The sequence below is a fragment of the Centrocercus urophasianus genome, unplaced genomic scaffold (assembly GCF_019232065.1).
Source record: "Centrocercus urophasianus isolate 14NV4802_14NV808 unplaced genomic scaffold, USGS_Curo_1.0 seq_11, whole genome shotgun sequence".
NCBI classification, from domain to species: domain Eukaryota; kingdom Metazoa; phylum Chordata; class Aves; order Galliformes; family Phasianidae; genus Centrocercus; species Centrocercus urophasianus.
Genome location: NW_024884253.1, coordinates 85,131,955 through 85,204,043, shown reverse-complemented (window position 1 = coordinate 85,204,043; position 72,089 = coordinate 85,131,955). Strand labels below are relative to the sequence as shown.

The following is a 72,089-nucleotide window of genomic DNA, read 5'->3' as shown; positions in this document are numbered from 1 at the left end:
CAGTTTACATCCTATCAAGGATTTAAGCTCTGCTGGGATTATGGCAAGGTTTTTATGACGGCTAAAAGCAGGGGTCACTCCAAGTAATTACGGCAGCCGCCCCCAAGGACACGAGCAGCTAACATGATTTATCACCACTGGCATCACAGTTCCCTGAGGTGCCAGGGAGCAAGGAAGGCTGAAGTAATGCTAATGGGATACCTGCAGTATTTCTAGGCCTCCTGCTCTCAGCAGCAATAGCCCTTTTCGCAGTGTTCCCTGGGAAGCTTCAGGCTGGAGGAAGGTTCAGAGAGAGGGGGAGCAAGAGTCATTATTTTGTGATACCCCACTTCCATCACTGCTCTCACAGGCAGTTCAGAGGCAGAGGGAAGAAGCTTGATGGAGCTAGCAGGATGCAAAGGTGTTTGTTCCTGCTGAGGATATTTACAGAGATAGAAAAACATCTGCATACCTACAACATGCTCAGGGAAGAACGGGTCATGGCTGCAGCACAAGTGAAGAAGCTCCAGGAAACTTTCCCAAACTTGTTTTTAAGGTAAAAACATTCTCTGTGTTGTTATTTCAGAGGTCGTAAACAGACTAGCCAGTATTACAGTGAACTCTTGGCCTAATCACAATCCATATGTTTTTCTGCAGAAAATCCTCACCAACTTCTACCTGAAAGTGTCAAAAGAGTACAGGTTGAGAACCTAAGAGTAACTACGACCCTGTAAGATTCCTAGAGTCAGAAGGGCCATGAAGTCTCTGATGACAATAACAGACACACACACAGTTGATCATGCCCCATTTAATTTCACTGTTAGGTCTTCTCTACATACGCACACAGAGAAGAAAAATAATCCTATGGGTCATACTCCATTGTTATTAGCTCAGCTTCAAGGACCTGAAAGTTTCAGAATAAAAAGACCTTTTTTATCCCTTTCCAGGGATAACAGCCTTACTGTTTTTATCATATGCTTCTCACCATGTTTGTATGGACACTGCAAGGACACCTGTAGAGGAAAGCAGCAGAGGTGAAGCAAGCCCACTCTGACCTGGAGCAGCACTGCTACAGAGGGAAAAACAGCTCTCATTTTGTCTCTAATTTGGGAACAACCTCATTCAAATGACAAATATGCTTCACGACTAATTACCCATTGAAATTTTCCTTAGAGTGCCAAAGCTTCCCACGGATGTTTTGCAGGAGACAAAGAACACAAAGGCGACGATATTTCAGGATTATTTTCCCACTGCTGCGAATTTAGCAGCTCTGTTGACACTCCGTCATTTTGACATTTTTAGTTACCTCCTCGACTCACTAGATGGCAGCAAGAACCCACACTTCAAAGCCTGACGGCCACTTCCAACCTGAGAGCCTTGAAGTTCACTGTCCTTTCTTGTGTTCCTAGAAGGGGAAGGCACAAACCCAGGTGCTGGGAAGGATCCTGCTGGAAGAGCTTCCAGCCCACCTCAAATCAGTTTCTCCTGCAGGAAATACCTTCTTGGATCATCTTTGCACCATCAGCCTGTGGTTTCTTTAGCAGTTGGTTTTCTCAGCTGCAAGTAGAACAGCAGGGCCACGCACTTTCAGTGTAAGATGGCAGAGTGCTCTGGCCTGTGCACTCTGCAAACTTGCCACAGTTACCAACCAGAGCTTTGCTGCCTACTCAGCCCAGACCCTTCCCAAGGCCTTCAGCCTCCCCTCATCCCCAGCCACAAACCACTGCCTCAGTCTCTTCCACTCCACTTAGACTGCTCTCTCCCAGCACTAATCACAGGCAGCCTTTCAGGGGGGCTTCCCTCATGCACTCGTATCTCCATCAGTTCAGAGGCTTCTATTTCTTCTACCAGCCTTTGTTTGTTTACTTACTTATTTTTATAACCAGCTGTCAAGCTCCATCTTCACCTGAACATGGAGAGGAGTGCCTACCTGAACGACTGCTGGATGGTGGAATGCCAAAGTAGAACACGCAGGCAGACAGACAGTTCCTTTCATTTCATTCTGTTTTCAGTATTTGCTTACAGGCCACGGATGCCTTTTGTCACCCAACAGGCCATGCATTATGCAGCATTTCCCCATGCAATATCCCATGACAGATCGCTTCCCAGGAGGATGACTGCAGCACAGCAAGCCCTCCCACGTATCCCACTGTTGCTGATGTATTTGATGCAGAAATAGCAACAAGGACTAGGGTGTTTAAAATGTATGGCAACAGGCTGAACAATACTTTGTAGCACAAGTGTGAGGTGCAATTAGGCTGCTCAAAGGTTTGCTTTCCCCAGCCCTGTTCTCTGCACAAGCTGTGCTGCCCACACCAAATCTTGCACCCTTCACAAGCCACTCAAACTAATGACAACATATTGGCTACCTGGAGAGATAATCTGGGGCTCTCAAGCTCTCCCTGAGTGAAGCCAAGGCAGTTATACTGGGATACATCATCATCTGTCTTAGTATCATAGAATGGCTTGGGTTGGAACCGACCTTAAAGATCACCCAGTTCCAACCCCCTGCAGTGGGCAGGGCTGCCACCCACATGCTGCCCAGGGCCCCATCCAACCTGACCTTGAATGCCTCCAAGGATGGGGCATCCACAGCTTCTCCAAACAATTTATTCCAGTGCCTTACAGTCCCGAATAAAAAAATCCTTCTAACATCTGATCTAAATCTCTTCTCGTTACTGTTTAAACCACTCCCCCCCCTCCTAACATTAGCAGATTTTTTTTTTAAACAAAATTGATCTCTCTCTTGTTTGTAAAAAGTCTTAAAGTTCTCAGAGCCTTCCCTTCTACAGGCTGAACAAGCCCAGCTTGCTCAGCCTTTCTTTATAACAGAGGTGTTTCAGCCCTTTGATCAATCTCTGTGGCCCTTCTCTGGACTCGCTCCAACAGCTTTCTGTATTTCTTGTGCTGGGGGCCCCAGGCCTGGATGCAGTACTCCAGATGGGGCCTCACAAGAGCTGAGTAGAGGGGGACGATCACCTCTCTCTCCTTGCTGCCCCCACCTCTTTTGATGCAGCCTTCTGAGCTGCAAGAGCACGCTGCTGGCTCGTGTCCAGCTTTTTGGCCATCAGGAACCTCAAGTCCTTCCCTGCAGAGCTGCTGTCAGTGAGTACTTCTCCCAGGCTATACTCCTATCCGGGTTTGCCTTGACCCAAGTGCAATGCTTGTCTTCGTTCCTCGTTGAGCTTCATTAGATTCCCATGGTCCCACTTTTCAAGCTTGTCCAGGTCCTTTGAATGGCACCAATTCCTTCTTTCCTGTCACTCTCTACTTATGCTTTGCCTTTAAGCAATCATGGCAGGACAAGATGGAGGTGAACCCTTGCCTTACAGCAACACGGTCCTTCTATTCATGCCATAAAATATAAAACACCAATTCTCTTTATTCATTTCTTCAAGCTGCCTACCTCCTCCCTATCATTTCTGTGTGCCTACAAGAGCTAGGGCAGAGAGGCCACGCAAGAAGAGAGCAGGAACACGCACAGGTGTGGCACAGGGTTACACCTTGCATGCACAGAGCAGTCGTGGGGAAGGAGAAAGGCAGGAGGCTGTGTAAATGAGTAGGGATTTGGATGACACACGGCCTGGTAATGAAAATAATGAAAGTGATAGGGAAGGAGAGGCAAAGAATTTTGTCAGTGCTTAGAAGAGGGAGGACAAAATACGTGCATGCAGAAGGAAGAACACGTGAGGTGCCGTGCACAGAGCAGTGGTGCTTACTCTATACATGCAGGTGGCTCAGAGTCAGGCCTCCCTGGGCAACGAGACTGGCTTTGCACTCCTGAGATTTTTAGAAGTATTTCCTCACCTTTATGGTTCTTGATCTTCTTGAGTCAAATTGCACTGCTGCACGTCAAGGGCCGAAGATACCTTCTTTTTTCCCCCTAAATGAAGATATCATATGTGACTGCATACTCCAGAGCCAGGACATTAGAAAAAATAATCATCATGTACTCTACCACTTATTGATAGACTTAACCATAACAAAATACAAACCTCTCTTCTGGCAGCCTGCACCCAACTTATGGCCAAGCACAGCTCCAGTACAAGCTCTGCACCCTCCTGCAGTCTGTGAAGGTATCTAATATAGTTTCATTGACAGCTTGAGGAAGCCCTGAATGCTTCTGCTTTAAACCACTGCAGAACAACCTCATTTGTCTGGAGTCGGGAGGCTGAAATCGCTTGCCCCCGTTTTACTGCGTTTACATGTGCCATCAGCAGACCCAGATCCTGCCTTTCTAACATCAGTCTGTTTTGGTGCTACATGACAGTAGGATATTTCTTACAGTGTAAACCACTGCCATCCAAGCTTACCACTATACACCATCCTATCCATTTCCAAATCTCAGGATGCTCTGCGTCCTCGATCCCTTTTATCTCCAAGCCATCTCTATGAGAGCTCTCCCACATCTCCAAAGCTCTGCCAGCACTGCTTAACAACACCTGAAAAGCTGTGTTCTCCACAACAAGCTCCAGGTGCTCTATCAGGCCCATCCCACCACATTGCTGTCACCTCCCAACAGGCAGAGAGCTGGTCTCAGCTCCAGAAAAGCTGATCATCCTTTTTCCTCACCAGCCTTGGCTCATATAACTGCACAGGGCCTGAAACCTGCTAGCACTGATCTCATATCCTTACTGCACTCGGCCACAGAAAGTGAACAGAAATACACAAATGCTATTTTCTACAGTCTCATAACTGTAAAGCCCACTTCCCAAATCCCTGACCAACAGCAGGAGAGGCTAAAACATTCAGACATCATCCAGCCATACTTCGTGCTGTAAAGCTGCACAGCCATGTCAGGCTGCCCCCAGCTCCCTTCTCCCTCCTTTGTTCAAACTTCCAGCTCCTTTTAATCATTGCATTTATGGGAGCAGATGAGGGGAAAAAAATTACTTATTTAAATGGAAGTGGGCAGTCCTCTCATCATGCAGTCTACATGTGTTTCTTCTTCCTCGTTACGGTTGCTTTCTCTCTGGTAAAGACTCTCCTTCAAAACATGCCCTGGTGATGTTTCTTGTTCCTTCAGCCCCAGCTGGCCTGCTGTTTATACTCCTTATCTGATATTATCAGATTTATTTGTTCAGGGCACTTCATTTCTTTCAGGTCCATGATTTCACCCATCTGAACTCTTTATAACATTTAATCCACCTGCTCCAGCACCGCCATACTGATGTTCTGGTAACGAGCAGCTTTCCCCCACACCAAGCTGTCCAGCTCCATCCAATGGCAGCCATGCGGCTGTAGGAGAAAGTCATCAGCATTTCCAGACCCTTCATAGCTCACATTAACAGGAAAGTTATCCACACTTTCAGAAAGAAAGGTATAACTTCAATTTTTGATGTCTTGTCGGAGATAAATTGGTAATACTTTCCTGAAAGTGCTGTTTGCCTCCATCAGTTCTGCTCAGCATCTGCAGGAATGTCAGCCCCCAGCCCTCATCACAATGGCTGCTCCTCCATCTACAGGACACAGGTGAGGCTTTGGTTTAGCATGGTTCTTGGCTGAAATCCTCTGCCCTGCATGGAAGGCATATGGCAGTTCTCCCAGCCTGCCCCTCACCCTGGGCTGTGCCTGAAGAGAAGGGGAAAGGAGCCAAGGAAAGTCCCCACAAAGCCCCTGGGTGCACAAAGGACAGCGAGGTTATTTCCAAACTTGTAAAGGTTCTGTTTCTGCAAGTAATAGTGAAAGCGCCCATGCAGCGATGCCTGAAATATTTCAGAGACTTCCTTAAACTTCAGTGAAAAAGAACGACCCCTGCTTTGCTCCCACAGAACTTCACACACCAGCAATCTATGGCGAAAGCCTTTTTATTTCAGCTCATGCGACATTGCATCACCCCAGCAACCTCAGCCATTTTTGAACACGTCAGGAGGTAAGGCATCTGGAGAATGTAAGCAGCTGCTTTGCTGCCACGGCTGCACTGCCCTGCCCTGCGTGCCTCAGTCCTCTGGCAGGTCCTGCACACTCACTGCTGATGGTTTCCGGAGGTGAATGACTGCGAGATACAGGGCATCCCGTCACCGAGGACAAGAGTCCTACTTTCTGGGGAGGGAATTAGCTCCAGCTGGTGGCTCAGCATCACCCTCCTCCCAAACCATGTATGAGAGGTTTTTGGGAGAGGAGGATGCAAACTGGGAGGGCTTCCCACAATCCATCTAGAAATCACAAGTGATGCCCAAGCCGGGAGTCTACAAACCTGACTTATCAGAAGGTGTTCAGCAACCAGAACCCCTCTCTAGAAGGTCAGCTTAGGGAAGATGCACCTACCTTGACATAGGCTCTAAAATCCCCTTGAAGATGCTGAAGAAGGGAGAAAAGATTGGATACTGACATCCAAGGTATCGGAGCAGAGCTCTTCACCCAACCCTTGTGCTGGATCCACAGGGCAGGAGGGAGAGGCTCACCTGGCACAGTCCTTGGAGGCTGCCTGTGGCAGTGGGGAACAAGAGGCACACCTGTAGGGGTGTTGTGCCTGTCTCACGCCTGTCCCATGTGGTGACAACCAGGGGGCAATGCTGTGGTGAACATGGTCTGCCAGACCCTAATGTGAGGCACAAACATCCTCCTCCAAAATCCAGAAATTCCTCCAGGCCCATGAGCAGAGGCAGTGAGCCCACACAACTCTGTCCCAGTAGAGACTGGGCAACATTCAAGCAAAAACAGCCACAGCACTTTGTGAAATCAGCTGGATACTATTCCACACTTTATTTTCTTTTTTTTTTTTTCTTTTATGAATCAGACAATTACCATAATCTGCTCTTTAATTCCTGGTTCCTGCTCTGTCTTTCCACCCATGGAATCCTTCCTGTAGAAGCAGAGCAGTGAGCCAAGCCAGCAGCCAAATATCTCTCATTACACAGCAAGTCAGATGATTTCATCGCTTCTGGGAAGCAAAAGTGATGGAGAACCACTTGCACTGACACTGATGGGGCTTGAGACAGGCTAGCAGATTCATTAGAAGTACAAGTCAAATCTCTGACGTTGGTTTTTTTTATGCACTCCACATGCTATAAGAGTATCTTTGCACCAGCACTGAGATCCCTGCACAAGAAGACCCCTGACTGAGCACCACTGAGCCCTGGCCCCAGAGCTTCTTAACAAAATGGCAGCCCTCGTCTTCCCCAGGCAAAGCCATGCCCCCTGCAGCCCAGCACCTCACCATCACTTCACTCCTCTACGCCATGGATGGCTGCTCTGCATTTTAGTTTGGCACATGCTGAAAAGTAATCATTTCTGGGAAGAAACCGGTCATCCTGTCTGGGCACTTTCCTGTACGACCTTCTGCAGGGAACCTGCTTAAGCAGAGGGGCTGGACTTGATGGTCTCCAGAGGTTCTTTCCAACCCCTAAGATTCTATGATCTCAGGTGCTTTTAGGTCATAATGAGCACATAAATAAACAGATAGATAATACAGTATCATTTATATAACAGTCATTATCTGTGATTGCATAATGATAGTTTGTGAATAATGGGTTTTATAATAATACCTCAGTGCCAAAGCTAAGTAGCTCTGACCGCCCCTGGCACCAACACTTCCCATGTGATATCAGCTTAATGAAAAACACAGATACAAACCCATACAAATCCCTGAGCCTCAGACAGTTGCCTTCCCAAAGGAGGTGAGGTGGGATCTCAGGACACAGAGATGGCAAAGCCACCATCAGCATTCTCTTTAGACCATAAGGCTGGGCCTGGCCATACATCAGACGTGTCCAAAAGACACCAGCGTGCGACCAAGAGAAGACATACAGTGCATGGGAAGGGACGGGCATCACCTGCCCACTGCCTTGGGTGGCATCAGCTGCTGAAGGGAGGAGGTGGTGCCCAGTCTCAGAGCCCACCACCATGCAGAGCTCGTCTCCTGCAGTTACCAGCCCACAGGTCTGTCCCACTGCACGCTGGTCACCCTTGGAAGCATGTGAACATGAAGCATGGCCATAGACCAGGCCTGAGGCTGCCCAAACCTAGGCCTCATTTAGAAAGAGTGACGAAAAGGACTGTGAGGATCGTGGGCCACCAGACATTTAGAATTAGGATCTTGCTTTTAATCAGCAGACACAAGCTTATTTCTTGATGAATTACCCCATTCTTTACACACACAGAGTCATAGAATAGCTTATGTTGAAGGAGAACTTAAAGATCATCTCGTTCCAACCCCCCTTGCCATGGGCAGAACTGCCAGCCACCAGATCAGGTGCTCAGGGCCCCATCCAACCTGACCCTGAGCACCTCCAGGGATGGGGCATCCACAGCTTCTCTGGGTAATGTGTTCCAGTGCCTCACAAGTACTCAGCTGCTTGCCATATCAACTTATATTTACATGATCCAAATGGGTTTTAAATGCTGCTATTTAGTTGCATAGAGAAGGTTTGATTAGGTAGGAATTTAGATGAAACAAATAAGGCAAGGCAGATTTCCAAAGCACCTATTTTACCCCTGCAAAACATGATATGATTGGCTGTCAGATTGTTTTCATCTTGTATGCAGTAACTAAAGTAGAATCCAAGGAGAATGGTGTATTTAAACAAAACAACTTAGAACAGTCTAAAATATGAAAATTGCAGTGAGTTTAACAGTTCCCATACTTTGCAAACAAGAGGCAAAGGTTAAATGATGATCCATTGGAAAGGCTAACTAAGCAATGCAAAATTGTAATGCCTATTATTGGGGACTGCTTTGCAGGTGGGCTGGACTTGATGATTTCTGGAGGTCCTTTCCAGCCCCTTCAGATCTGTGATTCTATGATTCTGTAATTTAAATTTGTCATAAATGATGTTGGTGATCACCCTCTGAGAAAAGAATTTCACCTAATCTAATTCTCTCCTCTTAATGATTTAAAATCATTCGCCCTTGTCTTGTCACTACCAAACCATGTAAAAAGTCAGTCCTCCTCCTCTTTGTGAGTTCTCTTCAAGTACTGGAAGGCCACAATAAGGTCTCCCCAGTGCCTTCTCCAAGCTAAACAAGCTCAACCTTTCTGCAGAGGAGAGGTGCTTTAGCCCTTTGATGATCTCTGTGGCCCCTCCAACCTTCTGTGGTAAGGGTCCCGGGCTTGAACACAGTGCTCCTAATGGTGCCTCACAAGGGCAGAGTAGAGGGGTACAATCACACTCTCCCTCTCGCTCCCCCTTTTTTGATGCAGCCCAGGACACAGTTGGCCTTCGAGGCTGCAGGAGCACACTGCTGGCTCACGTCCAGCTTATCGTCCATCAGGAACCCCAAGTCCTTCTCCTCAGAGCTGCTGTCAGTGAGTTCTTCTCCCAGTCTGTACTCATATCTGGGTTTGCCTTAATCCAAGTGCAGCACTATGCACTCAGCCCTGTTAAACCTCATTAGGTTCTTCTGTGCCCACTTTTTGAATGTGTCCAGGTCCCTCTGGATGGCATCTGTCCATTCTGTTGTCAACTGCACCACTCAGCCTGGTGTCATCAGCCAACTTGCCGAGGGTACACTTGATCCCACTGTCTATGTCACTGATAAAGGTGTTGAAGAGCACTGGTCCCAAGATGGACCCCTGGGGGACAACACTCATGACTGGCCTCCACCTGGACATAAAAACATTGACAATAACACTGGTGTTATTGTCTATTGTCATATTGTACTACCTTCCAACCAATCCAACCAATTCTTTATCCACCTAATAGCCAAGACTTCAAATCCATCTCTCTCCAATTTAGAGATAAGGATGTGGTGTGGTATTACGTCAAAGGCCTTGCACAAGTCCAGGTAGATTACATCAATTGCCCTTCATTTGTCCACTGATGCTGTCACTCTATCATAGAAGGCTACCAGATTGGTCAGGCACAGTCTGTCCTTGCTGAAGCTATGATGGCTGTCTTAGATCACCACCTCATTCCACATGTGCCTTAAGATCACTTCCAGGAGGATCCACTCCATGATCTTCCCAGGCACAGACTTGAGGCTCACCGGTCTGTAGTTCCCCAGGCCTTCCTTTCTCCCCTTCTTGAATATGGAAGTTGAGGTTTCCCCTGTTCTGGTTATCAGGAACTTTGCCAGACAGCCACGATTTTTAAAATAGATACTTGGCAATCACATCAGCCAATTCCTTCAGAGCCCTGGGATGCGTCACTGGGTCCCAGTGTACACAGTCAGCCTCATGAGGTGGTCTTGGACTTGCTCTGCTCTTACACTGGGAGTGATTTTGCTCCCCTGACCCCTGCTTAAAATTTCCAGGACACAAGAAATGTGTGAAGTCTAACTATCCATGAACACTGAGGCAAGTAACTCATTAAGTACCTCAGCCATCTCTGCTGAGGAGGCCAGCTCCCTCTTTTCAGAGGTATGCCCTCATTTGCCAGACTCTTTTGCCAAGTGCATCTACAAAAATCCTTTTTGTTGTTTTTCACATCCCTTGCCAAGTTCAATTCCATCTGCACCTTGGCTTTCCTGACCCCATTCCTGCACATCTGGACAGCATCCCTATGTTCTTCCGAGGCCACCCACCCCCCCTTCCACTGCTTATGCCTTTCCTTTTTTCCCCTCAGCCTGAACAGCAGGTTCTTGCTCAGTCATGCCGGTTTCCTGCTTTCTCTGCCTGCTTTCTTATTCTGAGGGATGGAAATCTCCTCTCCCCTCTGTCCCTAGGGACGGTTTCCCAGGGGATCTCATCCAACAATACTTCAGACAGCCTGAAGTTTGCTCTCCTGAATTTTAGGGTCCTGATTCCAGTCTTTGCTAGGCCCACATTCCTTTAGATCATGAACATGACCAGAGTGTGGCTGCTCCAGCCCAGGCTGCCTCTGATCTTAACCTCTTCTATGGTCTCTTCCATGTTGGTGAGCACCAGGTCCAGCAACACTTCATTTCTTGTGGGTCTATCCTGTAACTGAACTAGAAAGTTATTGTCAATGGACTCCAGGAGTCCCCTGGATTGCTTGCACATCACCATGCTGTTTTCCCAGCAAATGTCCACGTGGTTGAAATTGCCCCCCACCAGGATGACAGCCTGTAAACATGATGCCTCTTGTAGCTATAGCAAGAAAGCCTTAACAGGCTTCCCTTTATCAGATGACCTGTGGTAGACGCTGACCACCACGTGTGCTGTATTGGTCTGGCCCCTAATTTTAAACCACAAGCTCTCAACCTGTTCATGACTTTCTCAGAGAGCTCTTCACAGTCTATCCACTTCTTCACATAAGAGGGCAACACCTCAACCCCTCCTACCTTGCTTATCCCTTCTAAAGAGCTCATAGCCCTCAGTAATGGTATTCCAGTTATGTGAGTCATCCCAGTGCATTTCTGTGATAGCAATAAGGTCATACTTTTCCAATTGCACCACAGTTTCCATCCCCTCCTACTTACTTCCCTTGCTGTGTGTATCAGTATAGAGGCACATCAGCTGGGCTGCACTGCCTCCTTGGAGGAGCCCTCCCAAAAATGTCTGGGACAAATTTGAGGTTTTCCCTCACTGCTTCCTGAAGCAAGAGAGTTCCCTGGCTCTTCTCTATTCCTCAGCAGCACATCCCCTTTACCCACCAAATCTAGTTTAAAGCCCTGGAGATGAGTCCTGACAGCTTGCTACCTAGTATATTCCCCATAAGATGCAGCAGGCTGAGGGCCTCCACTAGCATCCTGTCCCTCTGACTTGGCTATACTACCCCACACCTTGTAGTCAGCAGGCTCGCTATCATCCTTTTCCCCCTTCAAACCTAGCTTAAAGCCCTGTCAATGAGCCCAGACAGCTCAGGGACTGGAGAATTCTTTCTTTTCTCCCTATGACCCAGGGGGATTTCATCAGCAGCCATCAGGGCAGGTGCCCAGTAAACCACCCCACAGTCAAAAAAAGCCAGAATTCCTGCAGTGGCACACACAACACTCTCCCTTTTACTTACTTTTTATTGATCCCATAGGCTTCCACATTTTTCCACAGCTATCCCATGCCCTTACCAGAAGTTCCTGGCAGCTGAGCACCTCAGAACACACACTGGGGAGACACGAGATGATGGTGGGCTACCACAGCAACATCGCATCTGCTGTCCTTCCCTCCTCGGGTCCTGCTGTGCCTTGAAGCATTTCTACCTTTACAATTAAGGCAACGCTCCCAGGAAGACTAGGCAAACACTCTCAAAATGGGAAAAGGTATCATTAAAAACAAACTGTTCCCAAAAGACATTCAGCTGAGCAAGCCCCAAATCCTGATGTACCTCCCCCCGTATTTAGCACTTCCCCTGGGCACCATCACAGGTTGCCCCACACAGCCTTGTTCCAGGAGCCCACCTGCAGGCTCAGCCAAGCAGCGAGACGCTCAGACACACTGCCACAGTGAAAGCCAGTGCTCCCAGAACAGCTTCCCACCAGCTGCTGCCACTTCCAGGGCAGCATGCAGCAGGATCTCCAGCGACAGGCAGCAGCACAGGCCACTGTAGGCACAGCCACTCAGCTGGCCTTGAATTCAGTTCATTAGCCAAGAGAGAAAATTTAATCATTCGCTAACTGACCAATCCTTCAGGCTTTCTCCAAGTTTGATATTTCGACACTGACAAAGCTCTTGGTAAGGCAGGATTCTACCTACTCATGCTAACAGGAGCTCAGAATCAGGAACAAATTATTGTTTCTGTAATACATGATAGTCCTAAGGAAAAAGAAACCAGCCAATTTCAACCGTAAGAAAAACTAGGGATTCTCCTGCCTGGAGGCCTCACTACTACTCTCCTGGGTAAACTTCCCACAGCCTCAGTTTGAGAAGCCGTGGTTCTGGCAGTTTTCCCTTTTTGATAAAAGCCAGGCACATTTTTGGGCAGGTGTAAACACCACGCTGTATCCTCTGATAGCCAGCAACAGTTCCATCATTCCCACTTAACTTTAAAGCACAGCTGCTCTAATTGCAAAGCTGCAAAAGCTCAGTTTAGGAAAAAGAATGACAAGAAAGAATATTATTGCTGAAAATCACAGTACAGACTTGCTGCCTTGAGCTTGCATGCAAGGCACCTGCGAGGCTCAGTGTGTCTCCACACGGTGGCCACAATTGACTGCAGCACTGCTGGAACACGGGGAATGGGAGCAGACACTTGGGGTGTCCTCTGTGTAAGGGAGGAGGAGGCACCTCTAAAGGACCTGTCACCTCTGGTCACCTCTCAGGGGTGGACAACTCAAGGCAGAGCTGAGCTTGGCCAACTCATGGTGCAACCATTGAAGGTATCTCTTAAACACAGCCCTGCAGGCCTTCTTGGAGGCCTTCCTAGAGGCTTTCTTGGAGGCCTTCCTGGAGGCTTTCTTGGATGTCATTGACAGCTGCTGAGGGGGAAACATCCGCATGAAGGTCGTGAGCCATGCAAAGGAGCATGACAGAACTACTGTAGGGTGTGCAGGTGTTGTCTGTAGGCTCACACCAGAGCAAAACTTCAACTTGCTCACTGGGAGATCAGAGGAGGTGTTTTACAAGGATGATGTGGGTAATGTTTGTCCCAGCAGAGGGAAAAATAAAGCTGAAGGTAGTGCTGAAGTCAGCCCTCATCCCTGTGAAGAAGGGAGTGTGGGCATGCAAGCAGATAGCTGCTATATACAGACAGACAAGTTAAGAAGACATCTTTTGGAACTTAACAAATACAAGGAGTTTGTTGAAGAATATTAGCCTTCATGACGAGTAAAGGAACTGGGGAGAATGGCATGTTGAAATAGGGAACAAACCAAACTTCGGGACATACATTTTCTTCTTTCTTTTCTTTCCAAAGCTGGCCAGATATTTGGGTTGGAAGGAGTAACGGTGAGTGTCAGTGAATTGAATGTGGTAATTAGTTCCTGTTTCTACTGAAGAACACGCGCGCATGGAAGAAGGTGTGACCGCATCGAGGCATCTGCAATTGCTTCTCAGCTGAAAATCGCTCGTGCTGATTCAGTCTGGAATGTTAACAATAGGAGAAAAGTTTAGAAATGTTGAATTTTTCATGGATAATGTTTTCTGCCCCAAGCTGGCAGGTGAGGAGCCAGCAGCTCACTTGTCCACCAGGTGGGAGCCAGGCAGCTTGCCCACCATCGGCAGCTGGTAGCTGGCAGGGCACCAGGCACACGGGCTGCCAACGGCTGATTTCCACCCTGAGTTTGATGGAATTTATACATTCCCACCTCAATATTGGTTCTTCTATCATCAGCAGGCTCCTCTGATGGAAAACTGCTGTGCTGGAAGTATTTGCTCTGCTGTAACATGTCAGGTATGTTTCTGTATGGACTGATGTGCTGCCATTGCGTTGTTGCACACTGACAGAACAAAACTTGAGCCTGCAAAAATAAGTCGATAAAAATGAGTGCATTTAAAAAAAAAAATAATATTGGTGCTGAATTTACTCTGAGCAAACTGGTGGGAAAAAATGCCTGGGTGTGACTGAAACTTTAAGCAGTAGGTGACAATGGCGACATGGTTATGAAGGCAATGACAGGGGAAAACAGCTTTCTCCATCGTTTCCCTCGACCCCCATACTGAAAAAATGTGTCCTAAAAACCCAAACTCTCCAGATCTATCAGATAATCTGCTGAGGTGAAAAGCCCCCCATGTGGCAGGTTGGGTTTTCAAGGATGTGTCACTCAGCTGGAAAATCCTGACTCTGGGTGCCGAGTAATTGTAGCTAAGCTAGAAATACTTAATAGTAAACACAACTTTAATATTTGATGCTCAAGAACATAGCTGTGACTGTCCCTTACAAATGCAGTAGGATATGTGCATGTGAGAAAACTGAGGAGCGTGTTTATCTGCAATTACAGGGCTGTGTAATGCTTCATGATATCCTTTGGCAACACAAACCACAAAACCTAGATCTGCCACAAGGACTGGGGGAGGACAAGGATGAGAAAGGGCTTGAAAGCAGCAGACTTGGCCTCCTGCAGCCTTCTGTATGTGGTCCCCACCGGTGTGCACAGGACCGGGTTTACAGGGGTCCCACGCCCCATCTGCAGAGGGAAATCTGCAACAGCATGTGGGAGCTGTGCCAGAGCTCGTCCCACCCTGTAAATGGGTGAGTGCAAATCTCAAAGGTTGTTAAAGAGCCCAGGGGAGGTCCTGCATGCAGTTTGATTTCATTCATTTTTCAGAAAGTAAGAGTCAAGATTTTACTTCCAGCTATTGGAGCCCCTTTTATCCTGTGCATTTCCAGTAAGCACCCCAGATTTGAATTATTCTCGTAGTTTTTTTTTTAACCAAACGTTCATCTTTTGGAAGACAGTTTGATAGAGAATTGCAACAAAACGTGATGTTTTCACTGTTATTTAATGTCGCACATATTGCATTTTGTAACATTAGAAGAAAAAAACACCAAAGTAAACCTCAAAGACAGAAAATAAATATATACTTCCATGAATGTACGCAGAGAGAGTGCAAAAAATTGCATCTGTAAAATGTTTAAACGCTGAATCATACAACAAAATCTTACAAAAGCACTTATTTCTTTATACGTCAGTTTTCTTATAAACACAGAAATATTTTAACAAATCTTACAAAGATCAAACCCTTTTGCCCTTCACCAGGGTAAGAGTGGTGAAGAAAGTGTATTACCTGGAAGAAAGGAAGAAACCCGGATAAATAAAACCTAAGTTGAACCAAGTACCAGGTAAACAACCTCTGAACGCTGAAGAGGATTTCAGCGCTGTGCAGCACAGTGCAGGAGACAAGTCCCTCTGAACAGCAGGGGCTGGCCCTCTGCTCAGGGACTTGCTTCCTCCTGTTGCAATTTAATCATTCCCTTCCACACCATCTGCCCAGCACAGCAATAGGAGCCCCGTGTCCTGCTCCTGCCAGCAAGAGCTGGGAGACCACAGCTGGGCTGAGCCCAGCGCTGCCACCCAGCAGGGTCTGTGACTGATGCCAGTCCATGTTGCACTCAGGATCAGGTGCTGGACTCAAACACCTCAAGGTATGCCTTAAAACAACAAAAAAAAACACTTAAATTTTTTTTTTTTTCCTGAAAAATATGCAACACTGTGGCAGATGAAGAGTTCTCACAAATTGACACTCGGTGCCCCTGATGCTGGTATCAGCAGGGCATATAGCAGTTTGCTTTTCCTTCTAGACCTTCAGCAAAATGAATGCCTAGACCAGCCCAGCCCCAAATAACTCATCTGATCTGAGGTTTCTCTGCAATAGAAACGGGCAAGTAGCAGATACTGGAAAACTGAAGGAACAGAGGTTTGCTGTGCAATCTGGGTAAGGTAGAGATGACGGCGGCCCTTACAGCACTCCAGGAGACATGCATGCATGGTGACGTGGCCCAGCATCACAGCTGCAGCGCTGCAGTGGCTCAGCACCACACATGTGTCCTGCAGCCGGTCGCCCTACAGCTGGGAGCACTCATGAAGCTGCTTGGACAAAGTCCCTGTTCCACCAACCACATCTGCAGCACATGTCCCAGCCAGCTGTAAGCCACCAGGCGCCTTCCTGAAATGTAAGAAAGTCATTGCACTAATGCTGCAAGCACTGCACATTCAACTTGCCTGGGATCTCCCAGCACGTCGCCACCAGAAGCAGCTGCTCCATCCTGGACATTCAGAAGGCACAGACTAATGAGAGAAGTCCCTAATTCTCAGCTAGGAAAAGAGAAACCTCCTTGGGCAGAAGGGGTAAGAGAAAGGGAAAGAATGAGGTCATGTCCTCTAAAAAGCTGGTGGATCTTGTCAATCATCATCATCTTGTATAGTCCAAATTGTGGCAGTCACCAAAATGCACTGCTAGGAAAATACTTTCCCTAACCATAGTATTTGCTTGATAGAGACAACTAACTTGAGAGATCATAACAAGACATAACAAAGCACAAGTAAAACATAGCACAAAACATTTACTGTGGACAGCAGCAAACCATAGGAATTTACCCTGCCAGGAATACAACGACTTTCTCCCCAGGAAGAAGAGGAAAGATTTCCAATCTGAATGCAACTCAAATAAATGTATCATACAGTAAAATGTATCACAGCCCTCAAAATCTGTATTTTATAATTACAAAACATAAATTATGTATGAATTATATAAATAATGAATTTTCAAAAGTGCATTGGATCTGTGTAACTGAACATAGCGACAAAACAGACCTTTGGGATTCTTGTTCTGCAAAAGCATTATGTTCTTGCTACATTACTTAACTAACAAGAGGATGAAGAAAAAAAGGGATGGAAGGTTTTCGTAATCTTAGCAGTAAGTTCACTTCTTAGCAGTTCCTAGCAGAATGCAGAAGAATCAATTCTTTTTATTCCAGGAAAGGTACATCTTTGTGTTTTTATTGCAACCCACAAAAATTAGGGCCTGGTCTTACATATGAGAAAGATATCTTACCACTGCTGTCTGAGTTAATCTGTTCTACTGTATATTTCAAATCATCTTATTGTACAAGTTCACTCTAGAAGGACTCTAGGGGGATGGGGAAGGGTGTTGAATGCCTGCAGGAGAATCTCTTTTGATGTAGATAATTGAAGCTGTGATTTTTTTTTTCACAGCATATTTCCTAGAAACACGAGGCTTAAAAGCTGTAGTGCTGTAACAAAGCAGTCCTTATTTACCTATTCCAAGACCACCTCTCGAGTTTAAATGAAGTTTTTCTGAACAAGACAAGCTGGAATTTTCTTTCTTTGGTCATTGCCTCAGCATCAAATTTCTTAATAAAATTTGCAAGAAAATTATCAGAAGGCTTTTATTTTCACATAAGGAAATCTACTAATTTCACTCTAAAAATCTTTGGCCTGAGACTGGGGATGAAAAATAGGATCATAAAGGGAATCTGGTCTGAGGAAGAAAAAAGTGACTGTGAAAAGGAAAACACAGTGCAAAACAGATTTCAGACCGTTAAAGCTGCAGGCACTGCAACACAACTGCCTGCTGCAGTACCACAAACAGAGCAGCTGAAAGTTTACTTTGCTTTTAGTTTGTGGAAATGGAGTTGATTGCTGCCCACTTGCATATCTCCAAGCAAATATGAAGATAGTATCCAGTTTCTCTTAGTTTGTTCAAGTAAAAATGACGTATACTTTAAACTTTTCTTTGGACCTACACTTTATGCTATGTTACTGGACAGGTAAGAGTACCTAGAACTTAACATCATAAAAACACCGTATAAACACCAGTTACTGTAAGCCCTCATGTTCTTCTTAGAGTAACCTCATGCACCACTGAAAAATAACCAACTATTGAATGTCCACACTGACCACCTCCCATAGGTCTACAATAATACAACAAATACTGTGGAGAAGTGCCTATGCTATAGCATGAGAAGTATTTGCTTCAGGTGATGGAGCCAGGCCAGATCATATGCCATAGATCCCAGCTCCTACACAGCACCCAGCTCTGAGCTCTGTCCCCTGTGTGTTACCCACACACATGCCCCAAGCCAGAAGGAAGAAGGATGGATGGCAAGGATAGCGAGTGGGAAGGCTGGCAGTAATGTGCACCACATCTCATAGACAGAGCTCAAGAGGGTGGACTCACATTGATTTAGCACAGCTAAAAGCAGCTAGAGCTCTTGCTCCTCTACTCAAATTTTTCAGTTGCTATTTGCCACGTTTGCAATAATTTTTTTATAAAATGATGATCATTTCTTTATTTTATTTTTGGCCGCCTCAGACACAGAGAGGTACTTAATGAGTTCTTTGCCTCAGTCTTCAAAGCCAGTCAGGCTCCTCACACCACTTGTGTCCTGGAAATTCTAAGTGGGGATTGAGGGAGCAAAATCAATCCCAGTGTAAGAGCAGAGCAAGTCTGAGACCATTTCATGAGGCAGAACGTATACAAATCAATCTGATGATGTGCATCCCAGGGTTCTGAAGGAATTAGCTGATGTGGTTGCCAAGTTAATCTCCACATATATTTAAAAAATTGCAGCTGTCTGGCAAAGTCCCTGGTGATTGGAAAAGGGGAAACATCACAAAGATGGACATGAGCCAGCAGTGTGCTCTTGCAGCTCAGAAGGCCGGCTGCATCCTGGGCTGCATCAGAAGAGCGGTGGAAGAAGGGAGAGGGAGGTGATTGTCTTGCCTCTGCTTGGCCCTTTTGAGGCCCCATCTGGAGTACTGTGTTCAAGCCTGAGGCTCCCAGCACAAGAAAGGCACAGAGCTGCTGTAGCAAGCCCAGGGGAGGACCATGAAGATGATCAGAGGGGCTGGAGAACCTCTTCTATGGCAGAAAGGTTGAAAGAGTTGGGCTTGTTTAGCTTGGAGAAGAGAAGGCTCCGGGGAGACATCACTGCAGCTTTCCAGTACTTGGAGGGAACTTACAAGCAGGAGGGGAACCAACTTTTTAGATGGTTTGACAGTGATAAAACAGGGGAGAATGGCTTTTAACTAAAAGAGGGGAGATTTAGGTTAGATGTTAGGATGAAACTCTTTACTCAGAGGGTGGTGAGGCACTGGCACAGGCTGCCCAGAGAAGCTGTGGGTAACTCATCCCTCGAGGCATTCAAGACCAGGTTGAATGGGTTCTCAGCATCCTGAGTTGGTGGCTGATAACCCTGCCTGTGGTCGAGGGGTTGGAACTAGAAGATCTTTAAGGTCCCCTCCAACAAAAACCATTCTACGATTCTATGGTTTCTCTTATAATTTTTGTTTTTGAAAGAAAGAAACACTGTAAAAAGTCTCCTGCTCATATAGTTCTTTGGAAGCCTTTAAGTGTGATGAGTTGGTGCAAAATATTTGTCTACTGGAAAACAAGGGGTAGGGCCCTACTGCTCCCAGAACTTCTGCACAGCTGAGTTAGTTGAGCCTTATGAGCTAGCAAGGTCACAGTCTACTTAAAGCATACTCAGGAATCCCTATGCAATGAAAAGTCAGGATATGCAGTACACTGTGCAAAGCCTTTTAAGTAAAATAATCCTCCTACTGTACTCCAAGTAAGATACTGCCTCCAGTTGCATTCCTTTAACAGAGGGAAGAACTTGGTAATTTCATTAACATGGCAGTATTAATGAAAAATCAGGAGAAACATTCATTTCATTGAGCATCTGCAAGGGAAAGAGGAAGCAGGCAAAGAAAGAAACTGGCTAGCAGAAATAGGATCACAAAACATGAAAAAACAACTAAGTTCAACACACAAAGACTCTCAGTACCTCACAATGCTGGTTATGGTCAGTGTACAGCTGTATAGCTGTTTGGTCACTGTACAGCTCTTATACCTTTGTTCTTGATGCTTTCTTACAGTAAGACTTTTAACTGCAAGTTTGTAAATAAGCTGAAGATGACAGTAGTGCCATAAAAACATCGATAGAAAAATAGTGCAAAGCCAAGGGCTGGATACCATATGCCATAACTGCCCCCAAGCACAACCACTACTATTCTTAAAAAAGAAAAACAACAACCATACAGAAAACATTCTCCACTTATTATAAATTGTAGTTGCCTGCATTGCACTTTACATTTAAAATGTACTGACTATTTTTCTGCTTCCCTTAGAGGCTATGGATGAAGAATAAATACAGCCTTTCCAACTGGCGAGCACCGCCACTGGTAACAAAATCAGACAGCATTTATAAAATAAATCAATGTAAAAGCAAAACAGACAGTATCATTTAAGGCCTTTGTCCATGCTAGTCTGCTCAACAGACTGCACTTTCTTAAAATAAGAACATCTACCACTTCTGTTACAGGAACCAGAGGGCGACGTTAAACAAAGAAAGGTCACATTTATGACTGCCAAGAAGGCAAAGTTCCTGAGGTTCAGCCAAATGCAACAGAAGAGATGCTCTTCACAACATCCTTCTGGTGCCTTGCACCGTGTGCATGCAGGAGGGTAGACAAGAGGAGGAAGAGCCTGAGACAATGCTCAGGCCAAGCATCTCATTTAAATATTGCAGCCCTTATCACAAGGGGTATGGAATTACAACTGATTACATAGTGCAAATTCGTATCAGTTCCCACAGATATAAAATGCACTGGGAGCCCAGAACAAAAGCCGCTGCTGGCCAGGGTTATGAGGAGCACCAGCCATTAAGGAAATAAACTCGGGGGAGCAGAGTCTGATCTCAGCTACTCCTGAGTGAGCCCGAAGTAACTTCAGCTCTTCAGGGAGGTTTCAGTGAATTTATACAGGTGTAACTGATAGTAGGGTCTGAATCAGTTTGACGGTGAGGCACCAAATGAAAATGAAGGCTGTATTAAATGACAGATCCAGAATAACTAAAAAATGATATATATATAACAGTTAGTTAACCTTGAGCAGGACAGAAGAAATATCCACCTGTGGACTGATGGTTGCACAGCATTTCTCAAGTATTTACATCAGCAGGTCCAGAAGGTCCAAGAGAGGGTTTTCCTTATCCTGTTCTGAGTAACATTACAGGGTTCCTGCTGCTATTCCAGGTAAACTGTTGAAAAAATATACTGACTAACTAGAAAATAAATGGTGCATTATGCACTCGGTACATCCACAGACATGAGGTCACTGGATACACACACAACCAAGATTGCAGTACTGAAAGAATAGGAGCTGTATCACTGCCTTTCCTAAATTATTAGATTCAAGGTGGAATTACTGCCATGCTACTGACTAAGGTATGCCCAATAGCAGGGAAATATACAAACTCCTTATATTTCTAAGTAAATACAGCATGTCTGATCAGAAAAAAATACAGCTTTCTCAAGCTAGTCCAGTCTCTTAAAAGGCAGCTCTGTCTTCGAAATAGTTTTGTTGGCTTTTAATTGTCATTGGAATCAGTAATGTAAAACCCATTGATTTCAATGCTGAAAGAAATGCCACGGTTGCCAGTTGACAGAAAACTGTCAAATACATTTTTTAACAGTTTGCTACCTCTAATGGGATGAGCTGGCAGACAGAAAAACATCAAGCCTCCTCTCTTCCCCTTTTAAAACACACTCAAAAATTTCAGAGACTTTCACCAAGAACCAACGGAAAGCATGGCAGTAACAACTGGGCCTGCAAAAGCAGATTAATACTGCAGAGTTGATTCATGTGTGGCTGACAGAAGATGGTAAAGTTCTAGCAGCCTCAAGAGGTGGCTCACACTTGAGAGTATGAGCTACTGAATGGCATTATGTTTTTCTGTCAGAAAGCAAAACCATACACCGTATGTACTCTGCAATTATTTAGACATCTTCCACCCTGTCACTTGTTACCGATAGAGTAGCCTGTAGAGAATAGGCACTTATCCCAAAAATTGGCCAAAAAAAAAGGAAAAAAAGGGAGCATTATTTGATAGGTATGGCACCAAAATCCAACCGTTGTGCTTTCTCACAAATGTATACTGTACAGATACAGGCTCAAACAGACACAGACTTTTAGGTTGTAGGTAGGCTGTGCTTTTTCTTTTTGCTTCGGCAAGATTTGCAAATGCAGCAGATGATGCATGGAGATGCCACAAGCAGCAAGGGAGAGGTCACCAGTGCTATGATACCTAGTCCAACGAGGATCCCTACAACCTGCAAGACATAGTGGGGAAAAATACATATTTAGCTAACGTGAAAAATAAAATGCATGTGCATGCATAAGCATGGATTAAGCTAAAAAATGAAAGCATGAAAAACAATCTTGGTTCTCTGCTGAAGGGTAAAATGTCTTTGCTTCACACATGCATGATTGTTCTGCTTAGCTGACCAGGAACACACCTGCGTCCTGTTCCACATCACCGAAGCACGCGAGTGGCCGAGCTTGTTTCTGCAAGGGCCTTTGTCGTAATGCCTTAAGAAGATGTCATTCTGAAAAAAAATAAAAAGAAGAAGCTGTAAGAGGAGGTTACAGTCTGGGAACTGGACTGGAAATACAACTTTCCTGACACTGCCATAAAACCACCAGCTGCTGACAGGCAAACTCATCTGTCTTCCAAATACTCATCCAGAGAAACTTCTTGCAGTCCCAATCAGTGCAGTATTTTAGGATCCAAGCTACTTTATAGCTCCTTCCCCTCCTTTATAGCTCCTTCCCTCACATGCTTTTAAAAAACGTTAAGTATATGCACTGCACTTACTGCACAGGTACCTAGTCTGTTATTGGGTGATGCTAACGGGGCTTTTGGAGAAGATATTTCAGGAAGTTTGCAATCTCAGGCATTATCTTCTGAGGTACTTCTACCTTCTGTCCTGCTATGCCTGCATTTTCTTCGTAGACTTAACAAGAAAATAATTATAAGAAGAAAAAAAAGGAAATTACTTTTTTCTTTTTTCTTTTCCCAGCAATACTGAATTAACCATTTTAAATTCAGAATGTGACGAATGCTCCACATTACTCTCCCCTTGCCAGCTGCATTGTAACATGATGTTGCCTCCTCTTTCACTCTTCAGCTTTATTCTTCAGCTCTGCAGCTGTTAGCTACATCTAAACCTGGCGTTCCTGTAACCTTGCTCATTTAGAAAAACTGTATTTGAACCACATAGCTACAGTTTGGTTGTGGTTTTTTTTCCTCCAGAACAGGCTGAAACTTAGTGAGGATGTGTCTACCAAAACTGTGAATCTGATGGTCTTCCAGCTCAGCATGGTGTTAAGCAATCACTGTGTACTGTCTGTACTCTGAGGCAAGCCAGAGACAGATGTTGAAAAATTGCTCTCCCACATCCAAAAATAGGGCATGATGTTAAGTTAAACATGCATTCTGAGAAAACAAAGATTGAAGAATGAGGAAGTCTCATTGTTTGCTGGCTGTGGAGTACAAGAAAGAAGAAAAAAAAGCTGTGCATCTTTCAATATTTTATGTCAAGTGCTAGAAATGTTATTTTCACACTCCCACATTTGTTACTAGTGACTGTGCAAGAAAGAGAAACTCACGTACCAGAGTTCATTACTTTTTGTATTCTTAATCCTGTCAGAAAGACTGAAGTCCACAAAAGCTGAGACTAGCTGGTATCATTGGAGAAACAACTACTTGCATTTCATAATCCACATCCATAATCCCACAGCTTTATTGTCATATCAACTGATCTATCATTCTCTTCAATGAACACAGCACTAAAAATGGACTTGTAAAAAAGACCTAGTTTATATGAGCTCTTAACAGATCTTCCCATGAAAATGTTTTTTTCCCAGTACCATGCCCTTTTTGGACAGGCTGTGATCCACGTGGTTGGAGAAGGTAGATCTTACCATCTCTCTTACTCTCAACCAAACCATTTGTAGCTACTGCACTGAAAGGAGGTATTGGAGAAAGGTAATGCAGTAATCAGCTTTCAGAAAGTAACCAGTACATCTCATTTCCCTCAAAGAACTGCTATGGGACCTCTGGATATGGCTATAATCCCTTATGAAAAAAAGAATGTTGAAATAAACAAAAGCACTGGATGAGAAAAAGGAATTAAATTAGCATCTGAAATAAGTCAAGTTATTCCTAGAACTAGACTTCCTAGGTTGGTGGAGAACTTTGGGTGGAGCTTCAGGCTAACCTCAGCCCCCACTAAGCCTTCATCTAGATTTTTTTTTTCTCCTTGGCACTTACATCCAAGTTCTGTAGGCAGTACCAGCAAAACGTGTGCTTGCAGTTCTTGCACATCATCTGAGCACAGCCCTCATTTCTCTCAATATAGATCCGACAAACTGGGCACTGCTTAATTGGTGCTTCTGTCTCAGTTCCAGTAAGTGATCTAGAAGAGAAAGGAAACATTAAAGTGAAATTTAAATATAGTTACTGCTAATACTCAGCTCCTAATGTAGATTCTACTTATTTTCTGGAGCATCTAATGTTATTGTCTTAACACAATGTGTGAAGCTTATTATATTCAATAGAATACACTGAAGTATATCCACTACTAGATGTAGGATTTTACATCATATGAAACTCCATTTTCTTGGTCTTTAATGCTATATAAAACCAACATGCATAATTTAAGATAGAAATTAGACTGGAATTCTATTTAGGAAATGCCAGCAGAAATGGACAGTATCAGTGATGCCATTAAGAAAACAGTTCCATGAAATTGAAGTTGGACACAGAACAAGCACCCTATGCCAAGAAGAACTAGCACAGCCATAGGTGGGTTTTACTCTTACCCCTGCTCTGTTGTTACCAGAGCTTGGTTTTCTGGGCACGGGCGCTGTGGGTGCCATGCCTCTTTACAAGAGGAGCAGAACATCATGTGGCAGGCTGGGCACTCCACCGGCACCGGCGCTCCCGACTCATTTGGTCCAATGCAGCACACCGTTTGGCAGTCTGCTGCAGGACACCATGTTCTCTGAGGGTCCAAATGGACTTCTGAAACAAAAGAAACAGACATAAAACTACTTATACGGCCCTGTTCTCATTCTGATGGCATGTTGAGGTATGCAAGACCCTGTTCTGAACGTGCACATGGAAACTGAAACCTTCTGAATCTGTGTCTGTGGAGGTTTGAGGCTACTTCTCTTCCTCATGCAAGTGTAGAACTGAATTCTTCAACAGCTGCTGCATTGGATGCATCACAGTAATGGCAATAGACTACACAGGACTTTTTGTTGCTTTTATAGGGTGAAAACGATGAAGGTAACTGTTGCTATGAAGAAAATGCACGTGTCTTTTGTAATGCTAGGATATTACATCTTTCGCATGGGCAAGCCATGCCATATCTCTCATGTTAGTAGCAGAAGGACTGTCATTAAATTAATGCCAGGTCTCTTCTTGTGACTTACTTCCCCCCACCATCTACAAACTGATTAATATGAGCATTATTGGTCAGGTCTCAAATTACAATAGTCGAGGTAAGACAGTGGGTGGAAACCATGAGTTACATACAGTGGCACATGGCAGTGAATAATAAACGTCAATTATTTCTCTCACTTTCCAATCTTTACTAAAGGAATGTGGGCTTACAAGAGAAACCCAGACAAATCACATTCACTGCTGGGTTGTCTACTATGTACTGCTTTACACTGCTCAAGTCCCTGCAGTGAAGCCAAATGCTCCCAACCCACGGAGCCTCCCTAGAAAAGGGCTGTCATGCTGTAAGGAGCTATCTGCATCTCCTCTTGCCCTGGAAGCTCTCTGATACCAGCCTTGAAAACAGCAATGCATAGAAATACCTGACTGTGAGATGTCAATAGCCATTACAGAATTATTCTGTACTTTCAGCTGATTAAATATTGTCCCACTTGTAACAATAGGCTACACAATGACTTCTGAAATACGTTCTTTGGCAGATTTTGCTGAAACAGTTGAACTCATTTCCTTCCATGCACACCCCTTTCTGCACTGCTCCTCTGCAGGACATTGCTGGCAACTCACACTGAAAGGGGCTGCTGGATGGATATCCAGCACAAGCTCCAGTCGGCATGATAAACAACTATATGAATTCAGATCCAGATACCCACAAAGTAGAAACTGTACAACTACAAATGTGTTCAAATAAGGAGAACAGTAGATACACAATCAGTACATAGATAAAACATTATCAGTAGATAGATAAAAGTAGATACATATGCATAAACACTTGGCAGAAGGACATCCCACAGCCTTCATAATCCACTGAAACTGAGTTATCTTCTACTGTGTCAAACATCTGTGTTCTGCTTCTTTAAAGCTAGGAAGAAAAAAAAACCCTCTAACAGGCAATATCTCTCCCTAACTGAAACAAATCAACTTCAAATTAATCCATTAGTAGCTCAGAAACAAAAGAAAGAGACAAAACTACCGTCTGTAAAATTATTCAAATATTTGGGGTGATTTTTGACAAATGGAGAGTAAGTTCTCAACAATCATACTAGCAAAGCCACAAAGCAGATGGAACACTAACAGTTCTAATAGTTGAGAGCAAACACGTAGGAGAGAGCTCCTCTGCTCAAGGCAAGCTGAGCCTCATTCTTTTTTGAGGATATCAGACAGTCCCATGTTTGGATTTTCATTTCCACGGATGCTTTTCCAACCTATATGCATAGCAGTGGCAAGGAGAATACCTGGGAGATGAGGTGAATACAGCAAAGCAGTCATTGACCGTTTCCATCTTAAAACCTACCTCACTCTTTTGTGCAGAACATAGAATATTTCCAAAAGGGCTCTGCAGGAAGACCTAATTCAGGTTATTCCAAAAGTAGAACTTCAACATGAAATGAGAGAGACAAAATTTTGAACCTGTTCCAACAAAGACTAGCACTCAGTCTCCCAGATTTAAAGTTGGCACGATGAGTCCCTGTGGTATGGGATAACATAGCTTTGCTGTGCTCATTTATCTTCCACCTTCCTGTCCAGTTCTGCATGACACTTACAGTGAGGAACCTAGTAAGGACAACCAGCTGATCTGCTGCCTGAAGGGCACACAAGTACTTACTCCAACTAAAGGTAATATTTTAGTCTGTCCTCTGACAGATGTGGAGACTTCACATATCCACGGCAAAGGCTTTAACCTATAATTTAGAATGTGCCAGCAAAAACACCCGTACTACCTTATTTGTAAGCCACTCATGAATTGAGTTCTCTTCTTTCTCCTTATTCTCTTACACATGCTTCCTCTACTCTCAAAAGCAAACAAATATTTTGCCAAAAACAGCTTGTACTTTCATTTGCGGGGAGAAAAGAGACACAGTGATGGGCAAGCCATCCAAGCTTCTTTCAGAGATGATGCTCTGAACTGGGTAAGACCATGCCCTACTACTGACTGTTGCATTTCAGTCTTCACACAGTATTTCTGATGATAAACAGCAGTTAAAGGAAGAAAAACTCCAGTGCCTGCAGTATGCTCAATTTTGGGAACACAAATTCACCTATCCTGTTTTTGGATGAAAGACAGGATGTCTGGTTTTGACATTCAATGCAAGAAGGGTTGTAAATCTTACTGACTTTTACAGATTGGTTGCAGCAAGATGTGATGCATGAAATGAAATTCCCTCCTCTCCCACTTCCTCCATTTTCACAAAGAACCTACAGATGGTATTTTGCAATCCACGCTGTCTCATGCTGTTTGCTTTACCATGGAGCACAAGTGAAACCAGAAAAATAAATAAATAAACACAAAGGAGCAGTCAAAACAAGGAAAGAATTTATTATTTTACTCTGACGAGATGTTCAATCTTTTGGTTAGGGCTGTTTCTCTCTTAAGCCTTTTCCTTGTCTCCCCACAGCCATTTCAGCCACACTCAGCCCACTTTCAGGAAGAACGCTTTCCCAAACAGTGCCTGTGACAGGCAGAGATCTGGACAGTTTTCACAAAACATACAAGCAAGCAAGATGTGGGAGGCAAAGATGGGAAATGTAGCATCCTGAAGAAGAGAGAATATCTGGCTTCCAAGAGGTGCCTACTGAAAAGATGAGCCCATGCCTTCCACAGAACATTAGGAATATTTCCCTTCTGATGGACTGTTTTTCCAGTAGGCATAAAGTGGAGTTTCACATCATCTTTCACTATTGGGCAACTGTCATAGAAATATGAGGCATATGTTTTAACCACATCCTATTCTTCTGTTTTGTTATTTCTGATGGCCACATCAACTCCATCATAAACATACATGCAGTAATTCCTGATTTCTTCTATTAAGATAAATCACATAGAAGCCCTGTGGCTAGGTCATGACTACCAGCATGTAAGTTAAAGATATGTAAGAAAGCTGATTTAAATCTGAAAACATCTGTGTTCTAAGAACACAGCACAAGAAGACTGGATGCTTTGAGTACATTCATTATCAGATGAAGAAAGAGCATATAGGTATAAAATTGTATACCAATTATTTCCCACAAACTTTTAACCCAATATTATCTGTCTACTGTAGATAAGGTAATAGAGAGGAAAGATACATTAAAATAGGTAGCAAATATAGGAGGCGAGTAAAACAGCTTTGGGATGTGTAAGTTCTTCAGGTCATCAAAATTCATCTCAGAATCACAGAATCATAGGGGTTGGAAGGGGCCTCTAGGGATCATCACGTCCAACCTCCTGCTAAAGCAGGGTCTGCAGGCTCTCACCCAGGAACTGGACTGAAGCTCTCCTAAGAAGCTAGCTCATCTCCTCCAAGAAACTCAGTCTTACAGAAGATTCAGCTCCCTTGCTGATAGTTGCTAACAATGCTTAAATGTGGCTTAGTCATTGGAAGCTCCATCAAGATGTAGCTCACATCAGCATCCCAGCCGTCGCAACTTCCCTTTAAAGCAATCCTTGTTCCCCAGAACTTTGCTCTTTTTTCATATTTAAGAGCCTACCCTGAACCACAGAACCCACTTTCCATGACAAACTGAAAGGATTGAAATTTCCGAACTTTCCACCGTAAGGCTCATGTTCAGCCCTGGGTTATTTTTATGTCCAGTCTGAATGTGTCAAATGTTTGGAACTGAGAATCATGTTCAGAGAGCAGATTGTTTACGAAGGAAAGGCCTTTCTTCGTGGAACAGCGTTGGGGTTTCCAGAGGCAATAGGCAGGAGGGGTATGAAGAAACCAACAGGAGAGTTTGGAGATGTTTCATAGTGGCATTCTCATCTTTTCTACATAGTTAAGCACTGCTAAGGTTCTTTTGTTGGCCACAGAGCTCTGTTCTCTTTTACTACAGTGGGCATGTTGAATTCAAGCTGGGTTTTTCCCTTCTAACTTTCTCCCTGCATATCCTAACAACTTCTTTGTACTCTCTGCCCATCCCTTTTTCCACAGAAGGTAGACTCTTTTTTTCTTCTGGATCCTCAGAAACATTTCTCTGTTCCACGCTCATCTTCTCCCCCACCAGCTCATCTTATGGCACAGGGGAACAGCCTTCTCCTGCACCTCTAAGACTTCCTTCTTGAGGAGAGAGCAGCCTTCCTGGAGCCCTTTACTCTTCATGACTGAATCCCAAGGAACCCTCCCTACCAGCGTCCTGAATATTTTGAAGTATGCCCTCCAGAAGTCCAAGGTAGCAGTTTTATGTCTCCTCTCCTGACCAAGAATTTGGTTATTTCGAACACTTCTAATAAAGCAAACGGGGTGCTGAAGCAAGATGGAGCACAGAAAGCCCTTATTGCAAGAGAAGCTGAGAGCAGAAGTTGAGAGTAGAAGAGACTATATACAGGAACTTGAAGGGTTTGAATACAGGGTTTTGTTGATCAGAACAAAATTAATGCAGGACAGTGTAGTACCTGTCTATTCTAAGAATCAGAATTTGGCCTACTGTACTTCAAAGAGCAACATCTGGAGAACATATTGCTTTAGATTTCTTTCCCGTACCACGCTGACTTCTCAGAAAGACAGAAGAAAAAAAAAGAGAGAAAAAAAAATCCCTAGCTAACTCAAACTGGCTGTTTCCAGTGCCATGTCTGAAGAAAAACTGAAAACCATGAAGAAAACAGAGCTCAAAATATTTCACAAGTAAATTTTCTCTTTATTTAAGAAACCCTAAAAGGCTGATTAGAGCAATGCTACTATTATACCATCTTGCAGCTCTTTGAAATGTTCTATGTCATTAAGCAATTCCAATGATTTAATGGACCTCTGAAGATATACTTGGCTTGGCTTCTGGCTGACATCAGCTCTGGCCATCTGGTTGCATAATGACTGAAGTTCATGAAAGCCTATGGCTGAACACAAATACCAAGGGACTACATTTGCTGTCAGTTCAAGGAGCCACACTGAGTTTGCCTTAGGCCTGGTGTCAGAATGGCTCACAAAGGTACCTAGTGGTTGTGGCTGTTAAGAGACCATGAGAGAGATTAGGGCTAGACAGCAGCGACCCAGCTTTTGCATATCATGAGATTTGAGAATGGCTAGGTTGTACAAACACTGATGAAAACGTGTGATGAAAACACAAGCCACAGATCAGATCTCATCTGTCAGGAGTCCCAGAGTCAGAAATCAGTGCCAGCAGTGCCATCAGCAATGCTTATTGCAAGATTTAGAAAAAGATAATCAGGCCAGCATTACTGAGCTGGGGTCAAGTCTGAGAAGACAGCTTCAGGCAAGCAGAAGCAAATCAGCCAGGCTCAACTGATGACTCTAGAAAGGCCAGTCCTAGGGGCAGTGCTAAAGCTGGGATGTACAAAAGGACCTTGCTGGGGTGGCATTAATGCTGGTGGCCAGGTTACAGTTTAAGTTATCAGTAAGCTGGCTTCATTGCTAAGAACACACAAGGCCAAAAGGCTCACTTTAAACCTGCTGATGAGTTTTACTCATCACAGAGGAGAAAGGACAGATCTTAGAAACATCATGAAGAGAGGAAGTAGAGGTGTAGAGGAGATTTGTAAGACTTAGGCAAGAAAGAAAAGGGAAGGAGGATTTAAAAAATAGGCAAGTTTCAGGTTTCTATGAGTGGGAGGCAATGAAAAAAAAACAAACAAAAATAAGATGTAACAGGGAATTGGACAAAAGATCATGAGTTCAGCTTTGTCTGGTTGTAGAGGAAGAGATACCAGGAAATCCTTAGTTTCACAGTCTTCAGTCTCTTAACACAAAAGATTTTATATAAAACAGATAAATGCATTTCAAGAATGCCTCTCTTTCTTTAATACGATGATATAACAAGCTCTGAATTTTTCTGTTCAGGTTTGTAGGCGAGTGCTTTGCTTATGAACAGGGGGAACTTCCTAACGAATTAAGAGTAAAAGAGAAGAAGGTAGAATTTGAGATAGAACTAAAAAATGAAAGCTGCTCTTGGGATTTTTTCAAAAATATTCAATATACGTGCAAACCACAGCTACAATCTGCATCTGCCCATGAACTCCAGGGTACATTTAGGTGCACTCGTTTTGCTGGTTTCGTGCTTCATGGTCATCTCACTGAACTTCAGGCAAGATGAGACTCAGTAAAAACCCACACATTCTTCTATTTGACCATCTTTTAAAGTGCATTAATGTACATTAATGTAAAACTCTGCAATTTCAAAGATATTCCCAATTCATCTGCATCTAAGCATGCATCTATAGGAAGATAAAAATACAGTCTTTAGAGGAAAGACAAGCGGAGTCAGGGCAGACCAGTCCTAAATACACTACTCTGCAAGCTACCATGGCATGAGAACTTACAAAAATACTGCAACTTCCAAGTGGGGCTTTCCAGTTGGAGTCAGTCTTTAAAATCATTGTGGGACTTCATCTTTCTGACTGGCAAGCATCTTTTTCAGCCTTGGCTCGGACCTGCCTCCTGAATCAGAACGCTGACCGCTGGCGTACCTCTGACCTTCAATTACAAACTGTGTTATTAATATGCCGTTACTCAGTAATGAGGGGACCAATGATCCATCAGGAAAAATTTAAAAATACTAGAGGAACACTCACAAGGCTTCTCCGTGAGAAAAAACCCCTTTCTAGGGGTGTTTGCAGAAGTTCCTATCAGACAACAGGGTCCATCTCTCACAGTTTTGAAGATCCCCAAACTGGAAGATCCCCTAGTAAAGGATCATGTGTGCTCTGCATCAGAGCATCAGTCTCTGGCACCTTGTCTCACTCTACTATCACTTTTCTCCCTGTACAACCACTGCCTCAAGGACCCAGGCTGAACACACTGCAGGAAGGGTGACAGTGTTTCGGGCACACAATCTCTGAGTGCTGCCCACAAGTTTGAGTAAAAGGATGATATTTCAGTAAAGTGCCACTGTTGATTTTGTTTTACCAAAATCATTTCAAATTGGCCTGTGGACTTTATGATTGCAGTTAAACAATTTCAAAATAATGATATTTTCTCCACCTCTTCCTTAGTTTACCCAGTGGACTTTGTCTTAAGGCAGAGTGCTTTAGAGTTTGTTATATTACTGCTTCCACTGACATTATAAAAATCGAGGTAACAGAAACTGAAAAGTTTCATACCACGTTCAAATTTCAGCCTCTTGAATAGCTGAAACTGGTCAACTGGTACCAAATAGGCAATCTGCAATGAGAAACAAAGAAAAAGCATTAGAAACAATTAGAGACTTGAGAAAAATAAACACCCTGTTCTACTTTTCTGCTCTCCTGAGCCAGCTCTCAAATTCACCTTCTTTTCCTTCTTGCATTTTACCATCACACCCATCCATACCTAGATTTCCTTCTCCAAAGCATAAAGGAGTAATTGATCTCTCCTACTTCAGCCCCATAGCCCAGTAGTTCACCCACGTCCTTCTAACCATGCACAGGAAAGCCTTCTTTGTGGATGGATTCCATGTTTACTATAAAGTTTTATTTCGTGTTTGTTTAATGTATCTGAAGGTGACAATTACCCAGCCTTGGAAATTGAAAACCGTTGTTCATGGACAAGAACACAGGCCAAATGAATGGCTGCTCATGCACGTCTCCCAGTCTTTATGGCAGGGGTCACACCAGACTCAGAAACAGTCTCAGCCCTACTCAGGAGTCCATCCAAACACCCCTTCCCCTGCCCTGCCTCAAACACTGCATTCAACAGATAAGGAGCTTGAGCAGAAGCAAACTGTCCACACAGCAGGTGGCAAAGTGCTGAAAGAATGCGAGCGCATCCAGAGGTCTCCTCTTCCAGACTAAGAAATTAATCAATTATTCATTGCTACATTGACAGGTTTTACAACAAACTTTTTTTAAAGCTAAGTTAAAGTTACAGTAAAAACCTATGAAGAAAATGAGAGGCTAGGACTCTTCTTCTGAAAAGATCTTGATGTGAGGCTTATTGGAATGGCAGGAGTTGAAATAAGTTTTCTTGTTTTTCTATACTTTGTAAGCAACAGATAAAATTCTTTTGTCAGAGCATCAGAATACTGACAGTTCTCATGAGAAATGGCAGCTCCCATCTGAAATAAGAACATCCAAGGTAAAAAGGAAAACTTGGGAGGCTCACTATCACTAAAGTCTCCAGTTGGACCCTTGCCGAGTGTTCCAAAAGACTGCCCAGTATGGTACAATAACGAGAGGTGCTATTACTATGCAAGAAACAGAGCAAAGGAAGGAGAAGGAAAGCACTGAACTGAGTTCTGTTTACACAGGGGCAGACTGTTCCTTGTAACTTGGGCAGTGCTATAAGCAAGAGCCAAGGCAGAACAAGTTCCCTGCTTTTGAATGCTGGTTATCACAGTGGTAAACAGAATTCCCTGCGTCTATTCTCAGGCTTTCAAAGGATATGCAAGGAGGCAAAAAATAGAACTTTAAAGATCTTCCTTCCTTTCACACCCATATGAATCAAGCCTTGATAATGCCACAAGAGGAGAGTTCATCAGGGCAAGTGCTTCTCCCTTTTCCACATTAGCAGACACACAGCAAGGAAAGATCCTGAACCAGCAGCACCAAGAGCCACTTGCAAAGGGCTGCACTGCCCATCTCTGCTGAAGTTGCACTCACAGAGGCAGCATCTAACTTTGCTAAGAGTGCAAAACAGATCTAAGCTGGGCTGTGGTTTGCAGGGAGATCGTATGGAGGTTCAATCTCATGGCTAGAAATCACGCTCACTCCTTTCTTTTTCAGCTAGCATATTCAATAACCTAATTGTGAAATATTAATTTGTTTTCTCCACCAAGGAGTTCATTTAATGATACATACATACATACAAAATGACTCTCTCATTTACTTCTCTTGGATTGATATAAGTAAATAACACGTACAGCAATTTTAATTTTGACCCTGAAAAAGATAGGTCAACGTTTTCTCACCTTCCTCCTCATTTTACCATTTCAATCACCTCTTGCAAAATGCAAACCAATTTTCAAATTAAAAATAAAACCAGTATTTTAAACTGGCATGGCATTTTTGCTTAGCTGTGTATGGAATACAACAGTGAAGAACTCTAAGATTTGGGTCACCATCCCATTTCTGTATCTCTTTGCAAAGTGCTGACAGATTAGCACTGGTGTAGACCAGGTATTCACACAGATGGAGGGACAAGAAATAGAAACTGTACTAACTGCAAAGGTACTATTCTCCTCACTGAACTCATGAGGCAAGGGGAAAACCCAACTGCCTGCTTCACAGTATTAATCTGATTAGAATTACATATACATGGGTCACTGGCATCAGCCCTATGAGCTGCAAAACAGTACAGGCATCAGAGGCAGCAAAGCACAATCCACTAGAAATTATCCCAGTGAGTACTACATGGGAAGCTGTCGAATGCACTCAAGACCTGATTCATAGTGCTGATTCCCAGCTTACGCTGGTGATTGCATTTGTACCAAGTAAAACCATTTCAAATTGTGATAAATCATCCTTTCTTTAGATTAGGGATATTAACTGTTCCAATTAAATCAACTGAGTGAATTCCCAAGAGAGACAGGAGTATTCGAGATGGAAGAAGTGTGCACAGTTGAAGAGGACTGCATCAGCATCAGATGCTCCTTCCACCTCCTACTTCTGGGAACAAATCCAAAGCAGTTTCATTCATTGTACTTTTTAGAGTGCAAAAGGACAAACATCTTGTCCAACAAGATTGCTTTTAAACTTTCTTTTTTTCATGTAACCAGTTAATTTGAAAGAGTCTGGTGGCAAAACCATTGCCTTCCCACCATCAAAACCTATTTATTTCTACTTTAAAACAAGCTAGACTACAAGCAGCTGCTACCTTAATGTAACAGGCCAAGATATGATCTAAGATTAGACTTGATTTCAAGCGCTCCCATGGAACAGTTCCTTCTATTTGAATGTACTGTTTGTCAGAACAAAAAACTGGCAGGGAACATACCGGTTTCAGCTAGATTTTATTATAAACACCAAACAAATCAGGGGGTTCAGAAAACATATTTTTTAAGCACCTAAAGGTACAATTTTCTAGTTCAAATGACTGAAGTTTTTTAAGAATAAAAAACCTGAAATGTTTTCTTCCGAGATCCAGAGACACAGTGCTCTTGTTCACCAAAAGCTGAGCCTTAACTCCCAGCATCTCATATTCTGCAAATAAGTAGTTTACTCCCTAAATACTGATGAAGTCTTTAGCTGTTCTACAAAGTCGCGTTCCAGTTCTTCAGACTTGCTCATTTCTTCATGAGAAATATGGGAAGAAATTGTATTACACATTGAAAATGTTACCCAGAGCTTTTGCCCTCACCTTTGAAAAGCAACACAACAAGCACGTGTGTCAGAATCAAGTCCAGAGCAATCCAAATGCTCAAATAATTTAGTACTGAACAACAGGAAAGCAAGAATTTTGCTCAAAGGACAAAGCATACTTAATTCACAGTGAAGGTATTAAAATAGGTAAACAGAAAACATTAAAGAAACACTACACACCTTGAATAAAGACCTTGACAGAAAGTAGTAAATAATCTTCCATAACTACTACATATTATAAGTTGCTTATAAGCTTTATTACAAATTGTTCAGCTTCTTTAGTGAAGAGGACTCAGCCCATTGATATCAATGGAAAAGCTTTTCTTCACTTAAAATTATGCCTAAGTTCACCTTATCTCCCTTATGCAGGATAGGGCAAAAGGCATTTGAAAAACAAACAAGACAACTGTGTTGACTAACATAATTAGACACAGTTTAGCCCAAAGTATGGAACCAATTTAACAACGTGTCTGTTAAAGGGATAATCTATTTTATCTTTACACTGTAGCAGCACCTGCTAGTACAGGCAACAGCTACAACAATTTCAGAAGAATGCCTACTTCCATACACTAACATCTACCAAAAGAGAAACTCTGAAATGCACAAATGTAAGTGGCTTCAAAGCATACGCTACTGGACAGGTGAGAAAGTGGTTGCCAGGGTTGTGTCTTTTCTCATGGCATTGTCCTGCTGTGGAACTTCTACCTGCCAGAGAGCAAACATCCAGACCTTCTGGAGACAAGGAGACTGATACCTTCATGCCTGAAGTTTCAGAGTGTGACTGTATTCTGCACTTCTGTGCCAAACAATAGCCACACTTACAGATATTCTGCACCATCTGAATAAGGATTTGTGTAACTAACAGCTTTAAAGGCCACATTTTCAGTCTTTACAGAAAAGAACACAGAATGCTCATGCATAATTTGCAGTCTGATCATGCAGATTATTCATAATCTATTATTTCAATTGTTCTCGCTTTATTGGTTCCTAAGGTTTTCTTTACTGAAGTATTTAGTAAAATATGTAGGTCACTCCAAAAGTAATGCCTTTTATTTATTTCCATGGAAACTCCAACAACTACAAAGAGCACAATAACAGCATTTGATAGAGCGAATTCTCAGCTACAAAACACTCTCTTTCAGCATAGCCACCACTGTTAGCTATGCGATTTCACCAGTGATGAACAAGATCACTACTGCCTCACTGAGCTTGTATCCACAATTCAGTCTCCAGAAACATTCAGCAAGCATCAATAAATGTCAGTAGGTGCTGCTCTTTCCACACGAGGGAAATGACACACCTTCACTTTGGATGCACTTCCATGCCAGATGCCATTTTGCCAGGCTGCCCCTCTGCAGTTATCTCACATAAGACAACGAAATGCATCAGAGTATTTGTGGGAAGGTTCAACCTCTATTGCCACACCACCAACATTCACCTCTGATGTCATGTGCCAACATAATAAAACAGGAAGCATTACTTTTGCAGCAGTCCTCATACATGAGCAGTTTGCTTTAACCAGACTGGGGACTTGTTTGCTTTTCAAGCAGAGGGTTTGTGCTTCAAGAGAGCTGGCAAGAGGGACTGTTAGAATATTAATTCATCCACCAGACATTAACACACGTCTTAGGTAGTTTGGTCATTCTACCTTAGTCCCAAAAAGCACTCAAGGATTAAGCTAATGGTCCGTTAATACTTATCCTGGAGTGCCCTTCTGCTTATTAATGGGAAATACATTCTTATAATTCCTATAGCATCACAGCCCTAGTTTACCAGTGCAGAATTCTTCCTAGCATTTGTTCATTTTCTTTAAAAGCAGCGTTTTCAGTAAACACTGGTTGCCTTCAGTGTGGTGCAATAGGTAGGAATGACATTGCTATGCCCTTTCTGCATTTACTGAAAAAAGAAAGAAAAAAAAAAAGGAGGAATGGCAGCAGCTGATTTCTTTCCACAGTAGCTGGGTTTGGCCAAAGGAAAATCTCATCCCATGGTTAATGGAATTGAGTTTGCTACTTAATATCACATTCCCGTCAGAAAGTAATCACATCTCAAATGTTTGTGAGAAATAGCTTAGCTACTATGATCTGATCTTGCAGCTTTTACTGCACAGCACAAAAATTTTTGAAAGAAAAGACCACAGGTCAAATTCATCAAGGAACTGTGCTGTCACTGATTGCATTTGAACAGAATTACAGATCTCTAGTACAGTTATGCCACCTGTACAAACAGAGCTTAAAGGAATGCAGAAGATAATAAACTGCCTTTCTTTAGTTCTGAGATGGAGGCCTGATTCTCCTTGATTTTGTTCCTGTGCACAACTGCAGAGAGAATGCACCAAACAAGCCAAAAGACTTTAGTCTTTCTTTTCTGCTTGTATTCCTCTGCCCAGCAGGGGTTTACCTGGCTCACAGAGCAAGCAAGAATAGCTGCAGGGCAGCATCAGATTTACCCACAGTTTTATACTGCTTTCTAGATGAGCAGAATAGCTGGCATGTGTGGTTCCAGACACACAGTCAGCAGTTCCTCCCCATGTTACAGGCTTGGCACTAAGCCCAATTCAGAAACTTTGCACAAGCTCTAAGTGAGCCAGAAGGCTGTTTGAGTGCTGCTGGGAGGCCATTAGGAAGCCTTCTAGGGGCCATTTACAGCCCCTTGAATCCCTCTGCCCCAAGGCGTGCAAGGTCTAAAGCTACATTTTCCCTCCACTTTTCTGCCTCCAACTTCCAAACTGAACCTTCATGTCACTCGGGGGATTGTGCATGTGCCAGATGTGCAAACAGCTGTGCCCAAACCTCATTTAGCTTCTGAGCTCTCCATTTCTACCATCTCTGCCCTGGGAAACAAGAGACTTTTCTCTTAAGACCTAAGAGAAAAGTCTCCACCCAGTGCTGTGCAGATACCTTTCTTTCAATGCAGTTTTACCGTCTCATGTATTTATATTGGGCCACAAATTGGTTGCTGCTGCTCATTATAAACACAGAAGAAAACGTTCTGGCTTTGTGTATAATCAATTTGTGTTGTTGCTCTTGGGTTTGAAGAGGTGCTGGAATTGTAGTGTCTGTAGTCATATCAAATCTAATTTAACTGACAGCACTAATGGAGGCTCAGCAATTCTAGGATACAAGGTATTCTGGTTAAGTCACCTGCACGGATAATTCAGAGGTTGTCTGGATGCCAATTAAGCCTTTCCTCAAGGCACAGATGGAAAAAGGAGCAAAACCCTTGAAAAACATCTGTTTGTTTCTAGTAGTTCCTGTCAGTCAGGCTTCTTGCCAAAAGCTCATTAAAGGTAATTAAAGGGAGGAAAAAGTACATGATCATATTTATTATGTAGATGAAGAAAAGAACTTTGGGGTTTTTAAGCTTAAAAAAGGAGAAAGAAGTGTTAATACCTCAGCTTCTTGTAGGGTCCCATGGTTCACACAGAGCATGTCTGGACAAGTGATAGGAGAACCACAACCTTCTTGAATGGCCAGCTGCATGTACTGTTTCAGGCACTAGAAATAACAAAAGAAAAAGAACTTAGAGCCTATATGTTAGTAGCACAGCAATGCTAGAACTTCCACACAACTACCACTTTCACTGCCTTAATTGGCTATCCTGTAGCTCCAGCACACAAAAAGCATCAATTATTGTAAGTGTGAATGCTACAGGTCATTACATAGGAAAGAATGCAATGCAGAACAATTAATTACGTGTGACTTCATCTGCTGAGCATTGCGTTTATCCAAATCAGCAAGTCAGACCCTTCAGCACTAACTCCTACACTCTGCTCAGTCGAGTTCGGTAGATTATGCAGGGGGAACCTTCATATTAATTAAACAGGCTTCATTCTTTTGTCTTTCCTTTTGCATTCTTAATTCAGACTCTCAGTCAGCAGCCTCCATTTACAAGAAAGAGGCTACTGTTCTCAGCTCCATAAAAGGGGGAGGCTTAGTAGGTTACAGGAGGTTATAATCTGCCCGACAAGATGTGCAGTTATCGGTTCTCTTCTCCCTCTCAAGGCTCCACTGAGATCAGGTAACTTCCAGGATTTACTATGATTTATCATCAGCCTCTGGTCCGTTCAGAAAGAGTTCTAGGTCTGTTTTCAGCACAGACACCTTCCTAGGAACGTTTCAAACTGTTTGATGACACAAAAATGGCAGACTTCTCCACTCCAACGTCAGCATCCCCACCTTTTATTAGGCATGCCAGTTTCAAATACATGTAATTTGGACCTTGGGGCTCCACAATTCTTTTGCCTATTTAACGCATATTAGACCACCTTCAGTGAAGTCACGAAACAAAACTGGGGCAATGGACTGACGCACAGTGCTCTAATTTTATCTCCAAAGTACACAGGCAAGTAAGTGAACTTGCTTCTAAATAAAACAGAACAACCACCTCCTTGAACAAAATCAAAGAGCATGCAGTAAATGGCAAATCACTGCTAACAAAATTACAAAATGTGGATTTCTGGCATATTTTGGTATCGGCTTGCATGGTTTATTGTAAATGAAAACCAACTTGTTTTATGAGTGCAGGTCTAAGCAAGCTTTGTTCTCCACAGATCTATTACATGCTCACATGGTAATCCTGTCCTCCTCATCAGATCTGCCAGCTTCTTCCCTCTGTTGCTTTGCTCCTTTTCTCCCTCCCTGCTCCTGTCCACTGAGGCCAGCTGCAGCACTGGATGCCTCTGACTTAATGGGTCATTAGGGCTTCTAATATGGGCTTTCCTGATTAAATACCTGACCACTTTTAAGAAATACAGTGTAAGGTTCTTAAGATCTGCCAACCTTAGGAACAGGGCTCTTCAGGTACCTGGGCTCTTCATGTCTTGCTCTCTGCCCTCATAGGAGGCTTGATTACCTTCTGCATCAAGACCTATGGCAACATTTGGGGAAGGGGAAAAGTTCCCCTCTTGTCAAAGCATTTAGTCTGCCTTAGTTCCTCAGCAAGCATGAGAGAACAGCCTTTTACTTTCACTGAGATCCTGCCTTCTGTCTCCTCTGTGGTGCTGCCTGATATTGAGTAATTTGTTTTGACAGCATGGTGCAGTGGATTTGTATTTTGGGGGCAGCTCAGGTCAGCCGGGTACAGAGCGAGGACAAAGGCTGAGAAGTTCCTGTAGGCCTACCAGCAGCCCAGAGCCTTGTTCTTAATTTAGACTTCCAGGACAGAAGCTCAGCGCACTGACATTTAACCTCTCCTGCCAACATGGCCAGGAAGAGCTTAAGGAACTTCCAACAACAGCATGGGGTTTGAATTCAGCTTCTATGTCCTCTATCTGAGCCACTAGGGACACCACACCAGGAGAACAGGGGTTTCTGGGGACTGTTAATGCACGGGGATTCTCCTTCACCCACTCACCACTTGGCTGTAGATGAGGATAACAAGTTACGCCTTCTTGCAATACTTGTAGAGGGTGCTGTGCTACAAGAGGGTGATTTGGATATATTTCATAAGAGATCTGTGCAGTGCCATGGAACTTCACCCAAAACCTACATCTTAAATAGTTTTATAGCTATTATAACTTTCGCCTCAATTTTCTGAGCTTGGAGAACGTATTCTGGAAGCAATTCAAAAAGATGATGGAAGGACTTACAGGAAGGTTTTTAACAGGATGATGATTTTTACCTAAATCTGTATGTGAAGATTTGAACTTCCTGTGCCCTCTTTCATTTTTAGCAGAAAAAAAAAACAAAAACAAAGATCAGACAGTGGAAAATAACTAAAATTTCAAAATACATCTCCACATTAACAGCAAGACTGGTTTTTAGAGAGGTTTTACTTTATTTACAGTCCATCTACTAATTTAGCTACTTAGTTGAAAAATGGCAAACAAAGCAACTGAATTGACATACCAACTGTATACGTGATGAAAAGAGGATTCACAGTTTGTACAATGAATTCATTTTCTCAGCAGTCTGTTCTCCTACACTACGTAGAATTCATTACATAAATGCAAAATATAAGACTATTTTTTCATGCTTTTTGTCTAAAAAACTGTACATATTACATATTTATATTACATACATTTAATCCTCTACAAAATGCAGGTAGGACGAAGGTACTCTCTGATACCAGAGTTCCTTGAAAGGATCTTCATCTTGACATCCAAGAAATCACCTCAAGGACTCAGAATCACAGAATCACAGAATGGCCCAGGTTGGAAGGGACCTCAAGGATCATGAATCTCCAACCCCCTGCCACAGGCAGGGCCACCAACCTCCCCATTTAATACCAGACCAGGCTGCCCAGGGCCCCATCCAACCTGGCCTTGAACACCTCCAGGGACGGGGCATCCACAACCTCTCTGGGCAGCTGTTCCAGCACCTCACCACTCTCATAGTAAAGAACTTCCCCCTGACATCCAACCTAAATCTTCCCTCCCTCAACTTAAAACCATTTCCCCTTGTCCTGCTGTTATCCACCCTTTCAAAGAGGTCTTAACACCCTTGGGCTTACACTCTCACCAACTTACCACTGTGTAGTGATGTACAAGCATAGAGAGCAGTCAGTGGTAGAGAACCTGTGACTTTTGGTGAGAATTTGTGACATGGAGAGCTACGCTCTTTGTGGCCCAAGTCACCTTCAGCAGGCTTCCCACTAGCAAGTGAGGCTTCCACAAACGCCTCATGTAGTCAAGGCACAATGGTCAAGGCAGCAGGATTAAAAACCCACTGAGGTCTCTTGCAGAACAGGTTTACCGCTTGCTGCCTACAGATGAAATCTGAGATCTGGCTCCATTGCATTTGCTCCATCAAATAAATGGCAGACAGCAATCAAAGGAATTTTAAGTCCTGTACTTGCAATTGTACCCTGATTGGTTTAAGCTCATCTTCACTAAGGTTTTGCTCACCAAGCACCTTTGTGTTCTGGGATAAGTTATAAAGTCTGGATGCAATCAATGAAGAGCGGCTGATTCAAATGTATACCACTCCAGTAGTAAAAATTGGTACACCCAAACAGAAGGTTTTGTGCTGATCTAACTTCACCAATCAAGTTTTGCTCCTGCTGGACTACTGTCAACTTTAGTGAAAATAGTTCTAGAAATCTTTTTTTTTCCTGCCTGATACTCATAATACGTAACGTTATCTCTTTCAAATAATTTGTTCTCTAAGCGTTTTGAGGAAAAAGTTGTTTTTCACATTAAGATGTTATTGTTTTTCAGGCTATCATTCTGTCATTTACTAAAATAAGGTCAATGTCTATTTGCCTACTTCAAAAAAGTGGTTCTCATGAGATATACATCTAGAAGGTTAAGGCCTGTAAAGTACTTAGATCAAATTATAGTACGTGCAACATAGACACATTTATTTTTATAACAGTTCTACATTTTAATTTAAGAATGAGATGAAAGTGTAATTTCAGTATTACATTTCTAGGTAATGATGTGCCAAAAGCATTATATCTTTCTCACTGCAAAATTTTATGATTCTATTCAAAACCATTTTCTGATAATATCTCCGAGAGAGAAAAAAGATCTCAGTCATTCCTACATACTACTTTTTCAAGTACCCTGACACATTCTATTACCTTGCTCTTCTCCCACTTGCACACAGCAATCCAGCTGCCTAAATCACTGGTTTGGATGTTAAAGGATAAAAGGAATCTGTGCATGTGATATGGCAAAATTGAACAGGTAGCACTATGAAAGTTGGAGGGATGGCCATGAAGGAGAAAAATTGAATTAAGTTGGAAAGGATCTTTAAAAATCATCTAGTCCAACTGCCCTGCAATGAAAAGGGATATCCACAGCCAGATTAGGTTGCCCAGAGCCTGGTCCAGCCTGATCTTGATTTGTCCAATCCACCATATCTCTGGGCAACCTGTTCCAGTCCCTCACTACCCTTACTGTAAAAAACTTCTTCCCTTTATCAAATCTAAATCTTACTCCTCTAGTTTGAAATTATTTCCCCTTGTGTTACCACCACAGACCCTGCTCAAGAATCTATCCCCTTCTTTCTTATACTCGCCCTTTAGATACTGAAAGGCTGCTCTCAGGTCTTCCCAAAGCCTTCTCCAGGCTGAACACCCCCAGCTCTCACAGCCTGTTCTCACAGGGGCGGTGTGCCATCCCTTGGATCATTTCTGCAGCCCTTCTTTGGATGCGCTCCACCAGGTCTGTGTATCTCCTGTAGTGAGTATTCCACATCCAGACCCAGTGTTCCAGGGTGAGGCCTCAGAGCACAGCAGAGGGGCAGGGATCACCTCCCTCGACCGGCTGGTCGCACATCTTTTGATGCAGCCCAGGGTACGGTTGGCTTCCTGGGCTGTGAGGGCACATTGCTGGCTTGTGTTCAGCTTGCCATCCACCAGAACCTCCAAGTCCTTTTCAGCAGAGCTGTGCTCAATCACTTCATCTCCTGGCTTGTACTGATAGAGTGGGCTGCAGTGACCCAGGTGCAAGACCCTGCACTTGGTATTGTTAAGCCTCATAAGGTTCTCCTCAGCCTACTGCTTCAGCTTGTCTAGGTCTCTCTGGATGGCATCCCATCCCTCGAGTGTGCTGACTACACCCCACAGCTTGGTGTCATCAGCAAACTTGCTGAGAGTGCACTCAATCCCCCTGCTGATGTCACTGATGAAGATATTAAAGAGCACTGGTCCCAGTACAGACCCCTGAGGGACACCACTCATCACTAATCTCCATCTGGACGTTTAGCCATTGACCACTGCTGTCTGGGTACGATCTTGCAAGCAGCTTCTCCTCCACTGAACAGTCCAGTGGCCTATTTCCCTGTCAAGTGCTACAGATAATGCTGCTGATCATCATGCAGCAGTTGACATTGAATAAGTAAGGGTATTTTTCTTTAATTAAACAACACAATAACACTGGAAATGAGGGGAGAGGGAAAGCAGGTCTAGAGTGCTTTGTAACCACTCCTTGAGTATGACTTATGTTAAACTTTTACAAGAAAAAAAAATATTTAAAATATTCTGCAAAAAGAAGAAAGTCTTTCTTACTAATGTATAACTGAAAGACAATTTCAGTTCCAGAAAATTTAAGAAAACTTCAGGTTCCAATCCACAAGACTGATTTAAAATGTTAAATCTCCTTCTGAGATTTAAGTCCCCAAAACCATAATGAGTTTGGGTTTTTTAGCCATGGTCTTTTTTCACACTCAAAATTGGAAGGACGAAATAAAAAGACTGGAAAGAGGACATAACTTTTTGATTGGCTTTCCAGAGGCCACGAGTATCTTTGCCTTACGATAACAGCCACTTCAGTTCTATGCAGTGTTCATGCACTTTCCAAGTGCATAAGCAACTTAACAAGACATAGCTCTCATTTCTTTCTTATTTATATACGTTACCTGTTTTTTAGTGCATACACATGACAGTGTTGTAGTCACGTAGCTTGTATGTATTATTGACTTGTCAGAACTCTAACAAATTAACAGTACAGTCATAATTGTCATGACATGCACCTCTGCACATTCAATCTGTAAGACTGAACCACCCACTTCCAGTGCGTAGAGATCAAACTCCTGGAATCTGTCAAGCACTTCTAAATAGGTCTTAAAGCCAGATGAATTAATCCTGTTGTCATTTAGCTTGGATGCATCTGCACTTTGCATGGAAAAAACAAAAAGAAAAAAAAAACAACAGGGCTTTTCCAATCAAAAAGAGTTTGTTAAAAGTACAATAATAGTACACCAAGAAAACAAGCTATTTTATCACTCAATCTGTATTTTAGCTAAGGACCAGATGCAGCAATAAATGAAGTTACCTTTAAATGGATATAATTAAATGGATAAATCGGGTCACAAAAAATCTTTATTGAGAAAGATGCTTGAAGGGAAGCAGAAAAAAAAATCCCTTTCAGCCCCTAATGGCGTATTATCTTGTAGTTTAGTGGAAGCAGAGGAAAAATATGATTTGACAAGCATCTTATTTTGTCATAACTAAGTGAAAACATCAGTAAGGAAAGATGACAATTATCTCCTGCTGCTCCTCAAACCTGGTTTTCCAGGAGCTCTTCCAAATCTGTTTCAGGGATCTGCTGTAGTCTACTGCCAGTGGTGCTGGATTCTGCTCAGACACACAGTCCAAAACAAATTTACACAAAGCCTTCCACAAAGTGGAAGCACTTCATTAAAATCAGGATGGCTACCTGGTAATCTTTGACATAAAGCAGCACCACAAAACAAAAAAAGACCAGAGAACAGGACTAGAAAAACCTCAGCCAGCTGTGAACACTGTTTGCAAACAAATCTGTGTCAAACCAAACACTCTCTTACCAACAGCTACAAAACAGATGTGACCACGAGGCTTATGTCACAGACTGGCTCCGATACTCCACTATTCCAAGGCACTGACTTAGAATGTGCTTACTTCACATCTGTTTCTTCATTTGTTAAACAGCGATGACAAACTTTGGTGACACAATGCTGTGATTAAATATTGTGGTTCTCTCTTCCTCCTCTGTCCTCCCCAGTCTCCTCTCGGCCACTGTCATGTTGCTACCATTCCTGCTGACTTCAGGAACACGTTGCCCACTTTCCTGAATGGTAGCATCCACCAAAAGGGTACATTTGTGCCTTTCTGATATTCTATCCAGAAGTACATGCAAGAAGCTCTTAAACCATCTAAATTATGATAAAAATGCTAAGCGTTCAGTGCCAATATTAGCAGGCGTGGGAATTTTCTTTTTTATAACTTTTTAAAAAAAGCTATTCTGAAACATTTCAAATGTCAAGCTGGGAAAAAAAAAAAATCTGAAATGTCAAAATTTGGCAGCTTTTACCTGTGGGTGGAAACAGAAAACAATCTGAGGTGAGTTTTATATAAAGTAAGTGGGTCATTGCAGCACAAGGGCTCTTTAGGAACAGGAGAACACAGTGTTCTAGTGCAGCCATGAGCACATGTAGATGTCTCCTAGGATGAGGAAAAGAAGTGAAAGAAGAGTGGATCAAGAAGTCCCCTCATGGAAGTTAGCACAGAGAAAGATAAGAAACATTAAAATCCAATGTTTGCTAGATTTAGGTGTTCACATTTTCTCTTACTCATAAATTTTACTCAATAGTCCTTCACTGGAGTATTTGTGTATAATGCATAATTCAGCAGACATCTCATGCTCTTTGTCATCTGCTTCTCCCTTGACTTTGGTTGAATCAATCTCCAAAGCTCCAAAGCTCTGCTCCAAAGCTTTTCTTCCTGTGCTTTTTGCAGTTCATGCTGATCCTTCACATCAGTTTGTCTACAGCTCACCAGTCCTTCCCTAGAAAAGCACTCTAAGGCTTGCAGCAGTAAGGACAAAAGGTCAGTATGAGGCCAACTGAAGAAGAAGAAGGTAGGGCAGCACACAGCTGCCTTAGAAGGCACAAAAGAGTGCCCTGCTGTTGAAGTACAAAGGTGAAAATTCTCTTTATGGAAGGATTTTCCCTTCCCCCCTTGAAAATGTAGCTGGCAGCAGCATGCCAGCTCCTCTCTCAGAGACTGCAGAATCCTATGGCCCTGACTCACCAGGCAGGCAGGCAGCTGCCCAGAGCACCAGGCTATCAATAGCTGGAGAGGAGCCTTTTTTTACCTTTCCTGAGCCCTGGCCTTGCTGTCACACAGCAGAAAATTGGGTTCTCCCAAACACTGCCAGATCACCTACTTTGTGGAATATTCGAGGTAGAAGTTACCTGTGCTTCTATTCAACACTGCATGTTGACTTTTCCTGTTAAGGTTGGAGGAGGTTTAAACCTGGATTAGACTGGATTGTGTGCACCAAAACATCAAACGTGATCACCATGGCATTTGTTTTGCATATTTTGTAATTCAGTTACTTCACACACTTCTCAGAAATACAAGACCTAACAAAGAATTTGCTTGGATGAGAAAGAATGGTGAATCATGCTAGACCTGCAGAACATGTACTGTCAACATCTAAAACTATCTTTTGCTTTCAGAGTTTGTCATATGTTGTTTTATGCATCTCAAAACCTGATGCAGTAAATAAGACACAGGACGGATATAGGCCACTGCCTGATGTAAATAGAGTGAAGCTATAGTGTGGAATTGCTCACCTGGCTCACATAAGAAACCTGTAGTTTTCAGAAAGAGGGAGGAAAAAGAGGAAAGACAAAACCAAACAGAACCGAGGATGGAGGAAGCTAACACATTAACAGACCCCTGCAAAACCACATTCTCCCTAACAGCAGTGCTGTTAAGAGCAACCAAACTGTGAGAGCACTTCTGACACTTGTCCAAGTACAGCAATGTATAATTTTGTAAGCTAATCAGGATACAAAAAAATATTATTTTGCTTTGGATTCAGGCAGAAGTGCAGTAAAATTCTGTATTTCATAACAGTCTGATGGCAAAGCCAGGCACAGTGAATAATCATTTTATGTAGATATGTGAGCAGTGGGACCAAAGGAGCAAAGACCTGTGTAGCTGGTTGCTTCCAAGGAATAAAAGGCTTCAAGACAAGCACAAGATGCTGTAGACAGGAAGGATATCCTGCAAACGCACAAGAAGGATGACTGATAAGATAAAATGGACAAAAAGACAAGCAGTGCTGAGAACAGATGAGACGCTCTCTTTTCTGAATGGGACGTATAGTATAAAAAGTATGTGGCATAAGCAATATGTATATTGCAAAATATTATATCTGTATATTCATTTATAATAACGTGTGTTTGCATGGCACTCCACAAAGCTTTAATGGGCACAGGAAGTTATCTGAATAATATAAAGGACGTCAGAAGTTTTGCACTATGTAGTTTTAAGCCACGATGCACATTATAGCTGTTTCCAAAGCATGCAGTGTGTAAAGGAGTGCTTCATCTTACATTTCAGTGGAGTCTCACACCAATTGCAACAATAAGACATGGAGCTGCTGGAGGCCTTCCAAAGGAGGGCCAGGAAGATGACTGAAGGTCTGTGCCACAAAGAAAGGCTGAGGGAGCTGGGTTCAGTGTGGAGAAGAGAAGGCTCTGCGGAGAACTCATTGCAGCCTTCCAATAATGAAAGCAACTTGTAAACAGGAGGGAGATCAACTTTTCACATGAGCAGATAGTGATAAGACAAAAGGAAATGGTTTTAAACTGAAAGGATTGAAATTTAGGTTAGATATTAAGAAGAAACAAGTATAAACAAGAGGCAGACCAATGTTTTACAAAGCCAGATAATGACAGAACAAAGGGGAATGGTTTTAAACCATGAAGAGGGAAAGTTGTGATTATATGTTTGTAGGAAATTCTTTACTCAGAGAGTGGTGATGCACTGGCACAGGCTGCCCAGAGAAGCTGTGGGTTCCCATCCAGAAGGCATTCAAGGCCAGGCTGGATGGGGCACTGGGCAGCCTGAGCTGATGCCTGATTTAGTGGGTGGCAACCCTGCACACAGCAGAGAGGTTGGAACTCAATGATCTTTACTAAGGTCCCTTCCAACCCAAGACGTTCTATGAAATGATAAGAAATCCAAGGTTGATGTCTTCTCAGACTGGCCTACCAAATGAGACGACTGTATCATACAAAGCCATCTGATTTCTCTTCTCTGAACAAGCAGAGTAAAAATGGCTAGGTGAAAAGCTCTTGCCTTAATTGCAACCTTCCTCCAAAATGCAAATATACACCTCCTTAAATAAAGCTTACTTTGGCAAGAACACAGCTTCTCTAAGATATAATGTTTACTACAAGGGTATCTAAGCTGAAAAAAATAGCTGTATACGAAGTCTAATGAAAAGGAGATATAATCTCTCCCCTGCAGATGCTTATATATTAACAATTTCCAATTACTCCCAAGATCAAAAGTGTTGTAGTAAAAAACAATCATAGACAGAGAACTATCAGTGCACTTGGCAAAAAAAAAAAAGCCACATATGTAATAGAACAAAAGTTAACCAAACTAGTGGCTTTACTTTAGTAGAGTTGAACATCCTATGTCCACGTGAAGTATTCTTCTATTAAATTTCAAATTTAATACTGTTCATGGATCTACAGAATTAACCTTAGTGATAAAAAATACAAATAAGCTATGCAGACAGGTAGCTCTGCTAGCTCAAAAACTAATATGGGCTAGATTCCTACAGCTCAAGGTTAACATTCACACAGCCTTTAAGACAGATGTTGCATTAAGAAGGTATCTAAAAGCCTTGTCATGGATGGGAGGGAAGTTACAGCACTGCAGAGCAGAGCAACCACTGCAGGCTGTGCCCAGTGCAGTGTTTTACACAAGTCCTGGCATTGCACTGAGGCCCTCTGTAGTGAGGTGCTGCTTCTGCCACTGTTCTTTGGAGGCTGCCTAAAGCTATCACAGCAACTTATACAGCCAGAAAATGCTGAGTTCAAGATGGAAAAGCATACAAGCAGGTTAAAAGACAGAGACCTCTTTGTTGAAGGAGGTAAGATCTATGCGCCTCCGCTGCATCAATACAGACACAGATTACCAACTACATCTGTGCTAGAGGTATCAAACAGCCTTCCTCTGTTACACATCTTGCTTCTATATAAGTGCCTTACAACTTCCTTTCTCCTTATAACCACTACAAAATCTTTCAGTGCTTTTTGAAACCCTTGATCTCTCGAGGAACATTTCTGAACTGAAGTTCAGTGTACCTCCTTGCATTACGTAGCATGGCATTTCTTTGTGGGCACACAGGAATCTCTGGGAGCAAAGATATGCTGGTATTTGCTTGTATTTGTTTCCATCTCAGCACACGTAGTGAGCAAAAGGAAAGGCAGCAGGAAAGCACAGAGCACTCTGCAGGCAGTGACACAGCCCATGTCCAATCTTTTGCACCGTCAGGTGCAGAAATAAGAAGAGAGCAGCAACTCATCACAGAATGCTAGCACATAAAAGATGCTCCTTTTCTACCTGTCCCTGGTATCACAGCCAGACAAGGTGATCACAGGACAAGTGAGAAGTGACTGTGAAAGACAGAGGTGAACAGGCAACAACAGCCAAGGGGTAGACACACAGCATAAGCACAACAAAGGCATATTAAGCCAACTCATATACACAGAGCTTGTCTAAAGGCTTCACCCAGCTGCATTCAAAACTCACCCAAGGCTGACTCTAGCCTTATACGGAGTCAGCACAGATGCAAAACAACCATGATTGCACTCTGTAATGGTAGTCCTAAAGCCAAGTTCAGGGTGAACATGCTTCATGCTACTATCCAGGTATAAGGTACACATGCAAGGTGGCATGTTCAGCATCAACAAAGGACGGGTAGGAACAGCAGCCATACCCAGTTGTCACTGATTTCTCCTTTAAGAACAGTGGAGAACTCAGCTCTGCCTGGTGCAGTACTCAGCAGACCTCCCTTTCCTAGAGCCAGAGGATTACTCTGCTCAGCCAATACTCAGGTTAGAGTCATCTGCTACTAATATTAGTAAATCAGTCAGTAAATTCTCAAAGAGTGAGACTGCTTTATAAATATCAATGCTTCCAAGTTTTAAATTTAAAGTTCTATCTTCCTTCGTATCTACCTGTTAGGCATGTCTTGTGGAAGTCAGCATGGAAAAGACGCTACATGAATTTCAGGCTGAAAATGCAATTAACCACTCTTCTCCTGGTTTCTTGAAACATAGGGATTTGAAGACTGGACTATCAGATGGACAAAGAATTGGTTGGATGGATGTAGGCAAAGTGTTGTTCTCAACAGCTCTATGTCCAGGTGGAGGCTGGTCTGAGGATGGTGAGGCACTGGCACCTGTTGCCCAGAGAAGCTGTGGATGCCCCATCCCTGGAGACGTTCAAGGCCAGGTTGGATGGGCAGCCTGATCTGGTGGGTGGCAACTCTGCCCATGGCAGGAGGGTTGGAGCTAGATGATTTTTAGGGTCCCCTCCAAAATAAGCCATTCTATTATTTTTATCCTGCTTCATAACATCACTTTGCTTCTCTGAGTTCAAACAATCAAGTGCAAAATTTAGAAGTACTTATTTGAGGCTTACCTGCAATCTGTTGTCAAAAAATAAATACTTTTATTCTGGAGATATTAAAAAAAAACCAAAACCTTCTGTACTGTGACTTCTGACCTGCTTCCAGTATTCATTAGTCAGGTACATCAAAGTCACTATTGCCAGAGAAACTGGATTCATTTCCCCATGCTGACAAAGAATCCAGAAGAGCACTAATATCTGCAAGGCTTTTATGAGATTACTCAACCCCAGCCTTTATCACTTCCACCAGCTTTATTTGATCTGAATTTGCAGGGTGCAAGATCCTCACTGACAACTATAGGCAATGCATGACCTCAGCAATTTCTCTGCAGCACAGACTGCAGAGGCAAAGGTTCAATAGGCCAAGTTTAATTTTTGTTTAGGTTTTCTGACTGCCCTTAAAAAAATACATTCAAGACTTAAAGGAAAAAAAGGCCTATGACTACCCAGAAAATAACAGGGAAACAAAACCACAGTCATAGGATGACTTTTGCTTCAGAAGAAATGAATGTGTATGTTCTCTGATAGTCTTAAAATGCATCTTTTTTTCCTATTTACTACTGGGATTTATTATTATTGTATGCTACAGGAACATCTGTTAGAGCTGCATGTTATTAAATGCAGAATAACAGAGAAATCTTCTAGACAAAGCAAGAGAGACTAATACCAAATGCTCTAGGAAAGCATCCCCTATCAGCAGAGGTAACACTTCTAGCAGGATGTAAACAGTCCCATCTTGAAGTTCTGTCTATCTTCCATTACTCTGTTCTCGTAACTTAAAGGTGCTGCTAAATCTTACCGATGTACAAAAGATGCAGTGGCATTCCTGCAGAGTGGTCATCTTATCCAGGGAATATTCACAGAGACATAGCTTGCAAGTGAGCAGGGGCTCCAGGGCTAAGTCTCCAGCTTCTGACTTGTCAGCTGTCATGGTGTCAGGGCTAGGCTTCCCCGCAGAGCCCATTCTCTCATCAGTTGTCCTCTCTGCCTGGAAAGAGAAATCAAGAGCTTAAGCATCCCACAGACCATGTACTTCTCATTGAAGAGAGAACTTATAGCTCATGAAAGCCCCTACACACCTAAATGTACTGTCATCTTGGTTCTAGTCTCGTGCTTCAAGACATTTTACCAAGAAGGTTCCTGAGAGGCCAGGACCCCAAAAGACCTGAACCGGACTGCATTCTCAGAGATTTACCTTGTTGGCATTAAATGTATCAGTCAGGGCACTTATCAGCAAATTCAAACACAAATCACACAGATTACACATTACTTATATTGCACACAACAGTATTTTTATATCCAACCCACAACCATGCAGCTCTTCCACTTAACTCTGCAGGGCTCCTAAGCATCTAAATGAGTTTTGTGAGCCTTAAACTAAGTGCACACTTACATGGAGGTGCTCAGAATAACCATGTCCCCAGAGCTTGGGGAAGAAACTCCTATCCTTAGAGAAGCACCAGTGGAATGGTGCACCTCACAGAAATATCATGCTTAAATACAATGAAACTTGTTTCATAAGCATGGTATTTTTGTGAGGAGCACTTACCTCCAAGAAACACGGTCTGAATTCCACAGACTTGCCTCTGAATACACTTATCTGATGGCAAGAAGGCCTTCACACACATTTCTGACAAGCAGAGGTCTGGAAGCCAACTGCACACAGCCAATTGCAGCAGCCCAAAGTGAAAATGCAGCACCACCAGATCTAGGAGGTCACTTTACAAATGGAAGCTGTGTGAACATGAAAACAACAGGGGACCGAGACTTGTCCGTGTGCCTGTCAGCTCTGACATCTCACAAGGCAAAGAGGAGACTTGAGCCCTGTGGTCCACTTGTCCTTCCCTCCCCTGCAGCCTCATGTGTCCCCACGGCAGGGCTGTCAGGTCACATTTGGCAGCATGTCACTGCTGCTGTGCTGCTGCACCCCAAGCGGTCATGCCAGCTGCAGCTGGTCCATGTGTACACAGTGCACTAGCTTGCAATATCTGCAGAACTTCTCCCCAGAAGAAGAAACGATGGTGCTCATGGAGCTAGAAGAGGCAACACATGTGAAACCTTGCCCCACAGCTCCTATCCCACAATACGGCACACGTTTGAGACCCATTCCCATGCCTGCCCCATGAGGCTGTTGTCCAGAGTTCCTATGAGTCTGCAGGAAGACCATTTCCTTTCAAAAGCTATGCAACCACAACAGATCTGGGTGGAGCACACTTTTTCACTCCTTAGTTTCCAGTCTGGAAGAGCAGCCATCAGATGTATCTCTTGGGATGTCTTTCCTGTAAGCAGCCTGTCTGAGAGACACAAGAGTCATAGCCAAGATTCTAGCAACCAAGTTTCTGTCCCTAATCCAAAGAAAATCCTCCTTTTAATGTCTTGCAATCACTGCTCAAGATATGTGCTGTGCCTGCATTATTTTTGGCTCAGTCTCCACCTGCAGTCTCTACCATGCAGTCCCCACAACACACTCCATACAGCTGCAGAGCTAGAACTCCTGCACGGCCAGAAGCCTTGGAATGAAGCTTCCCTCTGAGTCAGAAACTGCAACACTCTTCTGTAATTACTGCAACAGGAGGAAAAAAAAGAAGCAGTGAGTCACTGGAAACGCTACAGCAGATCAAGAACTACCTGTTATTTAGAACTACGTGTTAGACGTTATCTCAGTGTTTGGGAGAACTGTAACACGTTTACTGAGCTGCATCCATAAAGGTAAGCTACTCACCTCCACATGCAGAGCACCCTGTGGAAATCTCCAGTAAATGACTGAAAGCAAAGCTGGAGGATCAGAGCATCCAGCCCCCAGCACAGCCCTGGCTCACCTCACCACAACCTCATTAACCCCAGCACAGTTCAGCAAATGAAGCAGCCAGAACTGCAGCTATGAGCACAACCGTGCAGCCTGCTTACAGAGCATCTTGGGGAAGGCATCACAGCCACCAACAGCTGCTCTCCCTCCATGCCAGCCCATCCATAAGCTCTTCTCCAGGTCAGGCTGGCACAGGCAAAGCTACCCTGTTAGTACCTGAAAATATGTCCAGCAAAGTGAGAGCATGTACACAACCTGCTCCTCTTCCCCATGCAACCTAATTAATCAGTTTGCTTCTGCCCACCAGAACTGCTACTTTTGCTATGGCTGCCACAAAAAACATGCAGAAAGAAAGGTCACAAAGGACAGCCCATGCAGCGGCAACTGGGCTCTGAAGAGAAACCAGGCCTGGTGAGGATAGTTCATTTCCACAATCAGAATAGTCGGTGGAAATGATGGGGAGAGAAAAATCACTTGTCTTCCTCTTGTTCTCACCCTCTACTCCTCCTTTTCCAACACTTCAGGATGCATCGTCCTCTCCCAGGCTCTCAAACCACCTCCTCAGCTTTAGCACCACTGTCAGAACTGACTTTTCCATCCACTGTGGAACAGCTCTGAAGTTCCAGCCCAGTTCCTCCAAATTTTTATAGCTTTTACTTTGCTAGGCCCAGTTCCATAGACTGTCATTAGTTTACTACACATCCATTAGCACTCCTTACAGTGGATTAAAATTCCTACTGTAATTACAAGTTGCAAAGAATTTAGGTTGAAAACAAAACATCTTGAATGTACGTTGTCCTGCAGAGGAAGAGGCAGTCAGCTGAGGACAAAGTTGAAAAAGAGCATTCTGTATGTGGTTATATTAATAAATATATATATATGAATATATTCTATTCTGTTATAGTAATAAAAATAAATTACCAGAAATAAAAGTGGAAAGTCTCTCTCAACAGAGGCTGCATGAAATCTTGTGGAGCAAAGAAAAACACATCTCAGGGATGCACTAAAACAGAGGAACATACTAGACTAAATTCTGCACCAGCACAGATCAGTCAAACTGACTCAAACTGGTCAAACTGGAGGTGCAGAGAAGAGCTATTACAGCTCATGATAAAAATCCCCTCAGCCCCTGTGCTGCTTTCTGGGGGGAGGCAGAGAACTTGGGGATGGGGTGAAAGCAAGCTTGGGAAAAAAGGAGGGTAGGGAGAAAGTGGTGTGTTAAGTTTTGGTTTTGTTTCTCACCACCCGAATCTATTTTAATTGGCAATAAACTGATTTTCCTTGAGTACAGTCTGCAACCCCTAGGTTGAAAAAGGTAACATTCCTGTGACAGTCATACAGAGGCTCAGGTAAGTCTGCCCAGCTGCCTCAAAGCAAGATTACCAGTCTGGAAAAACAAAAGTTACTCTGTGTAAATGATAGCACAAGCAGGCCAGGCAGTCTCCTAAACTGCAACATCAGGACATTATCTGTGTACCTGCAACCAAGTCACTATTTAGCTGAAAAGATGTGTGTGGGTGTGACTTAGAAACATCATGCAAAATCATGAAAGGTTTCCGCACTGGTACTGGAGGAGAATGAATGGATTGTATTCAGTGCCATAAATCACCCTTTCATTTTTCACACGCCGTATCCAATAACAAGAGTTCTTAGAGAAGCTCCTTCAAGCCTTGCGTTTACAAGCAATTCTGCTGAAGTTAGCAGAGCTCTATGCTTTTAGCTCAGTGCTGAGTTTAAAGGAAGCCAAGGAAAGTACCAAAATGAACAAGCTGCTGCAGGAAATATTCACAGGACAAAAAGGGTCCTTTATATGTTTTTCAGGCTGCTGTGTGCCCAGATGATGAGACAGGGTAAGAACCCTGACATCCTGTCTACGCCAAGCTTCGCCCCCAGGCTTGCCATGAGCCAGCTCCCAAGGAAGGGTGGACGTGCATGTACAAGGTGGGATCACAAAGAGGTTTGGGGTTCGGCTTAAGGTCAGGTGTGGGCCCAGCACATAACAATGCCTCCCCACTTTGCAAAAAAACAGTAACAGAATGACAGAACTGACAGCACCTGTAAAATTCCCATTTAGTGTTCCAGGTATTTATCAAACTTTATTAGAGAAATGTTTGCAAGCGCTGCATTTCTCATGCCCTAGAGATTTTTGAGGTACTCCACCCATTACAAAAAGGATCATCATAAAAGATTTCAAAAATCTAACAGTAGTATTGAGATAATGGAGCCAGATCACTGTGAAATTAGGACATGTGAAGACAGGTGTCAGAAACAGTTTGTGTTACATGTTTACGAGGGTGGACAGTGACAGGACAAGGGGGAATGGTTTTAAACTGAGACAGGGGAGGTTTAGGTTAGATATCAGGAGGAAGTTTTTCACACAGGGTGGTGAGGCACTGGAACAGGTTGCCCAAGGAGGCTGTGGATGCCCCATCCCTGCAGGCATTCAAGGCCAGGCTGGATGTGGCTCTGGGCAGCCTGGTCTGCTGGTTGGTGACCCTGCACACAGCAGGGGGTTGGAACTGGATGAGCACTGTGGTCCTTTTCAACCCAGGCCATTCCACGATTCTATGGTTTATAGCATCAACTTCAACAAAGTTGTTCAATCATCTTGACCAGTTCTGGCTGTGTGTCCTTAGCTGTCCCAACTCTCTCAGGGCAGTGTTATTCAAAATTTGCATTTAGGGTAGTTTTTTTGAACTCAGTGATTCTGCACAAAGATTGGTCTGAATCAAGCCATGCTATTGCTTCTGTGGTCTAATAGACTGGCCGCTAAACCACAATGCAATCATCCCCTCTTTTGATATGCAGTGCCTACACAGAGCTACCAATCTAGTCCACACAGCACTACTTATACCAGCTAAGGAAGGTTATAAAACATGTGATTAAAGCTCTACTTCCAGAAAGCCATCATCTTCGAGGCGGATGCTTCATCATATGCTTAAGTGTTTTTATTTAAGAAGAAGTCTCAGTGTTTGCCTTATTAAAATGTGATTATTAACAAGTCAAGCGTTTAATTTTTTTTCTGAAACTGTGCAGTCAGCAATCAGATCCATGAATGTAGGGTCTAATTTAAAATACATTTTTTGTGTATTCGGATTTCCCATAATACATCTGTGCCTTAATACAAGCAAGCAAGCCAATGACTTGATTACATGCATGCACAAGGAAAACCCATTTTGGATACCATGATACGCTACCGAGGTGAAGTATTAGAGAGAACAAAAACATTTCAGTATCTGTACTCTTTGAGCACAGACTGAGGGAAGTCAGATGTTTAATACTTCAGACAGTGTAAAATTCTGTTTTAAAATAAGCTTGTTTAAAAATCAAGCGGCCTAAGTAAATTTCTGTATGTTGCATGAGAACACACTGAAGGCAGTTTCTATCACTTGTTTTTGTTGGAAAGTCAGGGAAAAAACAAGCCCTTGAGCTGCTGTTCAAGAAGTATTGGCTGTATAGAGTATCATCATAGCAAGCTAGCAACCAGAACATAAATATATAAAATATTTTGTAAAGGATATACTGAGTGGGAAGCCTTTCATACACACACACAAAAGTAAGGGACAGAATGCACTAACTCAGAATATCATCCTGCTTCCTGTAAGGTATTTTTATACTAGATTTTAGGATGCCTAAAGCACATATTGAACAGTTTCCCAAATCCCACACAAACCCAAAAGTTTCAAATTATTCTAGTAAATCAAAACATCATTAGAGCATATGTAAATCATTACACTCCACAACCCTTTGAAGGCACAGTTGTTCAGTAACACTATCTCTACTGCAATACTGTGTTGTAATACTGTGATACTTCCCAATCACTTCTAAAGACTGAAAAAGAAATAATGCAGAATTCTGATCTTCATCTCTCCTCGGTACAGTCAGGAGCCATGCAACAGCAAAACTCACTGACCCCATGAGGACAAAAGTAAGCCCTTCTGGGGGGATGATGTCAGATCACTGCATTGCAGAAGCCACCACCTTCATCGTGTTCTGCTGGAACAAGGATGGTACAGAAGCTGAGGAGACAGCTCCATCAACACTGCCAGGCTAGGAAGCAAGCTCCCCGCATCACATCTACTGGACTAAGCCAGCAGGGCAGGCTCAGCCTGGCTACTAGCAAAAAGCTCTTCATCAGAGGGTGGTCAGACTCCCCAGGACAGTGGTCAAAGCACTCCATGTTGGACAATACTGTAAAACGTGGTTTGAATTCTGGGTGGTCTTATGTGGAGTCAGGACTTGGTAGTCTTTGTGGGTCCCTCCCAACTCACTGTATTATATGATTCTGTGACTCAGGTGCTGGAGGCCTTCAGGCAAGCAATTTAGGGTGACCCAGATGAACTGAGCTTGCTCTGCCTAAGCAGATGATGGTTCAGGGTGCCCACAGCAAGCCATGGCAATATATCTGGTCCTGCAGCTTGTTAGTAGCAGGACTCTCCTGATGTTTCACGCTCACCCTATACACTGCGAAGCTGAATTCAAACGGCACAAACTGCAGCTAGACAAAAGCACTTGCAAATGTGGCATCAAACATTTCCAAGTATTTCCAAAACACATCAGAACAAGAAAATTGTGCCAACTGGAATTTCAAGTATTAGCGACCAACGCAAGATTAGACTCCAAAGCTTATCTAAATGACACTCCCTATTCTTAATGATACTATGCAATGTCTGCCAATGCTAAGCTACAAGGAATTTCCATTCTAACTAGTTTGGCGTCCTTTATTTTGAATTTCCTGTTGTCAAGAGGTAATACACCACTACTAAAAAAAACCCACTCTTCATGACATCAATGTCAAAAGCAAATGATAGATCTTCCTTTTTGACCACGTGAGGGTTTTTGGAAACCACAACATACTAAGTAAAAAGGAATAGAACCCTTGGGATGTCAAGTGGGTTGATAACTTGGCTAGCTTTTTTCTATCAGCCAAAACAGGAAGTCAAATGCAACAATTTGACTTTGACACAGGAGAAAAACAAAAAAACAAACAAAAAAACCCCACGGTTTATTTTTGTTAACTTGATAACAAAACCTTGGGATACATTAAATCCTTGAAATGGAATGTTTACAGTCCAGATAGTTTTCAGAAGATATTTGTGACATTGGCCTATTCTGAGGTCAAGGAATTTTCAGAAGGTATTTGTAAATTCATGATGTTAAAGCAGTAGAACTGTATTTGACAGAGGGGCCGACTACATCTGTTTGGTCATAGCAAATTCTCTTCTAAGAAGAAAATCAGTGAGCTGCTGGGCTCCTCTGGCTGCAGACTGCTCCTTCAGAGCAGCCAAGGCTGCGTGCAGGGAATAGCGTCCGACTGCAAAGCAGGCAATCCAAGGCAAGTAGGGACACGACTCACAGCCAGGCCTTGAAGGTGACAGCAAAACATTTCTTAGTGCCAAGGCAAGCATGCAGAATTTTCCAGTAGGCAAAAAACACCTGAGCTGAGCACAACAATGAAAGATCTTCCACTGAGCTCTGTTGGAACGCTGCATACTGAAGAAATCAACTGAACGTCATATATTGAGAAAATGGCATCTGTTTACTTATTTATTTTTAGAAGAGATGATCTGAGTAATGCTTTCTTTTCAGAGCCTGCAACAAGATGATACCTTTAATATCTCAGTCATTTCATTCTGTGAGGCCAAGACATCTGCAAACTTGAAAGATTATGGTCCTGTCATCTTGTTTACTGTGAGCATCAAAAAGTACTTTCACACAATTTTGGACTTACATCAAAAGGACAATCAAAGTACAAGTTTGTTTTCCTTTTACAGTTTTTGTGTGCCTGCTCAGCGAGTAAAACTAAACACAATGAAGGTTTCGTTTGCCCTCTATCTAATCTTTCAGTCAAATATGCTGCGTATTATTCTAAATAAAACATGCTGTTCAAGATAACTAAGATAAAAACAATAAAGGATTGAAAACTACCTTCAACCAAAGAATGTCTCAATGACATAGAACATTGGGAAGAGTAACAGGCATCAAAGACTGAGATCCAGTCCAAAGATTACACCTTGTGGGAGTCACAGTAGTTAATACAACACTTTACTTTAAGAAAACAACACGAGAAAGTACTCACTGTGCTGTAGTTTGTTAAGAAATAATTCAGAATCATTAAGAAGTAATAGAGGAGGTTTGGGAATCTAATATGAGAGCAGCTTGTTTTGCAACAAACACCTGCATTTATTGAAGTAACTGACACTTCTTCTCATAGCTGGTTATCAATCTCATTGCAGTGTATCCTGAAATCTCTGCCAGGTCCTCAGTGATCAAACCCTACCAAAGTCAGCTGCAACGGGAGGTGAGGGAAGGACAGAGAGCTGTACAGCTCCAGCCAGATCTGCAGAGGCAAGAAAGGGAAAGAAGCTCCTGTGGCAATCCCTGTCTGAGCTTCTCTCTTCTAGGTCTCTCAATGTCCACATTTGCTCTTCCTCTTTGCTAGTCTGCTTGTTGCATTCCTCACTTAAATTCCAAATTTCAACTTTCATTATGGAAATAACTTCAAAGGAGAACAGAAAGCTATAAACACAGATCTCAGCCTTAAGAACCTTAGTATCTGACTGGCTGGTCCCTACATTACCCTACCCAGAAAGTCAAAGCCCCGGCAATGAAAATGCTGCCAATGGCACCAGAAGGCCTGTTCATGAATGCACAGATAAGCAACTAGTGATAGTTAAAAGCTGCCCTTCCAAAGCCTCCCAAACACTCCAAACAGTGTACATCTAATAACACAGCTCTGAAAGACCTCATAGCCTTGCTATACTGTAGCATGACAATCTTCTAAAAATCTTTCTAAGGATACCTTTCTGGTGGATGGCCTTAATTTACGACCATGCCCTTCAAAAAGGTCTTTTGTCATCTCTGTTAAATAATTAAGAAAAGGAAGTATGGGAAGACATCTCAACTCCTTCTTTACTCCTCTCCCCATAGGTGCCTATTTCTTTCATTTGTTGGCCCAATATGCCAAGAAGAGAGAGGCTATGTCAGCAAGGGGTTTGAAATTGGTCAAATCATGTTGACTACTTGAGTGTTTGCAATGTTTTTATTGCAAGTGGCCAGTATAAAAAACACACATCCTTAAAGCAGCATTAGCTAGATGTTATATACATTTATAGATGTTACATACACTTACTCCACTCTAGGCAAAGGGCATGATTTTCTTTCCCACAAACCCTCCCTGGAGAGTGTGATGGAGACTCTTCACCACTGAACTCAGCAGCACAAATGTGAAGAGGTGTGAAGGGCTCAAGATTGCATTTTCTCCATTGTGTGAAACTTCACGGAGCAAGTTGTTGCTGGCCCTCTGTATGTTGTCTTAGTCCTAAATTGGGGAAACTCCACTGGGACAGGTTCCAGGATCAGGGATTAGCCGAGATTTTGCTGCTTGAGAAATTTCAAGTGAGTGCACTGCTGGGCAGCCCACAGGGTCAGCTTTTTTTTTCTCCCACTGACTACATCCCTGTAACCTTTTTTTTTTTTTTTTTTTTTTGAGGGGGGTGATGGGGCAGGGGATACCAGCTTGTTTTCCTTCATCTTCTCCCCACATCCACCCACCTGAATGCTTCCAAAATTAAGAAGAGCCAGAACAGATGAACGTTCGTATATACAGTTCAAACATAACCAGCATCAGCCTGTACATCACAGCTTCTAGTCAATCTCAGAATTTTCTTTGCATGCAAACGATCAGCCTATATGCTAGCTGTCATAAAATGTGTTTTCCTTCTACGTACATGGGGTTTTACAGCATTCACTTTTGAGTGATCTCTAACTGTATATTCATCAGCAAGGAGTTCACCCCTAAGCCACACTGATATATAGTACATAAAAGTGCAAGTGTAGGCAGCCATTGGGGACCTCTTTAAGCCCCTGAACATAGGGAGACAGCTCTTCTACTGCAATATATTCTTTCTTTTTGCAAACAGAGCACGTGAAGGTTTTCAGATCTGCACATTTGCTCATTGACAGTCTGAGGATACAGTATTTTGTATACGCAAGCATGAATATCAAAGCTTCTGTTGCAGACCTAGGCAGAGTCCACGCTTTGGATGACTCATGTCTTATGCTCTTCCTTCTCTCCTCATTATTATAGCAAAGTGAAAGGCAGAAAAGCTTGCAACAGACACAGACAAATAGCAACATTCTCAATTAAAGAGGAGGAACATGAGCACAACAGTAAAATGGTATTTTTTCCCTTCTAGTTAAAAGTAATTTTGTACTGTTTGTCTCTTGATCAGCGCCCCTTGTCTCTCCATCAGACAAAAAGCACGTAGAACAACTCCCCATAACTGCTGTGTCTACAACAATCTCTAATGCAGAAGAAAATCCATACAAGTGATGTGTTCTATCATGTATAAAACCACATGCACGAGCTGGAATCTTTCACAGTAGAATGCTGACTGTGATTTCCATGATCAGCACATCCAGACCAAAACCTAAACATATCAAGTCACAGTTCTGGAGTTCAGTCCCAGTCCAACTCATTCAACTGCCCTTGTTTATGGCCTTTGAAGTCTGTCAGAAGAATACAGAATTTCTCATTAGGTTTCATACAAATATAATTCAAACAAATTGCCTTTTGACTAAAGCGTGTCTGAGACTACCTCACTTGAGAGGAGCTAAGCATTCTCTCAAGTCTGACTTCCATGGCCCCAGTTGCTGTGCCCAGCACTAGTTTGGACAATAGAGATGTTGACCCATCAGAAAGAAGGGGCACAAGGATGCTCACAGAACGGCCCGAACTCCAGCAAAGTCAGAACTGTACTTGCAGGCACCAAGGACATTCAAAGAATCAGGCCACTTGATAGCATTTCTAACTAAAACACCATTTTGCTCCTGTGCTTAAACAATGGATTTTCCCCTGGTGGCTGAGCAGATTCCCCTAGAAACACAGTAAAAAAAACCCACATAGATCTGGGGCAATCCATAATCTTATTTCTTTATTAAAATAGAATAAAAGGAACCAGATATGGAGAACAAATGTCATTGTGTGAAGTATCTACACATACCAAGGTACCTAGGAAACAGCATCAACAAAATATTTTTTTGTATAGCCACCTTTATTCGAAAGTGTGTTTACAATGCAGTTAAACAAGTCATGATCTCAGGTACTGAAATTTCCACTCAGACCTCTGCTCCTCCCTGGAAGAAGAGAAGTTGGGGAAGTCCAACTTAAGTGGGAAGTGTAATTTGAGATGCTTTATTTTTTTTATTATTAATGTTTTAAGAACTGCTAGCAATGATCTACTTTGTGAATGCAATGCCCACTCCATTCCCACTGAGTTGAAACCATTTACAAGAGACACAGAAAGATTACTGAACACTATTTTTCTACTGATCAGCACAATGTTATTTGGCACAAGCACCTCTGTAAATATTTGTTGAGGACTGGGTAAATTTGCTGTGTACGATGGCCCTCAGACCTGTACTTCTCTCTGTCAAGGCTCATAGTTGAGCACTGAAGCTCAGCTGTGCTTCAGCAGAAATACAAAATGATAGAGGCTGAGCTGACTAACATTGCTATCTTTCCCTTATGATCTTTTTGGTTTTGTTCCATGCTACCCTTCACAAACAAAAAGATGATTAATTTTGAGATGGAATGAATGTAAGGCTATTCCTGGCTGTTGGGTCACGAAGGGAATTTGTGAAGTGCATTACACAGGACTGGGCTGTGGCACAGGAAAGCCAAGGGGAGAGAATGGAACTTTGGTCACCTTTCAGCAAGCAGGCAGAGGAAAAAGACAGGTTCAGCCTCACAAACGTGAAGGCAGTGCATGCTTGGGTACATGCAAGGAGGTCCAGTGGACTCAGTTAACAGTGACACTGGCAGCTTGCCATGGTATTTTGTTCATGTGTGCTTGTGATCCATGGGCCTAGAGATGTAATTACAGTCTCAGATTTCACAATACTACCAGTCTGGGAGATATTTATGGGTCTGATACGTGCAATCTATCTGCACTGCATAGTTTCAGGTATATTCAAGAAAACTCACTCACTCACAAAGAGGCACAGCAAGTCTGTTGCCTTTTTCTTTAAACCACACACCAAAGCAATACCCGTCAGTGGGTCTCACTACTAAAAATCCCTGAAAGGTCTGGGCAGAGCAGGTTACAGGCACAAGACTCAGACTCGTATAATAAACACTTTCAGTAGTATACCAATGAACTGGGAACCTGGTTAAGTATTAGTGCTGCTTGTTTTTCTGTCAATTCACTTGCTGCTTTCCATAGTTGCATTTTAAACTGAAGATGTTATTAAGGTCAAGTGAATGCTTTCTTCCTCCAGCAAAAAAGAAAGGTCAAATAATCTCTTCCATGTTGTTTATTTGTTTTTAGAAAGCTTCTGAAGCTTTTAGAGAATACAGCGTAACCTAAAAAGCCCAGCTAGAGAGGAACATTTCCATATCATTGGCTATTTATATTATTGACTTATGCTCTGCTCAAACACAATCACCAAAATATCACTATTTGCAGGAAAGAAGAATGACTGCCAGGAAGGAGCACACTGGATATAGTACAACACGGGGAGATGAAACTCGATCAAGTTGCCAAATGCTGTTCCTACATGAAGTGTAGGGAGGTTTCCATGTACTTCTATGAGCAGACAACACTGTTTTAAATATCCTCATTGCACATTTAAGATGCATGGGAGAAAACAAGTCTGATTCTCATCATACTGACTTGGCTGTGGAATTGCTCCAGTTTATTCTGAAGGAATACCTCCCAGTTTACCATAACTTTACCAGAGCTTTAGATGCACTGCAAACACATTCTTCCTAATTCATAATGTAAAGCACTACTTTCAGTATCATAACCACAGCCATCCCCTTATCAACGTACTGTATTTCTTCCAAAATAGCCCACGTTCACCACGAGAAGGGCTTCCGCCACTTTCATGCTATGACAACAACCCGTACACCCACTCATTTTCAGGCACAGACAAGTCCTAAATGGCAGGAGAATCAGGCCGACTGATTTGTTTTGGAAAATATTTAAGGACAGCATTTTGGAACTTCTGTTTCCAGAAATATTGGTGTTCCAAATGCAGTGCTTGTCCTTAACCAAGACCACTTGCCCTTGAGGCTGAGGGCAGCCAAACATATCACGTTACTGTGCCTGCTCACAGCCGGCTGCAAGGCTGCACAGGGGCATTTCAGTCACAGCCTCTCTATCTGCTGAAATGTATTTCTTAAAAGCATTCACTATTTACCAAGGGGATGGGAGTCAGCCTGCGATGTTTCCTTAACTATCATCATCCTAAATATTTTACTACTTACACTGCTCTCTGAAGGAGGATATTTGATATTGTCACAGTTAGGAGCAGAGTGCCTTCTTAGTACAGAAAATACAGACTTACTGTAAGTCACAGTGAAACATCATTACTGAAGAAGCTTTGTACTGGGAAAGCTCTACAAAGAGAAAGAGAAAGCAGTGCCATACCAGTAAATGCTATTCTCTGTTCTTAGTCGGGGGGGGGCCGAAAAGGGGGCCCAAGGGGGAGGAAGAAATAGTGCCTACTAGGAAACAAGGTATTGCATGTTTGCTAAGTGCTTACCTAAAAAACTACGACCCCAAGCAGATTACAAGTGTACATTAATGCCTAGAACACTAATCAGAATGTTTTTCCTTCCTGACACCAGCTGCACAATACCGGGACATAAGAAATGGCTTTAAAGCAGAAGGAAATCTAAATTTTGAATTCAGACTCCCTCTAGCCCAAGCTGTATCTTCAGTATGAAGTGAGTTTTTGTGTTTAAGCTAGAACAGATATATGACATAGCATGCCATCTTGGCAATTGCTTTCCTCACAGTTGTATGTTCTAATACTGCAGCATTTTCAACCCCCTCATACACATATTCCTTTAAAAGTTACACTGACAGAAGTAATTTCACCCTTCTGGCAAGTACTTGATGTCTGATTTTCTGTATCTTTAATCATCCAGACTCCAAGATCTCCTTTTTGCCTCAGTTCTAAGCACCACACGGTTAGATTTTAACCAAACCACAAGTAACATTTATTCTAGCCCTTTAATCATTCTGTTTCTTACTTTGTCTATTAACAAAGCCTTTTCTGTTTTCATCCATTATAAGCAATCTTTGGTTTTCTGCTTTTTTTAATTATCTTTTGCTTGTAATGGAAAAATAAAGAAAGCTGTATTCCAACATACCTTGAAAGGAGAGTAGTATTCAGTCCCAGCTGTTTGACTTTTCAATAGCTTCACTCACACTCCAGCGCTCCCAAGAATCATGTCACAACCACTGCAGCTTGCAATCAGAAGCAGAGGCAGATTCCTCTCACACGCCCTTTCTCTTCTCCGAGTATCTGACAGCTGTGCACTTCGTAGGACTGCAGAAGGACTTGCCTCTCAGTTCCTTTGCCACTCTGATAAATAATCTCCTCCCTGCTATTAAGAGCATGCTGCCATTATATCTTAAAAGCACGTCACAGCTTGTATGCAGTAGCTGTGGGAAAGCTGCATTTATTTATACAGGAAGCTTGAGCACAGCACTTCCTACTTCCCATCTGAGTCTCAATTCAGCGGCAGGTGATTTCTTCAACCCCGTCAGATTCCAGCCAATGCATATCCTACGTTCTTATCTGGATATCCGTGCTGCTTGTAACTCCCATCTGTGCCCCAGAGAGATAAAACTGAAAGAGGTAACGCAATAGATGCAACAGCCCAATTGCCATTTAACCTGTTTCAGGATAGCAGTCTGTACGATCTGTACCCACTACCGGAGGACGATGCCTTCAACACTGCAACTTCTGCTTATCTCCACCTGTGAAAAATGTGGGCTAAAAGTGATTTCTTCACAAGCGAATAATCTAAACTCAGCAGTGCCAGTGTGATTTCAAATCTGAGTGCTTAGCCATGATGCTTGTGCTCAGTTTATTCTCACAAGACTACATTTTGACACTTTAAGATGTGCAAGAGAGGTGGGAAATATTGCAGTTCTGTATTCTGATCCTGTGGATGCAATGAAGCAGGAGAAGGTATCATACCATGGCACCAAATTCCCCCTAAATTTTCCTGCTGTAGGAAATGTACCCCACCCACAAATAAGAAGTACAGACACACCAGAGTGCAGCGGGTGCAGAAAAACAGGGGGAGAAGCAAGTAGAGATGCTAATCTATAATTTTCTTTAAATTACGAAACAAGTTTACTTTGTACTTCATGCAATTCTTGCTGGCATTCTGCCTTCAATACTTTGCTGTGAAGACTGAGGTACAGGCATTTCTTCAGGGGTTTGCAGAAGCTCATAGCTGTGCTTTTACCTGTTTTCAGACAATTATGCTGCATCAGGTGAATTTAAGGAGAAGGCAGAAAGATTGCATAGCTCTAATTCAGCTTCCTCACACCTCAACATTACAGCTTTATTTGAATTTACATCCACTCTTTCCCCTTTGGAATGAGCACAATCTTTCTCAATTTGACATCAGTGTAATTCTTTTCTCTGTACAGGAAGGGAATAGTGTCCAGCCACTCCAGCATGTGGGACCACGCTGATCCTACAGTATTCATCAGTTGGATCAGGCAGCTTAGAGCCACGAACCTCGCCACTTAAGCAAGTAGAGCACTTTACAGCAGTAATAACTTATCCTCAGCAGTCACCAATCCCAGACAGTACTCAACAAACACTTGGGATTCAGACCTACTTTTTGGGCTGCAGAGCAGTCATGAAAATGTGTGTGTCCAAGTTCATAACTGAAAAGGAGTGCTCTACAGTGGTTAGTTTGTTCTCCTCCATCTTCTGTTCCAATATGAAATTGCTTAAGCCCCTACCACTTTTTCACTACATCCCTTCTCTTCTCCCTCTCTCCCTTCCAGCTCCTGTGTTTTCTTCCTGCAGCTGCTACCTTTGCTACTGTGTCTCATCACACAGGTACTCATTAGGCAACAGATGAAGTGCAGCAAGAAAACTCTTCTTGCTCAGTTCCCGTGTCCAGCATTACAGCACATCAACAGTAAAAGGACAGTTATCTCAAGGAGGAAAGCGGCGAGAGAGGGAGGATGAAGAAGGCAAGTCATTCTTGCAGGTGTAGGGTGATGGGTCCAGAAGTAGAGTGGGGGAGCAGACCACAATGGCATCTGGTTGGTACCCTCTGCTGGCGTAGTAAAACTAACCAAGCTTCACTGTGGTAGCCTCCACCAACCAAGGAAAACAACTGCAAGTAAAGACTAATCATCTTTTCAGATATATGGTTAGTCCTGTTTGTATCTGGGGAGCTGTTCTTCTAAATTAACAAAATTAGATTAGTCCATTAAAATGCAGATAAATTCTGAAAGCTTCAGTTGCAAAAATCACATCATATTTTTTTTTCGGTTTCCTACTCAGTATATCTTTGCATGGAAGTTATGTGACTACACAAACATGCAAAACTGCTTACTGCAGATTTCCCTTAAACTTCACAAAATTGGTGAGAAACATCAGGAGAGCTCCTCAAGACACTTAATTTTCTGGAAAATGTTAAGATGCCATCATACCAGTCATCGCACTTCGAGAATAGCAAATCCTAAACAGTGCTCCCTGTGTCTGTATGGAGGACAGTCGCTTCCTGCAGCTCTGTGGGCAGCTGGTGCTCCCAAGCTTCTGTCTTCAGTTCTGTATTTGCTTCTATGCTGCCTATCCTGGATCTTTATGGCAAAGGAGAGCTGAAGGTGCCATGGCACTGTGCCAGAACTAAAGCTATAAGGATGTGAGACGATCAATGCTGATGATTCTTTCCGCCACCGCCGCCGAAAATCCTCAGCTGGACTGTTATGAACTCTTCTATCAAAATGATTTTTCTTCCAGCTGCACTTCAAGCCCGAGTGCTTCACAGTTTTGTAGAAGCACATTTTCTTGGCAAGTTAATTGTGTAAAGTGTTATGAGTCATGCTAAAAGTTCTATCCAGCTGAAATGCCTACATCTCTTAACTCAGATTGACTGATCTCCTTTCTGAGCCAACCAATAAAAAAACACAAGTAGGGAATGTCTCACAATGCCAGTCGTGGCAGACACTGAACCCTCACACTGCTTGATTTCTTCCTCAATGAACAGTAGCACAAGGCACAAAACAGAGAGAGTCCGATTCATTTTCTGGATGCTTTTAACAGACACTTTTATGGCAGAGAGGTGGGGGAATCTACGAGTCTCTGTGATGATACATGCCAAATCACAACCTCACAGTGAATTTGCATTTAACCGCCAGACGGAGAGAAAAGTTAATTACTAACATTGCTGTGTCATCCTTGCAGCTACTTGAAATGCTTACAAAATGACTAAGCCACACTGGTGTTAACAAGATTACTAATTAATTTATGACATAGCTGGGTAAAAAAGTAATAGTTTGACCCCTGCAATGGTCTCCCACGTGCCACAAAAAGAATACTATTACCAGCAAATGAAAACATTGGGTTACGGTAAAACTAACACAGTTTCCTTATATGAAGGCTGCTCCAAAAGTAATGCCTGTTTTATTGTGTTGGCCCACAGTGTCATAGGCTCATGTTGGTGGTATGGCAGTAAAGGTTGAACTTTCCTGCCAGTATCCCATTACATTTTGTTACCACGTGGCAGACGGCAACAGAGGAGCAGGCATCTGAAATGGAAGTGATGATGAAGCAAAGGTGTGGAATTGAATTTCTCCATGTGGGAAAAAATGACACCTATTGACATTCATCTGTGCTTACTGAATGCTTATGGAGACCAAACAGTGGATGTGAGCACAGTGAGGTGGTGGGTGGCACATTTCAGCATGGAGACAGTGACAGCAGGTCAGCTCTGCTGGTGCAGATTGTTACTAGCACAGCATGCAGGCTCTTGTTCATCACTGGTGGAAACACTCAGCTAATGGTGGTGGTTATGTTGAAAAAAAAAGTGTTCTGTAGCTGAGAATTTGCTTTATCAAACAGCATTCCTGCGCTCTATGTAGCTGTCGGAGTTTCCATGGAGATAAACAGGAGGCATTACTTTTGGAATGACCCATATAATTGGAGATAAGGAATCAGAATTAGCCCGCGAGGAAAAAAAACCCCAAAATACGAATTGTCACTGCTCTCATTCACAGTTTTTCAACTAATAGGAAATATTCTGAAAAATAATTGCTTTCCATAGACGCAAAGTAGAAACAGGTTGTGTAAAAAACTTTCTTATTTCTTATTGGTGCGCATGCCAATTATCTGCTTTCCCACACACAAACAAAAGTATTTGTATAGGTCTATGCAAGAGATACAGTTTCACAAGCAGAACAGATACTGATGTGTAACATAACCAATGCTGAAAACAAAACAGGACTTTGCACAGTAGATATACATATTATCTGGAAGTTGCAAGCGTGACACCCTGATGTCATGGGCTAAGGACAGTTTTCTTCCACGGGTCCTATCTTATAGGGGCATTCTGCCCTCAAAAGTCATTTGTGCTAGCTTCATGTTGACAAAAAGAATCTCTATTCTACATATATGTGTGTATTTATAAAATTACAGAAACGATGCTAGAAACTAAACATTAGTGCAAAACCCCAGAGCTATGTAATAGTCTGAGTGCAGATAAGATTTTCTCAGAATACGTGCAATAAAACCAGGATTACACCTTTTCTTGTTTAAATAACCCTATCATTCTACAGATCTGACTTGGTATGCAAGTCACACTCCAACAAACCAGGCTTGAAATCTTTGTTACTCCCCTCAGCTAAAAGATACTAAAACTTTAGTAGTTGGTGTTTTGTAGTAAAATAAACAGAGTTAAATTATTTTAAAAGAATAGTAAGTATAAATCTAATGAGCTTTTTATTTTCAAGTTAAAAACAGTGAGTGTGATGCTGCACTCTCTACTGAACATTTACAATCATTATGATCTGAAAGCAGATGGATCGGTCCCAGACAGTCACAAAAGAGGTGGTGAGGTAACTTACAGTCATCTTGCTCTGAATAAAGCAAAATGCAGATCATTAAAATACATTGGCACAGCAGACCATCTCCTAACAAAATCCAACAACATCTCTTTCAGCAAGTTAAGTGCTAGATGAAAGAAACACAGTCTCAGCAGAAAACAGCACAAAGACAGCCTGCTTTACCCATCTGGGACCAAGCTGTGGTTGGGGTGCTCAGAAATCTTGGTTTACATGTCAAGGCTGATGGCTTTGACAGAACATTTCTGGAGTGTTAGTGCAACTAGTCTTGGGACCGGCAAGCATTAGGAGTATTTTACCCATAGGCCATCATCATCCTTCTCCTTGACTTTCTCCTCTGGCAAGAGAAGAGAATGAGCCAGTCATTGGCTCATAAAGCAGTGCACATAGACCCCAACCCTCCACACGACAAGAAGAGCTGTTATGCTACCTCAGGAGTTGCTGGAAAAAAAGTAGGAAACCAGACAGCCTGCCTTGCTCTTGAGCTGACGTAAAACACATGCAGGCATGGAGCTGCATGAGTCTTCTGAGGATCAGGCAATAGGTGAGAATTTATAGATGCAAGAGGAGACAGCAAAGTTGTCTTGCTCTTTCATAAAGTAAGCAGACATTTTCAAGCATATATATAAAGATTGCATGGGAAAAACTCAAGGCTTGATTAAATGACTTTATTTTCTATCATATATGCCCACAAGGAGCTTCAGAGCATGGCACGGACATGCACAGACATTTTTCCTTTTGACCATGTGCCAAAGTGACACATTTCATTGACTTTTAACCAAGCGTTTTGG

General features: G+C 42.9%; 1 protein-coding gene across 2 annotated transcripts; it reads right to left on the bottom strand.

Moving 5' to 3' along the window:
- Positions 1 to 15,183: 15,183 nt before the first annotated feature.
- RNF144B (ring finger protein 144B) lies at positions 15,184 to 67,120 on the bottom strand. Of its 2 annotated transcripts, XM_042839806.1 has the most exons (9): positions 66,570 to 67,120; positions 65,759 to 65,810; positions 52,400 to 52,588; positions 39,123 to 39,227; positions 32,557 to 32,617; positions 24,887 to 25,088; positions 24,336 to 24,480; positions 22,519 to 22,608; positions 15,184 to 22,332 (listed from the first exon to the last, which is right to left on the bottom strand). In XM_042839806.1, the coding sequence occupies exons 3-9, from the start codon at positions 52,562 to 52,564 to the stop codon at positions 22,192 to 22,194; spliced, it is 909 nt and encodes a 302-aa protein (XP_042695740.1). In that variant the 5' UTR covers positions 52,565 to 52,588; positions 65,759 to 65,810; positions 66,570 to 67,120; the 3' UTR covers positions 15,184 to 22,191. The 2 variants fall into 2 exon arrangements, with proteins under 2 accessions (XP_042695740.1, XP_042695739.1); XM_042839805.1 differs by lacking the exon at positions 65,759 to 65,810 and having other exon boundaries at positions 66,570 to 67,118.
- Between the last annotated feature and the right edge of the window lie 4,969 nt (positions 67,121 to 72,089).

Coding starts and splice junctions, on each gene's coding strand:
- RNF144B (XM_042839806.1), bottom strand. CDS start 52,564: ATGGGCTCTGCGGGGAAGCCTAGCCCTGACACCATGACAGCTGACAAG. Junction 32,618..39,122: donor GGACCCTACAAGAAGCTGAG/GTATTAACACTT, acceptor TTCTCATTGCAG/ATTGCCTATTTGGTACCAGT. Junction 24,481..24,886: donor CTGGTAACAACAGAGCAGGG/GTAAGAGTAAAA, acceptor TTTCTCTTCTAG/ATCACTTACTGGAACTGAGA.